This window comes from Oryctolagus cuniculus, chromosome X (assembly GCF_964237555.1).
Source record: "Oryctolagus cuniculus chromosome X, mOryCun1.1, whole genome shotgun sequence".
Taxonomy (NCBI): domain Eukaryota; kingdom Metazoa; phylum Chordata; class Mammalia; order Lagomorpha; family Leporidae; genus Oryctolagus; species Oryctolagus cuniculus.
This window is the reverse complement of record NC_091453.1, coordinates 115,683,057-115,754,995: the sequence shown is the minus strand read 5'-3', so window position 1 is coordinate 115,754,995 and position 71,939 is coordinate 115,683,057. Positions and strand designations below refer to the sequence as shown.

General features: G+C 43.3%; 2 protein-coding genes and 1 pseudogene across 3 annotated transcripts; 2 read left to right on the top strand and 1 right to left on the bottom strand.

Annotated features, from left to right (window-relative positions):
* The first annotated feature begins 18,452 nt into the window (after positions 1 to 18,452).
* LOC100359245 (thioredoxin) lies at positions 18,453 to 18,997 on the top strand. The gene has a single exon (XM_002720541.5). The coding sequence runs from the start codon at positions 18,529 to 18,531 to the stop codon at positions 18,844 to 18,846; it is 318 nt and encodes a 105-aa protein (XP_002720587.1). The 5' UTR covers positions 18,453 to 18,528; the 3' UTR covers positions 18,847 to 18,997.
* Positions 18,998 to 27,831: 8,834 nt separating this feature from the next.
* On the top strand, positions 27,832 to 28,127 carry LOC100356399 (10 kDa heat shock protein, mitochondrial pseudogene; annotated as a pseudogene).
* A 24,923-nt stretch (positions 28,128 to 53,050) lies between these two features.
* ZIC3 (Zic family member 3) lies at positions 53,051 to 64,434 on the bottom strand. 2 transcript variants are annotated; one of them, XM_051831605.2, is made up of 3 exons: positions 62,787 to 64,434; positions 61,502 to 61,665; positions 53,051 to 53,594 (listed from the first exon to the last, which is right to left on the bottom strand). In XM_051831605.2, the coding sequence occupies exons 1-3, from the start codon at positions 63,844 to 63,846 to the stop codon at positions 53,445 to 53,447; spliced, it is 1,374 nt and encodes a 457-aa protein (XP_051687565.1). In that variant the 5' UTR covers positions 63,847 to 64,434; the 3' UTR covers positions 53,051 to 53,444. The 2 variants fall into 2 exon arrangements, with proteins under 2 accessions (XP_051687565.1, XP_002720572.1); XM_002720526.5 differs by lacking the exon at positions 53,051 to 53,594 and adding an exon at positions 59,747 to 60,700.
* Positions 64,435 to 71,939: the final 7,505 nt, after the last annotated feature.

Below are 71,939 nucleotides of genomic sequence, written 5' to 3'. Positions count from 1 at the left end.
GCTCCAACTACTCAAGCAATTAAATAGACTCTGAGTCAGAAATGTATAATATATACATGCATTTAAAGTTACGAAATGATGTCATTTTTAACAAATACCTAAAGAATGTATAGCTATTCGATGTGAAGGTTTCTAAATGATTTTATGGAAAAATTCAATTTCATCAAAATGTGTTTCCAGACAACGATTAAAAAAAAAAAAAAAAAAAAAAAAAAAAGGAACAAGGGCAGGGTAGTTTCAGATTTAGGCCTTAGCTTTAGAAGTTCAGACAATTGTGGCCAGGTATAGAACATGGAAGTTGTCAAGGAAACAGTGGCTTTGTGTGTCTGGTAGGCTTCTCCTTCGCCTCTGCCTAAAACTTCTTCATTTACACTAACTGAAGCAGTAATATCTGTGCTTTATGAATGTTCCAGATCATGTGACAAACTTGCTCAGAAATGCACTAAAGGAATAGGTTCTTAACTACCAAGAAACACCCACTTTAAGTCAAATTTTTTAAATGTACACCTCATCCTGAAGTATTTCTCAAAAATTATAATTTCATTATACCAAGATTTTCTTGAATTTAATCCTTAGAAGGAAGACTATCAATATTTTAAATTATAAAATTTCTAAATATCACTTTTTAAAGATTTTTTTTATTTATTTAAAAGACAGAGTTACAGAGAGAGGCAGAAACAGAGAGAGAGGTCTTCCATCCTCTGGTTCACTCCCCAGATGGCCGCAACAGCTGGAGCTGCATTGATCCGAAGCCAGGAGCCAGGAGCCAGGAGCTTCTTCCGGGTCTCCCATGAGGTTGCAGGGGCCCAAGGACTTGAGCCATCTTCTACTGCTTTCCCCGGCCACAGCAGAGAGCTGGATCAGAAGAGGAGCAGCCAGGACTAGAACCACACCTATACGAGATATCGGTGCCACAGACACCCACTGCGCCACAGTGCCAGCCACAATACCACTTTTTTTTAATTATTTATTTATGTAGTGTAGTCTGAAAATGCTTGTTCTCCTTTTTTTTAAAATTTTAGTTAAGTTATACAAGTTTCATGTATTTCATATATATAGATTTAAGAACATAGTGATATTTCCCCCCACCCTCCCTCTCGCCCATGCTTCAACCCTTCCTCCTCCTCCCTCTCACATTCTCATGCTTAATTTTTACAAATATCTATGTTCAGTTTATTTAATGATAATATAGTTAACCCTACACTAAGTAAAAGATTTCAACAAATAGTATGAAGAAAAAAAGAAAAGAAAAAATAAAACAGTTTCTCAATGGAAGAGACAAGGGCTGTAAGCAATCATCCAATCTCAAAATATCTATTTCACTCCAATACTTTACATTTCAGGTACTCTATTAGTTACCTTGGATCAGGGAAAACATGATATTTGTCTTTTGGGTACTGGTTATTTCACTTAGTATAATGGTTTCCAGTTGTATCCATTTTGTTGCAAAAGACAGGATTTCATTTTTTTTCTTTACATATGAGTAGTACTCCATAGTGTATATATACCATAATTTCTTTATCCAGTCAACAGTTGATAGACATCTGGGTTGATTCTATATCTTTGCTATTATGAATTGTGCTGCAGTGAACATGGTGGTACAGATAGCCCTTCTATATGCTGATTTCTTTTCCCTTGGGTAAATTCCCAGGAATGGGATGGCTGGGTTATATGGTAGGTCTATATTCAGATTTCTGATGTATCTCCATACTGTCTTCCATAGTAGCTGCACCAGTTTACATTCTCACCAACAGTGAACCAGGGTACTTTTTTCCCCACATCCTTGCCAGCACTGACTATTACCCTTTAATTTCCTCAATATCTACTCTTACAGAAAAGATGAAATATCATAACCTCTTCTGTCTTACCATTATAAAGTTATCTACTTAATTAAAAACCCACTGATGGTCTTTCCACTCATGAACTGATGAACTGTGATATATCAGTAAAATGGAATACTACTTAGCAATAAAAAAGAAGAAAAATAATATGGATAGATCTTGAAGCATTATGCTATGTAAAAGAAGCTCATCTCTAATGGCTACAGACTTAGATTACATTTATTCGTCATTCTGGAAAAGGCAAAACTATAGTGTCCATCAGTGATGCCCAGAGGGTAGGAGAGAGGGAGCAATTTATCACTGGCTAATGCACAGCGCAGTTCAAAAATCGTTTTATATATATATATATATACACATATATATTTTTTAATTTGAGAAATAGAGTTACAGAGAGAGACAGAGAGAGAGACAGAGAGAAAGATCTTCCATCTCCTGGTTCACTCCCCAAATGGTCACAATGGCTGGAGCTGGGCCAATATGAAGCCAGGAGCCAGGAGCTTCTTAGCCGGAACTCCAGCCCCAAAAGTCTTTGTCTTGACTCATTTCTATTTCAAAGCCCTAGCACTTCCAAAGCACCTGATGTCTTTCAAAGTTGTTTTGCATTTATATTCCAAGGAGAGATGCTATCAGCAGCTGCCCTGACCTGGTCCAAACCCTACTCAAAGAGCCATACCTGCACAGATTGCCAAAAAAGTGTTCCTAAGCCATCTTACATATATTTTTTAAAGATTTATTTATTTATTTGAAAGACAGAGAGAGAGAGAGAGAGAGAATCTTCTAGCTGCTGGTTCACTCCCCAAATAGTTACAACAACCAGTTCTGGGTGAGACTGAAGGCAAGAGTCTGGAACTCAGTCCCAGTCTCCTACATGGGTAACGGGGACCCAAGCATTTCGGCCATCTTCTGGTGCTTTCCCAGGCATGTTAACAGGGAGCTGGATCAGAGGTGGAGCAGCTGGGCCTTGAACTGGAGCAGCCTAGGCTGGAAATGGCATTCGGATCTGGGAAGCCAGAGTGGCAATCTGTGGCTTAACCCTCTGTACTACAATGCTGGCCTATGTGTAATTTTCATGCTAAGATCTCTGCCCTACAAGAAGTTTAAGCCTCATTAGCACAACACTGGATATATTTCACATCACGCTTCCAAATGGTGTAGCTTATGCCCGCCTTTACATGCAATGACAGAATGTCCCCTTTTGAATATTCATTCCTCATGAGAAAGAGGCACCTGCTTTTCCTTGCTTAGGAAATCATGGCTTTGGAAATAATTGCACATGTTCTCCTTATTTGCTGCAAATAAAAATTACTTTGCCTGACAACTACTTCTGATGGAGATTTTGATTTCCACTCACCAAGACATGAACACACTTTCAGTAAAAAAAATTTTGTGAACTCAACTGGGATTCCTGTTCCCTGTTGATCCACTCCTCTGGCTACTTGGCTTCCGAGGATGGAGCCATGGGCAGCAGCAGCTGACCCAGGCTAAGACATTCACACTATTCAAGGTTGAGGATTGGACCTCATGATGAAAATTCCCTTCTTGGTGCCTGTGCTGCTGGTTCCATGTAGCTGTCCCACCTGGAAGTCCAGTGTCCAAAGTGAGTGCTTTGCTCAGATTATTTCTCAGTGACAGTACATGACACCAACTCTGTGGCATGGCTGTAAGAGCTACTTATCTGAGTTGTCTCACAACTTCTGCTTAAGCCTGAAAGATTTAAGGATTGCACAACACAGCCATTGGGAATTCCGAGACATTGGGTCTGGTGAAATGGAAGCTATCTGGACCGTTAACTAGTCATTCCTGAAGTCATCAGGTGTGGGTTCAAGTCTGCTCTGTCGTAGCTCAGTTTCTTTTTTGTTGTTGATGTTGAGATGCCTGACGCTGATCTTATTTTTCTATAGTCACTTTGTCATTCTGGTTCTCTAGATTTCCAGGTTCTTCTTTTCCTTGCCTTTTTACCAGCGAAACCTGGGTAAAGCCCAGTGTCTATGAACTTTACTTTCTCCTTCACTTTCTGCCAGTGGTTTTCTCCAGGCCTCATCTTTCCTGCCAGAGAATCTCTTTAGATGTCACTGGGGTAATTTAGTGTCTCCAGTCATCCACGTCCAGGACTCAATCAAGCAAAGGGAGGACCTCCTCCTGAGCCCTTGGCCCAGGCAATGAATGGACCTTACAATTGATCGTGTTCTTTTCCTAAAGCAAGGAATTCAGTCTGAACTCTTGCACCTTAGTCAAGCCTTCCAGAATCTCTGTGCAGTCACCTTTCTCCAGAACTGGAAGGCCTTCAAGTACTCCCCATTGACCTGAAACAAATGAGCTTTACCAGTAACACAACTTGGCCATAAACTCTATTAGAGCCTGGGGGAAATGGCCAGAAAATGGGACCCTGAATTTTAACTTTATGCTACAATTGAATAGAAACTAGGAAACAAGAAGATAATGAACACCAGCCAGGGTCAGTCATAGACAGGAACAGTTAATAGGTTGTGCCAGTGGCTGACCCTGAGTGGGATCCCAGTGACCTTTATGATCAAGAAAGATGAGCATGTTTTCAGAATTTGCCCCTGAGAGCTATGCAAATGGTGCACCAATCATCCGTTAACAGGCTTAAATTGAGAGGTCCAACAGGGCCCTGATGAAAATCCCTTCCCCTGTTTACAGAGACTGTGGGATTACCTCAGGTAATATACAAATTGGGACCCTGAAGCCCAGGGAAGTACAAAGGTTCTTGTTTTTGTTTGCTTCTTTGCTTTTAAGATTTACTTCTTTATTTATTTGACGGGCAAAGTTAGAGAGAGAGAGAGAGAGAGAGAGAGAGAAATCTTCCATTCACTGGTTCACTCCCCCAAATAGCTGTAATAGCCAAAACTGGTCCAGGTTGAAACAAGGAGCCAGAAAATTCATCCAGGTATTCCATGTGGGTGGAAAAGGCCTAAGCACTTGGGTTATCTTCTGCTGCTTTCCCAGATGCATTAGCAGGAAGCTGCATCAGAAATGGAGCAGGCAGGACTCAATGGGCTCTCATATGGGATGCTGGTGTCAAAGGCAGGTCCTTAACCTGCTGCACCACAATGCCAGCCCCAGTACAAAGGTGCTTAATATCTATTTCATATCTCAAAGTGTTCCAGATATCCATAGGAAATTCTGAAAATGGTCTATAGGTCCTGATACTCATTCTGCTCAGCTAATAACAGCTGCCTTAACAGCACTTAACAGAGGAGATATAATTAAAGAAGGAAAAGAAGACAAGATGATGAAAAGGCAAGCTGTCCTGTTAGCTGTGGTCCTCACGTTTGCTGGAGGTAATGTGAAGCAGAGTAAGAAGACAAGATTAGGAGTGACCCTGGCTCCCACTGAGGGACCAGAAGCCATGAACAAAATTGAGGACTAATCAATGTGCCCATTGCAAGCAAGAAAGGCATTGGCAGGGTTATCCAAATGATCCACAGAGAGGGAAGATATCAAACAAGACTGACTCAGACCAACTTCTCTTTTTTTTTTTTAATTTATTTGACAGGTAGAGTTATAGACAGGGAGAGAGAGAGACAGGGAGAAAGGTCTTTCTTCCGTTGGTTCACTCCCCAAATGGCCACCAAGGCAGGCGCTGTGCCGATCCAAAGCCAGGAGCCAGGTGCTTCTTCCTGGTCTCCCATGTGGGTGCAGGGTACCAAGCACTTGGGCCATCCTCCACCGCTTTCCCGGGACACAGCAGAGAGCTGGACTGGAAGAGGAGCAACCAGGGCTAGAACCCAGCGCCCATATGGGATGCTGGCACGGCAGGTGGAGGATTAACCTAGTGAGCCACAGTGCCGGCCGCAAAGACCAATTTCTCTTGACTGAAAATGAGACATGATGGTGCTGTGGTGCCTCCAATTGGCTTCAGGCAACCAAATCCTCATCTCCCTTGGAAAAAACATAAGGTAAAGGGAATATCAGGAAAAACTAAGATTAAAAGGTTTCTGGAGCCCCTGACCTATAAAATAGGATCCAAAATGCTAAAACATTCCTTTCTCTATTATAAGATTTATTTATCTATTTGAAAGGCAAAGTTATAGAGAAAGAAGGAGAGACAGAGAAAGATCTTGCATCTACTCGTTCACTCCCCCAAATGGCCGCAATTTCCAAGGCTGGGCCAGGCGTAAGCCAGAAGCCAGGAGTTATTTTGGGGCTCCCATGTGAGTAACAGGGGCCCAAGGACTTGGAAAATATTCTGCAGCTTTTCCAGGTGCATTAGCAGGGAGCTGGATTGGACGTGGAATAGCCAGGATTCGAACCAGCACCCACAGGGAATGCTGCTGCTACAGGCTGTGACTTAACCCACTGTACCACAACGCTGGCCAGAGCTTTCATTTCTGTATGTATCATAGTGCCCTGTTCCCCCTCTAGGGAGAGATTTACTAAGTTAGGGGCTTTAATAAACCAGGTATGAGATAAAATAGAGACCTAGTTCTCTAAAGTTAGTCAAGCTCATGGTCTTATGACAAGATACAGCACACCTGAGAAGGAAGACATCCCTCTAAATGTTCTCAGCTGAGTTAACTAAGAAGTGTGGACAGAAGGACAAGTGAGATGAGTAGTCAGTGCCACATCAGTAACAGTAGAATTATAACAGAGAGATTGGGGTGGGTGTTTGGCACAGTGGTTAACATACCACTTAGGGATTGGGTGTTGTGGTGCATCGGGTTAAGCCACTTCTTGGTATACCCACATCGCATATCAAAGTGCCTGGGTTTGAGTCCTGCCTCCAACTTCTGATTCCAGCTTCCTCTTATCGTACCCCCTGGAAAGGCAGCAAGTGATGGCTCAAGGACTTGGATCCCTGCCACTCACATGAGAGATTCAGCTTGAGTTTGGGGCTCCTGCATTTGGGAAGTAAACCAGGAGATAGAAGATGTCTGTCTATCTGTCACTCTGTGTATCAAATGAAGAAACAGATCACTAGTCCCAAGTAAAATAGTCTCCTGTGAAGCTAGAAGCCATAGGAGAAATCCTTCCTGTAATCTATAGGCTCTTAGAGCAAGAATTGATCTGGCTTTGCAATCCCAATGTAATTCTTCCATTTTGTGTGTTAAAAAGCCAGGAACAACGGAATACAGTTTTCTTCAAGACCTTAGGACTGTCAATGAAGTAGTTCCAAACATACATCCTATGGAACCTAAGACTGGAACTCTTTTGGCTAATATCCCTGGAGACAGCATATTTTTCACAGGGCTAGATTTAAAGATGCTTTTTTCTTCATGGTTTTGGGTCATGGATCTCAGTATGTACTTGTATTTAAATGGAAGGATTCATTCTCTCACCATTAGTTTAAAAATTACCCTACTATCTTTGGGGAAATTCTGGGTTGAGATTTAAGAAAATTTAGAATAAAACAGAGTGCTGGGACTTGATCAGCCCTTGTCCTGGCTGTTGATGAACAACTTAATACTTTATCCCTTTTAGTATTTTTTTGTTCTACTTAATACTATTGGTCAAATTCTTTAATTAACACACAATTAGTCTTACATGTTTAAATTTAACTGAAAAGTGATCCCCGTTAAATATAAGAGTGGGAATAAGAGAGGGAGGAGATGTACAATTCGGGATATGCTCAATCTGACTTGCCCCAAATGGTAGAGTTAGAAACATACCAGGGGATTCCAAATCAATCCTATCAAGCTGGCATATACCAATGCCATCTCACTAGTCAAAGTGATCAGTTTCAGTTCGTAATTGACCATAATGATAGGATTAAGAGTCAAAGGGATCACATAAACAAGACTAGTGTCTGCAAATACTAACTGATAGAATTAAAAAGGAGAGAACAATCCAAATGGGAAGCGGGATACACAGCAGACCCATAGAATGGCAGATGTCCTAAACAGCACTCTGGCCTCAGAATCAGCCCTTAAGGCATTCGGATCTGGCTGAAGAGCCCATGAGAGTGTTTTAGGCATGGAAAGCCAAGATACTCTGGGGAAAAAAAAAAAAAAACTACATGAAAGATCTCTGTGAGTGAGATCCCAGTGGAAAGAACAGGCCATCAAAGAAGGGAGGAGAGAACTTCCACTTTGACTATGACCTTGTCTAAATAATATTGGAGCTGGCGAACTCAAAAGGCTTCCGTAACCTTGGCAGCTCATCTAGGGTGATTACTGACGCCTTAAACAAGAGTGTCAATTTGTTAAGTCAACAACAGGAGTCACTATGCACTTACTCCCCATGTAGGATCTCTGTCCTTAATGTGTTGTACTATGTGAATTAACGATATAAGTAGTATTCAAACAGTACTTTATACTTTATGTGTCTGTGTGGGTGAAACTGATGAAATCTTTACTTAATATATACTAAATTGATCTTCTGTATATAAAGATAATTGAAAATGAATCTTGATGTGAATGGAATGGGAGAGGGAGCGGGAGATGGGAGGGTTGCAGGTGGGAGGGAAGTAATGGCGGGGGGAAGCCACTGTAATCCAAAAGCTGTACTTTGAAAATTTATATTTATTAAATAAAAGTTAAAAAAAAAAAAAAAACAGAGTACTGGGGGCTGGCATTGTGGTATAGTGGGTTAAACCATCGCCTGCAGTGGTGGTGTCCTATAGTGGAGCTCAGGTTCCATGGTTAGAGTCTGGCTGCTCTATTTCTGATCCAGTGTACTGCAAATGTGCCTGGGAAAGGAACAGATTATTGGTCAAGATCTTGATCCATATGGGAGACATGGATGGAGTTCTATGTTCCTGGCTTTGGCCTGGCCCAGCCCTTCCATTTGGGGAGTGAACCAATGGGTGAAAGATCTCTCTCTGCCTATCTCTTTTTCTCCCTGTCTCTGTCACTCTGTCTTTCAAATAAAGAAGTAAATCTTTTACAAACCCAACAAAAACAGAGTATTACAATATATGGATGACATCTTAATAGCCTGCCCTACTAAGGACATCTCTTATGGGAACATGGTAACTATGTTAAACTTCCAAGCCAGTACTTCAAAGGAGTAACAATAAGGAAATTAAACATTTGTCAGAGTATTTTTTAAAGATTTATTTATTTGACAGGCAGCGTGAAGAGAGAAACGAGGAGAGACAGAGAAATCTTCCATCCACTGGTTCACTTCCCAGTTAACTGCAATATACAGGGCTGGGCCAGTGGGAAGCCAGGAGCCAGGCTCTCCATTTGGGTGTCCCCATGAGTGGCAAGGATCCAAGTACTCAAGCCATCTTTCCATTGCTTTCCCAGGCACATTAGCACGAAGCTGGTTTGGAAGTAGAGCTGCCAGTACTTGAAGCAGTACTCCTATGTGAGATTCCTGCATCACAAGTGGTGGCCTAACCCATGGCGCCACAGTTGTGGCCCCAGGTCAAAGATTCTTAAATAGCTAAAGTGGTTACATGGCCCCCAAGGAAGTACCTGCAGTCCACCGTAGAGGTCATCAAAGTGGGGAATAAGGGGCTACAAAAGGAAATAACTTGGCAGCTGCAGTGCAAAAAGGGCTACTCTGTCAGGAGAATTTCTCTGGTTGGCATTAATTCCCTCTCTACCTTTCTGTAAGTTTATACCAGTGTACCACCACTACACCCAGTTATCAGTGAGCCCCAGGCTGGATGATAAACCAAGAGAAAATCTGGGTCCCCAAACCAATAGCAGGGGTAAGAGTACTCATAATTGTACTCATTATGAAAAAAGAAAATTTATATCTATGGCTGATAAAGGTCATAAGCACCCCAGCTCTGAAAGAAATTATTACATTTAATTTATTTGTTTTCTTTTTTTATTTGGAAGGCAGAGAGACAAAAGGAGACAGATCTTACATCTACTGGTTTACTCCTCAAATGCCCCCCAACAGTGACAGCTGGGCCATGCCAAAGACAGGGTCCTAGAATTCAATTTGAATAACTCCCAACAGGTGGCAAGATACTAACTATTTGAGCCATCATCTGCTGTCTCCCAGGGTCTACATTAGCAGGAAGCTGGATCATAAGCAAAGTAGCCAGGACTCAAAGTACATACTCCAATATGGAATGTGGTATCCTAAGCAGTGACTTAACTACTATACCACATTACCCAACTCAAAGGTATGTTTATTGCCAGAGGAGCAACATACAAATCAAATGTCCTATACCTCCTCTGGCCATGACAACTGAAATCCAGGAAACTATGAACCAAGGGAATATTGGCAAATTGATTTTATTGTCATGCACACAGCCCCTGGAGGATAAAGATATCTCTTACTGTACATGTATATTTACAGGATGTACTGACGCTTTTATTTTTATTTGAAAGGCAGAGTTACAGAGAGAGGATAGAGAGAGACAGAGAATAAGCTTCTATGTGCTGGTTCACTCCCCAGATGCCTGCAATGGCCAAGGCTGAACCAGACTGAAGCCAGGAGCCAAGAGCTTCATCCAAGTCTCCCATATGGGTGCAAGGGGCCCAAGCAAGTTACTTGGGCCATCTTCCACTGCTTTCCAAGGCACATTAGCAAGGAGCTGGATCGGATGCACAGCAGCTCGGACTGCAACTGGCACCCAAATGGGGTGCTGGCATTGCAGGCAGTAGCTTAACCTGCTACGCCACAGCATAGTTTTCCTTGTTCGTTAGAAAGAAAAAGTGACATAACCAAGTTGTTGTTGTTAAAAGAAATAACTCCGTATTTTGAGTTGTCTTGATCTACTCAGAGTGACAGAGCTCCTGTCTTTATATCAAAACTGACATCTGAGGTGGTCAAGCATTTCCAGATTAAGCAGAGGCCACATACTACTTGGAGACCTCAGTTTCCGGGAATGCTGAGCGTGCCGGTCAGACTCTGCAGAAAACTTGGAATGGACTGTGCCAAGAGACACAAGAAAATTGGCTGAAATTCCTGCCAACAGCCCTCGTGAGAATGAGGCCCACTCCAAAAGGCAACCTGAAGGTTAACCACTTCAAAATCACCTACAAGCAGCTATTCCCTAAAGATCCAGACTCCTGTCCATCCAGAGCTAGAGATCTCCATGTCCATGGAATACACAATTACTCTAAAGTAGATGGCAGACACACTGAATAGCTATGGAAACCTGTGTCCTCCCTCACCTACTGAAGACAAATTACACCCATATGTATCTGGAGATTGAGTTAACATTAAAATGAGTAAAGTGTGTCACCAGAGGATCAGTCAAATCCCACTGAGGGGTCTGACATTGTGGCACGTTGGTTAAGCCGACACTTGCCATGCTGGAATCCCACATCACAGTGTCAAAATCCTGGCTGCTCAGCTTCTGATCCAGATCCCCTCCTAGGGCACCTGGGAACACAGTGGAGGATGGTGTAAGTAATTGGGTCCCGGCCACTCCTGGCTGAGCCCTGCTATTGCAGCTATTTGGGAAGTGAACCAGCAGATGTAAGATGTCTCTCTCTCTCTCTCTCTCTCTCTCTTCCCCCTCCCGCTCTCCCTCCCTTTCTGCCCTTCTGCCTTTCAAATAAATAAATAAGTAAATTTTTTTAAAACTTCCATTTGGGTAGGTCCCCATCTGGTATTACCAATCACATATTCCTCTGTAAAACTGGAGGATGTTACATCCTAAATTCACCATAGAGAGGCAAAGACAGCCCTGACACTAGAGCAACAGAATCAAAGAAGGCACCAGATAAGTTCTGCTTCTGTGAACCAGTCTACTTCAGCAGCACTATGAGCAGAAATCAATTTGAATCCTCCCCAGTTGTGCTCCTCTACTGGGAATAACTTCTCTTACAGCTTTGTTAGTAGCTTTCATGCTTACACTCAGCTGTGCCTGCCTGGAACACCCATAACCAAGTGGTTTGGCCTCACTCCTACCCCCAGAAGAAATATTACAATTCAAAAGACTGGCTTACTTTGGAGTGCTTTCAGTAGCTATATAGTCATCGGTGCTTTATGGTTTCCTATGGCATCATGACAGACTAACTTCTTTTGCAACATCACACAGGACATACAGAAAGGGTGGAATCTTGCAAATTGCTGGATTTGCCACCGGCAACCCACCATTAACAAAGGAAAGCTACCTGTTTCACAGGGGTATCTTCCCCACTCAAAGTAGGCTTGAATGGCGCAACAGAACAAGAAGGCCTTGACATACTCTAGTCCCACACAATTTTAACAGAGCCTCAATCCCTTTTACTATCTGCCTAGGATATGAGGACCCCTCAAAACATCTATTTTTGTGCTCAGTTACTGTTACCGGGCACCAACATTGCCCCCTGGGACTAAAATTTAACAAAAAACTTCATTTGTGAGAAAGACTATAATTTAACTCTTACCCCCAGACTAGTGTAATGATTCAGGCCCTAGCAGAGGAAAGACCACTCTGATCTGCTATAATGGGGCTGAAGAACAGGGAACCTGCAATGGTACTAAAATTACGTCAAGAAAATAGTCCCTCTATAACAACAAGGAAATTAAAATGGAGATGGGATTAAATTGCTCTGCCTATGAGAAAACCTATAGGGGCCGGTGCTGTGGCACAGCGGGTTAATGCCCTGGCCTTGAAGCACCAGCATCCCATATGGGTGCCGGTTCTAGTCCTGACTGCTCCACTTCCGATCCAGCTCTCTGCTATGACCTGGGAATTCAGTAGAAGATGGCCCAACTCCTTGGGCCCCTGTACGCACGTGGGAGACCTGGAAGAAGATCCTGGCTCCTGGCTTCAGATCAGCGCAGCTCCGGCCGTTGCGGCCAATTGGGGGGAGTGAACCATCGGATGGAAGACCCTTCTCTCTCTCTGCCTCTCAGTAACTCTGCCTTTCAAATAAATAAATAAATAATTTTTTTTAAAAAAAGTGTTGGCTCAAAGAGCTAGTTTAAATGAGATACATTTGTGTTACACACACTACATTTCTGGCACTATACTATCTACTCTTTAAATGTTATTGCATGTAATTTTAAAAACAACATCGTGAGGGACATGCTACCATGTGTTTTACACATAAGAAAAGAAAGGCTGAAAGAAATTCAATGACTTGTTTCAAATCACCCAGATAGTTTAGAGTACTATAGTCTAATCCAGGTCTAGCTGTACTTGAAGGTGACTGAGCAATGAGTAGGTTTTGGAGGGTCAACCGGCTGATAAAACAGGCCTGAGACTAAGGTTTGCATCATAAAATTATTTGATTCAAAATACAGCCACAGCACTTTTCCTTCAATTAAGTCATTCTTTGGGTTTGACTGTTTTAACATCATTCATTTTTTTTTTCCTTTATCGCAAACTGATTCCCTGCATTCCACAGAGTTTTAGAAAAGATCTTTAATTTTGCAAGTCTGTAGACACAGTCAGACATTTGGCTATTATTTGGCAATGTGTTGATAAAGGTAAAAACCAGGACACAGATTTAAAGACACAGGAGGAGTGCTGAGTTATATCCTGTGTTGAACTACATGCAAAGATGTAACAGGTAAGTGGGGGAGAAGATCACATTTACACAAAGTTCCAAGCATGAATGTTCTTATTGACAGTGACAACATATGGGAGCCGGCGCTGTGGCACAGTGGGCTAATCGGTGTCCATATGGGCACCGATTGGAGACCATACACTCAACTTCCAATACAGCTCTTAACTATGGCCTAGGAAAGCAGCAAAAGATGGCCCAGGTCCTTGGGCCCCTGCAGCCATGTAGGAGACCCAGAAGAAGCTCTTGGCTGCGCTTCCTGCTCAGCCTGCCTGAGCACCACAGGGACGTGGTGGTGTGCGACAAGCTGATGGCGGCGGTCTGCGACAACAACATGGCTCCGTACTATGAAGCCTTGTGCAAATCCCTGGACTGGCAGATGGACGTGGACCTCCTGAGTAAAATGAAGAAGGCCAACGAAGAAGAGTTGAGACGTCCGGATGAGGAGCTCGAGGATGCCGAGAAGAACCTGGGGGAGAGCGAGATTCGCGATGCGATGATGGCCAAGGCCAAATACCTGTGTCGCATAGGGGACAAGGGAACTCTCCAGATTTATCGCTGCTGGGAGACTACACTGCAAAATAGATAAAGTGAATGAAATAGTAGAAACCAACAGACCTGATAGCAAGAACTGGCAATACCAAGAAATGATCAAGAAGGGAGATCTGCTACTAAACAGAGTTCAGAAACTTTCTCGAGTAATTAATATGTAAAACCTTGGAGGATTTTCTCTAGAGATAATTATTTGGAATTTTTATAGCTTCACTGTGTGTGCAATTCAGCTGTGTAAAATAAACTTTCTTTCAGTTTAAAAAAAAAAAAAAACTGTTAAAGTGACCACATATGGATCCAGCTTTGTGGTGCACTGGGTTAAGCAGCTGCTTGCAATAGCCATACCCCATTAAAGCTGCTCCCTGCTAATGTGCCTGGGAAAGCAGCAGAACATGACCCAAGTGCTTGAGCCCCTGCACCCATGTGAGAGACTAGGAGGGAGTTCCTGGCTCTGCCTTTGGCCTGGCCCAGATGTCACTGTTGATGCTGTTTGAGGAATGAATGGAAAATCTGTCTCTGTCTCTCCTTCTCTCTAGCACTCTGCCTTTCAAATAAATAAGATAAATCTTTTTTTTTTTTGACAGGCAGAGTTAGACAGTGAGACAGAGAGACAGAGAGAAAGGTCTTCCTTCCATTGGTTCACCCCCCAAAATGGTCGCTGTGGCCAGTGCGCTGTGCCAATCCAAAGCCAGGAACCAGGTGCTTCATCCTGGTCTCCCATGCAGGTGCAGGGCCCAAGCACTTGGGCCATCCTCCGCTGCCTTCCCGGGCCGCAGCAGAGAGCTGGACTGGAAGAGGAGCAACCGGGACAGAATCCGGCACCCCAGCTGGGACTAGAACCTGGGGTGTCGGCGCCGCAGGTGGAGGATTAGCCTAGTGAGCCGCTGCGCCGGCCAAATCTTATCTTTTAAAAAAAAAAAAAGTGACCACACAATTGTTTCCCCTCTTTCTCTTCAGATGAGTGAAAGAGAACATGACTGCCTTTTCCTATATTAAGAACTCTTTTCTTACACAGAGAATCCCAGCTCTGTTAACTTTTAAATTACCCAATAGTCTTAAGAAATAAAATTGGGGGCTGTCATTGTGGCATAGTAGGTAAAATCGCTGCCTGCAGTGCCAGTATCCCACATGTGTGCCAGTTTGGGTTCCAGCTGCTTCACTTCCAATCCAGCTCTCTGCTTTGGTCTGGAAAGAGCAACAGAAGATGGCCCAAGTACTTGTGCCCCTGCATCTGCATGGGAGACCTGTAAGACGCTCCCGGCTCCTGGCTTCGGATCAGCCCAGCTCCAGCCGTTGTGGTTATTTGGCGAGTGAACCAGTGGATGGAAGACCTCTCTCTCTCTCTCTGCCACTGCCTCTCTGTAATTCTGCCTTTCAAATAAATAAATAAATATATTTTTTAAAAAAGATAACATTGATCCTATATCCATAGAGAAGAATTTCTCCTGTGTGCCTTTCTGGTATCATATTTCAGGATATTACTAAAATCCTTAGCTTTTAACAATCCAGTCAGATTCCCAGACTTCACAATTACTGGAGTAACTATCTTCTGAAACCAAACAGTATATATTTTATCAGACAAATGCCTGTTTAAATGTGTCACAAGGATGGAGTGTAAAAGTCCATTAACATAGATGCTATCACAAACAGGCCTTTAATAGTTTTCATTTGGAATACAAATCCCAAAGTGTCTAAGCAAAATGTTTACGTTAAGACTTATCAGAACTAATTACTCTTTTCTAGATAAAGTGATAAGGAAAAGGGAAAAGAAAAATCCAGAGTGGATTTCTTGGAAATAGAACAGGAGCATGTGTGGTTGTGGATACTCTGATTTTTCACACATAAATCTGGAGGAACAGCATTTCAGCTTCCTAATTAAGTTCAGTGTGTAGACTCATTTCAAGCATCTGAATTTTGCAACCCCACTGACATACTCAGCCCACATGGCATGGCGATTTGCAAATGATTGCTTTAAGGAGCTAAAACTCTGAGATTAAAAAAAAAAAAAACAGTGAAGTTCACACTATGTTTTGAAACTTCCTGACTCTTTAAGTGTTTTGAATGCTTAACACTGTTTGGAACCCATTTTTATTAAGTTTTTCCTTACAGTTTTTTTCCCAATTTGAAAAGAAAATTTCAAAGGCCAGTTAGCTGTGAAGTCGCTCCTACAAGCAGTTTTAATTACCTGACAAATGTTTCCTACACTTATCATACCCTTCTGCTGCTGAGAAAGCAAGCACCCCTTGAGAAAGGGATGGCTACATATATTTGTTTGTGTGTTTGTGAGTATCTGCAGATTTGAGAGTGTGTGTTTTTAAGTCAAGAGACAGCCACTTCCTTAGCATAGGCAACCAGCCTAGTGTACACAACAAGAAATCTGTTTAGATTGGTTCAATACTAAATTACTGTTATTGGTGTTTTCAGCACTTTGTATTCTAAAGGACCTAACTCTAATGTTCATTTCCTTCAAGATAGTTTCATATGCTGAAATTTGCTCTGGTAACCAGATGTCATGCTCCATTCTTTTAAAATCTCATTAGGTGGCCTTGTTCTCATTTCTAACACACTGTCTTCCTTGGATATTTAGGGGAGGAACAGATGCTCAGAGAAGATTCAAAAGATGAGGTAATGAGACTGACTTCCTATAAAACATCGCTGGGCAGTTAAGCACAGATTAAAAATCTATGGGGTGGGTGTTGTGGCATAGCAGGTTAAACTGTCAGAGGGGATGCCCACATGTCATATCAAAGTGCTGGTTTGAGTCCCAGCTACTTAGTTTCTAATACAGCTTCCTGCTAAAGCACCAGGAACAAGCAATGGATGATGACTTAAGTACTTGACTCCTTGCTACCCACACAGGAGATTCAGATGGAGTTCCTGACTCCTGGCTTTGACCTAGTCCAAACCTGGCTGTTGCAGGCAATTGGGAAGTGAACCAGTGGATGGAAGATCTCCCTCTCTTTCTCTCTTTCTCTGTCTCTGTTTCTCCCTATCTCTGTCGTTCTGCCTTTCAAATAAATAAATAATAAATAAGCCTTTTTAAAAATCTATCCATTTGCTATACCAAATAAATTCAAAAGAAAAATAAACATACATAAAATAAACTAGAACATTAGATATCAAAATGCTAAAAGTAAGTGGTTGCCTTAAGATAGAGAATATGAAAAATATTTTTTAAAAATCTACTTTTCTAATTCTCTGTAATAAATGTGTATTTCTTTTAAATGAAAAATTAAATTCTAACACATGATTTCTTTATATCATACAAAAAACAGTTTACTTGTCAGGTCACTTGTTTGACAATTACTGCAAGTGCTTCTGTGGACATCCTTTGGTTTTGTTGATAAGTAGTAGTGATTTATGCTTTTAAGTCTCCTCAAGATTTCTAAGCCTATTCATTTCATAATGATAATTCTTGGCTTACAGAAAATTGGGCCCTAAAAATTTGGTTGTAGCAATAGAGATAGAAACAACGATTTCCATCATCAAGGACACATTCTCACAGGGAACCTTTAAGGAAGAGATTAGGAATCTCTGTCTCCTTTAGATTTCTACAGAATTTTTTGTTTGTGAAGATTATTTTGCACTTAGCATTCATAATTGTTTATGTTTTAGTGTTCCTCATACACACTTGTTTCATCTATCAAATAAGTAATAAAGCTCCACATTTTTTAGAAACCTTTTTATTTAATGAGTACAAATTTCATGAGTACAACTTTAGGAATATAGTGATATTTAGGAATATAGTCTCCTCATAACTGCCCTCCTACCCCCACTCCCACCCCACTTCCTCCTCCCTCTCCCATCCCCAGTCCCATTCTACATTAAGATTCATTTTCAATTAACTTATATACAGAAGACCAACTCTATAATAAGTAAGGATTTCAACGATTTTCACACACACACACACACAAAATGTTTGAGAACAAGATTTACAGTTAATTCTCATAGTACAACTCATTGAGGCCAGAGGTCCTGCATTGGGGAGTAAGTACACAGTGACTCCTTTTGTTGATTTAGCAATTGACACTCTTATTTATGATGTCAGTGATCACCCGAGGCTCTTGCCATGAGCTGCCAAGGCTATGGAAGCCTTTTGAGTACATAGTCTCCATCAGTATTTAGACAAGGCCATAAGCAAAGTGAAAGTTCTCTCCTCCCCTCAGGGAAAGTACATCCTTCTTTGATGGCTGCTTCTTTCCACTGGGGTCTCACTCACAGAGATCCTTCATGTAGGACATTGTTTTTTATTTCACCAGTGTCTTGGCTTTCCATGCCTGAAATGCTCCCACAGGCTTTCCAGCCAGACCAGAATGCCTTAAGGGCTGATTCTGAGGTCAGAGTGCTATTGAGAAAGCTCCACATTAGGTGCCTTTGAAAAGACTTTAAATCAGTATTTGCAAAGATGTGTGAGCATCATGTACCTACCCAGATCAATCCTTGGGTGCAGTTGGGAGTTATGGATGGAATGAGTACAATCAACTAGGAGAGATTGTAAGTCACACAGACTGAGTTGGACTGAGAAAGCTCTCACTTTTCCTGAACATATGGGAAAGAGAACAACAAAACAAAATGGGGCTCCTCCAATGAGGAAGAAGAGGCTGAGCTTGTTAGGAATGGGGCCACCTGCAGCAGCAGATGATGTTCTTAATATGAAGGTGTAAGTAAAGATTTCAACATCAACAGGCTTGGCCCGGTGCTTTGGATCTGCTTCCATCTGTTCTTACGGTCGCTCGTCAGCCCCCTCCCCACCAGCAGCCAAAATGGTGAAGCAGATCGAAAGCAAGTCTGCTTTTCAGGAAGTCTTGGACAGCGCAGGAGATAAGCTCGTCGTGGTGGACTTCTCAGCCACGTGGTGTGGGCCCTGCAAAATGATCAAACCTTTCTTTCATGCCCTCTCTGAAAAATTTAACAACGTGGTGTTCATTGAAGTAGACGTGGATGACTGCCAGGATATTGCTGCAGAGTGTGAAGTCAAATGCATGCCGACCTTCCAGTTTTTTAAAAAGGGGCAAAAGGTGGGTGAATTTTCTGGAGCTAATAAGGAAAAGCTTGAAGCCACCATTAATGAACTACTCTAATTGTGTTTTCTGAAAACATAACCAGCCTCCAGCTGTTTAAGATTTGTAATTTTTTTTTATTTACAAAAAGTAGAAATATGGAAACTATATACCCACCTGCCATCTGATTACAAATGACAATAAAATATCAATTCTACCCTTTTAAAAAAAAGATTTCAACATCAAGAGAGGTGATTGTTCAAACAGTGGGATAGGGAGCAGGAAGAGAAAACAGAAAATTAGAATGCAAAAAAAATCAATCAGCAAAATTTCTAGCACTATATGTATACATTGAATGTAGAAACACAGATGGGTATCCACAGTCAACACCCACAATATGGTCACTTAGGTGCCCTATGCAGCTTACTTGTGTGATGCACTATTCTAATGTGCCTAAGGCACAATCTTATTTGTGTCTCCCAATTACTTTATTTTTCATGTATAGAAGACATAAGAAGCAGATAGAATATGGAAAAGACTCCTGCACAATTATAATATGATAAACCCAAGAATATAAATTGATTCATAATATAGACTCAATTGATGTGTTGCAAAACAATACAGGTTTTTTTAAGTTTATTTATTTGTAAAGCAAAGTGACAGAGAGAGAGGGAGAAACAGAGAGATCTTTCATCTACTGCTTCACTCCCCAAGTGGCTACGATAAGCAGACTAATCCAGGTCTCCCATGTGGGTGGCATTGATGCAAGTACTTGGTCCACTTTCTACTGATTTCACAGATAAGTTAGTAGGCAGCTGGATTGGAAGCAGAACAGCCAGGATCCAGACACTCTAATATGGGATGTCAGTCTCGAAGGCAGTAAGTTAACCATCTGTATCACAACACTAACTTCATATTTTTAATGCAGATTGTCTGATGTTTGCATTATGCCTTGCATTTTGCTCAGGGAGCACACAGGGACTTGCACATAATAAACATAAATATCTGATGAATGAGTAAGTGGGTGAGTGAATAAATTAGCAAGTTATAGAAACCAGAGAATATAATTCTCATGCGTAGAGGAGGAAAAGCAGTATCTTTTCTTCACCCACCCAAGGTTTTTGTCTGAGGAACCCACAACAAAAGACAGATTAACAGGAGAAAGCATCTAAGTTTAAATTTTATATAAACTAGACATGACATCAGCAGGACAGATGCTCTGGAAAATAACCTTGGGGTTGGCATTGGGTCACAGGAGCATCCCATATCAGAGCACCACTTCGAGTCTCTGTTGCTCTACTTCTGATTCGGCTCCCTGTTAATGTGCTTGGGATAGCAGTGTAGACCCAAGTGCTTGGGCCCTGTGCCCACATGGAGAGATGGAAGCAGTTCCTGGCTCCTGGCTTCAGCCTCACCCAACCCTGGTTGTTGTAGCCATTTGGGGAGTAAAACAGCAGATGGAAGGTCTCTGTCCCTCTCTCCCTCTCTCCCTCTCTCCCTCTCTCCCTCTCTTCCTCTCTCCCTCTCTCCCTCTCTCCCTCTTTCCCTCTCTCCCTCTCCCTCTCCCTCTCTCTCTCTCTCTTCTTCTGTATGTTTGTGTGTGTGCATCTCCCCCTCTCTCTATGATACTCTGTGCTCTGTCTTTTAAATAAGTAAATTAATATTTTTAAGAAGAAAAAGAAAATAATATTCTCAAGTAACATGACTGAAAAACATCAGCTACCTAAGAGACAAAGACCCAGTACCTCTTGAAATGTACAGGATCATTGTATAGGACAGAGAAATTAAAAATATACATGCAGCTATGCGAATTCTCAGAAGAATAAGTGATGAAACATTTTTCTTGAGGGACAGCCATGGATCAGCTGTCTTTGAAACTGATACTAAACAGAAACAAGATGTCTGATAACAATGTGCAGATAAGAATGCTTTAAATTCCCAAAGTAACATCAAGTAAAATGCAACATTGTGTGTAATATGGAAAATTCGGCAGATAAGACATGACTGCAAGGTAAAAGTACTGCTTCCTTTAAGCCACATATATAGATGCATCTTGAGACTTCCTGGTCATAGCCCATCTAGTCAATTATTTTAAATTTATGTATTTAAAAGGAAGGGTTACAGAGATGGAGGGAGATACAGTGAGACAGATCTTAGATCCACTGGTTCACTCCCCAAGTGACTGCAACAGCCAGGCTTCATCTAAGTCTGGAGCTTCATCTAAGTTTCCCAAGTGGGCCATCTCCTGCTACTTTCTTGGGCACATTAGCAGGGAAGTGGCTTGGAAGTGGAGCAACTGGGTGTCCATATGGAATACCAGAGGCATCACAGGTGGAGGCTTAACCTGCTAAGCCACAATGCTGGGCCCCCTTGTCAGTTCTTAAAGGAATTCAAAATCTGGCATCTAGAAGGAAGCAGCAGATGGCCTGTAATCAAATAATCACAGAAGGAATCATTTAAAAACTTTTGCCAAACCTTCCCTATACATGAAATATGAATGAAGAAATATCCTAATGAAGAGAATGAGAATAAATGAAATAATGTAAAGGAAAAGTTTAAGCCTTTGAAAGTCATGAACCATTGGAATGGGAGGTGGGGAATATGGAAGTGAGAAAGCAAAGTTTGAAGGGCAGGCTGCCAAAGTCCAAATCAAGTCTCTACCATGTACTATCTGAGCAAGTTCCTTAAGCTCTGAGATTCAGTTTATTCATTTCTAAAATGAGAGATTAAGTAAACACCTACTCTCGGAATTGTTGTGAGATTAAACTAAATGCAAGTGTCTTTTCCACTACTACAATCGTGTATAATAAAAATTTGATTCCAAAACCACACTGCTATATGTATTATAATTAAACAGGGCTTCTTCACACAATTAAAGTTTACCTCCTTCATTTATGAACCGATGCAAATTATTCCCTATGTTTCAGCAGAATAAAGGAGATGGCTTTTTTTTTCTTAAAGATTTATTTATGTATTTGAAAGTTTTACAAAGAGAAAGAGAGAGAGAAAGACAAAGAGAAAGAGAGAGATTTTCCATCTGCTAGTTCACTCCCCAAATAGCCCAAACAGCCAGGGCTGGGCCAGGCTGAAGCCAGGAGACTGAAAACGCATTCTGATCTCCCATCAGGGTGTAGGAGCCCAAGCATCTGGGCCACATTCCACTGCTTTCCCATGCAGAGAGCTGGAATGGAAGCTGAGGAGCCAGCACATGAACTGGCTTGCTGCTATAGGATGTAGGCATCCCAAGTGGCAGCTTACACCACTGTTCCATAATACCTGCCTGTAAAGGATATGGCTTTGAGAAGTAGCCTTTCTATTACATTTGGTATTGATTCTATAACAAATTACTCTCTATGGTTTGGTGAGTTATTTCATATGAAATTTTCTTGGTAGAAAAATATCAACATTCAAATTTTAAATTACTGGGACCAGTGTTGTGGAGTAATAGGTTAAGCTGCCACATGCAACACTGGCATCCCCATATGGGCACTGGTTCAAGCACCAGCTGCTTCACTTCCAAACCAGCTCCCTGTTAATGTGCCTGGGAAAGCAGCAAAAGATGGCCCAAGTTCTCGGGCCCCTGCACCCACATGGGAGACCCAGAAGAAGCTCCTGGCTCCTGGTTTTGGCCTGGCCTACCTTTTGCTTTTATGGCCATTTGGTGAGTAAACCAGCGGATGGCAGATTCTCTCTCTCTCTGTCATCCCCCTCCCCCATCATTCCCTCTAACTCTCTGTAATTCTGCCTCTCAAATAAACAAAATAAATCTGAAAATTAATTAATTTTTAAAAACCTAAATTTTAAAATATTTTGTTGGCACATGTGTTCTTCAATCAAGAAACATTATAGATTATGTGCTATAGCAGCAGGAGTGGATAGTGACTATGAGGTGACTAGAATAGAATGCACATGGACAAAGAGAACAAGCTCAGCACCAGTGACACTCGCCCAGGTATTTTATGTGACCCTAACAATCAATTTTTTTTATTTCTAATTTTAACTGGCAGGCAACAATTGTACATATTTATAGAGTAACATTGTTTAAGAGAAAGGATAAAAAAGAGCAATGGAAATATCTGATGTGCAGACAAGAAAGGAGAAACAGAAAAAAATAAATGCCCTCCATAGTGAAATGTACCAAGTGTTGTTCTTCACCAACCTTGCAAAACATGTGTGCAAGAACACACACACACACACACACACATTTCTGATCACCACTCATCTCCAACTTAGATAAGAGAAGAAGAAACTTTTGTGATATGCAGCTACCCTCACCCAATAGCCTGCAAGATAAAAAAATAACAATAACTAAATACAGAGTCCTGGAAGTGAGGAGGGATAGGCAGAATAAAGAAAAGCATCATCTACTAGTTATCTCAGTCCTTTTCCAATTTAGTGATCTTTTTGGTAGATGGCTTGAGTCAGAAAATATTCAGAAAGATAAAAATAGAACAAATGAGATAATAAAGCACAGTGGTTAATGTGGAGATATTAAAGTATTATCGTTAGACAGACACAGACAACGTTGTGCTGGTAATTGGGAGGGCAATGAGACCTTATTCTGAATTTGCCAATTTCCATGGTACAAACACTGATTTTAAGTTCTTACCATGACATCAGTCATTCCAAACAATTATTAAATATTTAAAAATTGCTTATTGCAAACTAGTTCAAGACAGCTCCAGCACACCACTGACTATAGCTTTATAGCCTTATGGCAAGCCATGTTGTCTCACAGCAGTACACATTCCTCTTCTGTAAGTTACCATCACAATGTTATTATTATCCTATCACTATATTGTGTTACTATTCTCACAATCATTATGTTCATCATCTTCAATACTACTCTATCTGTTACTCTATTTGTTATTTTAATCCTACTTATAGCCATAGCTCCCAATCTGTTTTTTTTTCTTTATTTGAAGGGCAGACAAAAACAGAGAAGAGATCTTCCATCAGCTGGTGTACTCTCCAAATGCCAGCAGAAGCCAGGGCTGGACCAGGTCAAAGCCAAGACCTCAGAATTCTATCCAGGAACCCCAAGTAGATGGCAGGGGCTGAAATACTTGAATTTCACTGCTATCTACCAGGGTGTGCATTAGCAGGAAACTGGAATCAGAAGCAGAGCTAGGACTCAAGCCCAGGCATTCTAATAGGTGATACAGATACCCCAAATAGTGTCTTTTTAAAAGATTTATTCATTTATTTAAAAGGCAGAGTTCTATATAGAGAGGGAGAGGCAGACAGAAAGAGAGAGAGAGAGAGAGAGAGAGAGAGAGAGATCTTCCATCTGCTGGTTCATTCTCTCGATGGCTGTAATTGCCAGCAATGGGCCAGGTTGAAGCTAGAAGCCAAGAACCCCCTCCAGGTCTCCCACATGAGTGCAAGGACTCCAGCACTTGGGCCATCTTCCACTGTCATTCCCAGGCCATTAGCAGGAGGTTAGATTGGAAGCAAACCAGCTGGAACTCAAACTGGTGCCCAAATATGGATGCTGGCACTGCAGGCAGTGGCTTTACCCACTATGCCACAATCCCAGGCCCCCAAGTGGTGTCTTAAAAATTTTTCATTTATTTATTTTAAAGGCAGAGTGACAGAGAGAGGGGGAAAAACAGGGAGAGAGATATTCCATCCACTAGTTCATTCCCAAAATACCTGCAATAGCTAGGCTAGATCAAGCTAGATCAAGCAGAGGCCAGGAGCCAGGAACTTCATCAGGGTCTCCCAAGTGAGTGGCAGGAGCCCAAGTACTTGGGCCATCATCTGCTGCCTCCCAGGTGCGTTAGTAGGAAGCTGGATTAGAACAGAGACAGGACTCAATCACAGGAACTCTGATATAGGATGTGGGTATCCCAAATGGTATTCCACTGTGCCACAATGGCCTCTCCCCAAGTGGTATCTTAACCACTGCACCAACAGACTACCCCAAAGCTCCCAGTCTTTATGCCAAAAGTGTCAAGTCTCATACCAAAATCTCTAAGAAACACTATAGGGTTTTTTGTTTACATAGAGTTTGATTTATTTATTTGAAAGAGTGACAGAGAGAGAGGGAGAGACAGAAAGAAAGAGATCTTCCATTCACTGGCTCACTCTCCATGTACCCACAACAATCAGGGTTGGTCTAGGCTGAAGCCAGTAGTGAGGAATTCCATCTGGGTATCCCACATGAGTAGCAGAAACCCAAGTTTTTGGATCATCACCTGCCCCCTCTTGGGCACATTAACAAGAAGCTGGATCAGAAATGTAGAGTAGCTGGGACTTGAACCAGGCACTCTTACACAAGATGTGAGCATTTCAAGTGTGGGTCCAAACCACTGCACCACAACACCCACCCCCACTAGGGTTTCTTTAAGACAAAATTAATAGAGGCTGACATTGCGGCACATCAAGTCCCTGCTACACTTCCTCCAATGCAGCTTTCTGCTTATGTGCCTGGGAAGGCAACAGATGATGGCCCAAGTACTTGAATTTCTGCAACATAGGTGAGAGACCAGGATAAAGTTCTTGGCACTTGGCTTTGGCCTAGCCTAGCTCTGGCTGTTGTGGGCATTGAGGGAATGATCATAGCAGATAGAAAATCTTTCTTTTTCTCTGTCCTTCCCACTCTCTCTGTCACTCTGCCTTTCAAATAAATAAACAAATAAATAAATAAATATCTAAGACACAAGTAATTACATAAAATTAAGTTTCCAAATATCCAAAGAATTCTTCGGGTTATCTAGGTTCTTGTAGTTCAACATTTTCTTCCAGGGAAGTAATCTCATAATGTGCCTAACCTGTTTTGTGTTGTAAGTATCTAATTTCAATTTTATTTTATGGTTGCCTGCTTATGTGTTCTAAAGGCATGATCAAATCCAAATCTTAATGGAAGCAGAGCTTATATCTTCCTAAAACACCTCCAGGAAATCACTATACAACCAGACAATTGGATATACAGGCACCGCACAATTTGTATGCATAAAGGAAGTGGGAATACTTGATGACTGAAAATGAAAACACATTTTTTAGAGTTGGATGTTAAAAAACCTATGGCAGAAGAGAACAAGCCGAGTGTGTTAGCTAGAATTTTGCTGCATCAAATATTTCTGGAAATGAGTGGATCATTGGCTGGGTCTTAGATATTTTTAAAGAAATGTTGTTATGTGAGCAGTTTCATTGGAAAGGCATTTTTTTGTAATAAAATTTAATGCCAAGACCAGTTTGGTATGCGCTGAACCAAATATTAAAAGTTGATGTATGTCTCACTATATTTGTTAATTGAGTCTTTCAATAAGATAAGATAAGATAAGAACATCTTTGGTTCCATATGTCTGAACCATTTGGAATTCTGCAGCTTTAAAAACACTGAAAATATATAGCAACTGACCAAATTAATTATAGTGGTGTTTCTTAAACCCAGTGAGGAATTATATACAGCCTATGTTCTAGGGTTAAAATTTAGATTTATACAGTTACAGACTGAAACTTTTCACGTAAAATCTAAGCTTGGAGAGACTTTTGTGTGTGTGTATGTTAAATTTCTTTAAAATTACTACTTATAATTTTAGACTACAGAGCCCTGAAAGTTAAAATTCTTTTTTTAACTACTCCAATTTATGGAAGGGCAGAGAGAGAGCGAACTTACATTGATGTGAAATATTGCATATTGACTGTCTTTCTCTTACTCATTTTTCTATGAATGTTTATTGAGCTAATTTTTATTCACCACTAAAATGTAATTAAAATGTAGAAATGTAGGGCCTAGCAGAAATTTAAGTCATTAAGACTATCTGAAATATGAAGTCATATTTGAAAAAGTTTACATGTCAAAATTATAGACTTGTATGTCAAATATATTTTAGGGATGATAAGGAACAGTGTGTGTTGTGATTATAGTATATACCATCAGTCACAACATAACCTGAAGTATGTCCCAAAGAAACACAGTAAATATTCAGGTCATTGGTTCTGCCTGTGTGACTTAGAATTTTCTCCTAAAGACTGAGGTTTCTTTTCCTTTTTCAATAGCTGCTTGTAACAATGAAATTAAAGGTGGCCTTCTAATTCCTGACATGATGGAGAACTTAAATGGGCCGGGGTATCCCGCTCCTGAGCTCAGCCCTGGGGATGATGCAGAAGTGTGTGTGTGTGTGTGTGTTTGTGTGTGTGCGCGCGTGCTCGCGTTGAAGTAAGGGGGGCTGTGACACCAGAATACTAAATGAAAACTGTGAGGAATCACTAGAGTCAGAGAAAGTAGTTGGACCCCCATTGCTGAAGATGAAGATGGAGTTGAGTCTAGAGTCACCCATCCTAATGGGAGGAGTGCCAGTTATACTCTTCAGTCTCACCAACATTTTTCTGGGACAGCTCTTTCCTGAGGATGGCATTACTATGGGAGAGAAAGTAATAAGAATAGCACCACTTAGAAGTTGTAGGGTGGAATCGGCATTGTGGCACAGCAGGTATCCCATATGGACCCTGGTTCCAGTCCCTACTCCTTCACTTCAATCCAGCTCCCTGCTAATATGACTGATGAAACAGCAGAAGATGGCCCAAGTGCCTGAGCCCCTGCCCTCCCCGTGGGAAACCCGGAAGGAGTTCCAGGCTCCTGGCTTCAGCCAGTTGTTGCCATCTGAGGAGTGAATCAGAGAATAGAAGATGTCTCTGTCTCTTCCTCTCTGTAACACTGCCTTTCAAATAAATAAATATTTTTTAAATTACACAGTTTAAAAAAAAAAAAAAAAGAAGTAGGGAAATATCCGGACAGCACTCAAGTTCATCTGTTTTTAGGAGCAGATAAATGAAGCTATTGGCAAATAGGGTGACCACTCCACCTCCATCTCATGAGCTAATTGTTTAAAACTCAGGAAAAAGAATAAATCCCAGTGTAGACGTATAGGGTGTTCCCTGAGTGTCAGGATTACTTGAGATGGGGAGAAATAGCAGACGTGAAGATCAGATTATGTTCTGTCCCAGACTTGGAATTTCCCAAAAGGAAACCCCTCGAGACAAAACTGAACACAAATACTTTATCTATGGAAGAGGCAAATGGACTAATCCAGTGATTAAAACCTTGGCTCTGGGGCCATGGCAGGACAGGCATTTAGGAAGTTTCTTCCACTCTTGGTTGAGAGGAGCGCCACGGAAATGGTAACCACAGGAGGCGTTATGCTCCCTGAAAAATCTCAAGGAAAAGTGTTGAAAGCAATGGTAGTAGCTGTTGGATCAGGCTCTAAAGGAAAGGGTGCAGAGATTCAACCATTTAGTGTGAAAGTTGGAGACAAAGTTATTCTTCCAGAATACAGAGGCATTAAATAGTTCTAGAAGACAAGGATTATTTTCTATTTAGAGATGGTAAAATTCTTGGAAAATACATAGATTGAAATCTGTTTAAACGGTATCGCATGAACCTTCCCATTCCACTGAAGTTCTGAAATCTTTCCTCATGTAAATAATTTCCTTCTCTTTTATAATAAACTAATGCTACATAAAATAATGCCACCATTGTCTCTAAACTTTGGTTTCACTGTCCTGGTGTAAACATTTACAAATTATATATACACACACAAACACACACACACACATATATATATATATATAAAACTTTGTAGGACCAGCTGCATTACTCCCTCAATTCAGTGAGTGAATTTTAGTAAGTGGTTGGTTAACAATCATAAGAGCAGGATCAGGACACTTTAAGTTAAGGGAGGGAAGATGGAAGAGTGCAGCTAGCATCTGTATTCAAGGTACTGCTCAGTTTTAAGAGTACCTATATTTAAGTCTAGGCTATACTTTTTTTTTTTTTTTTTTGACAGGCAGAGTGGACAGTGAGAGAGAGACAGAGAGAAAGGTCTTCCTTTTGCTGTTGGTTCACCCTCCAATGGCCGCTGCGGCCAGCACACCACGCTGATCCGAAGGCAGGAGCCAGGTGCTTCTCCTGGTCTCCCATGGGGTGCAGGGCCCAAGCACTTGGGCCATCCTCCACTGCACTCTCGGGCCACAGCAGAGAGCTGGCCTGGAAGAGGGGCAAATGGGACAGAATCCGGCACCCCAGCTGGGACTAGAACCTGGTGTGCCGGCGCCGCAAGGTGGTGGATTAGCCTATTGAGCCACAGCGCCGGCCAAGGCTCTACTTTCTATTCTAGCTTCCTGTTACTATGCATCTTGGGAGGCAATAGGTGATGCCTCAAGTACTTGAATCCCTGCTATGTATGTAGGCAACCCAGATTGAAATTCCTGGCCCTGGATTTAGCCTGGCCCAGCCTTGGCTGTTCTGGGCATTTGGGGAGTGAATGAGCAAGTGAGAGTTTCTTTCTCTCTTTAAAGATTAATTTATTTCTTTGAAGGCAGAGTTAGAGAGAGGCAGAGACAAAGAGAGAGAGAAAGGTCTTCCTTCTGCTGGTTCACTCCCCAGTTGGCCGCAATAGCTGGAGCTTCGCCAATCCAAAGCCAGGAGCCAGGAGCTTCTTCCGGGTCTCCCACGTGGGTGCAGGGACCCAAGCACTTAGGTCATCCTCCGCTGCTTTCCCAGGCCATAGCAGAGAGCTGGATCAGAAACTGAGCAGCCAGGACTCAAGCTGGCGCCTATGTGAGATGCCGGCTCTGCAGGCGGCAGCTTTACCCACTATGCCACAGTGGAGACCCCAGAAGTTTCTTTCTCTCTCTCTCCCTCCCTCCCTTTCAAAAATAATGAAAACAAATAATGAAATAAACTTCAGTTTAAAAATGCACCTACATAATAGAAAGAATTGTGACTCCTTTGAGAAATGGCTGACTCTAGGGCTGGAGCAGAGAATATGAAAAAGAACCTGGCAAATGTTAAGTGCTAAAAAAAAATCAGAATGTGAAAGACACACAGAGACCAAATAAAAGATCTCCAAAAGCCCAAATATGGAACTATTTGAACAACAGAATCACAGGACTGTCCACTCTTCCGAAAGCAATTCAATGCGATACCAATCAAAAAACCAAAGACATTCTTTTTACATATAGAAAAAATGATGCTGATATTCATATGGAAACACAGGAGACCTTGAATGACTAAAGCAACAAAAACAAAGCTGGAGACATCACAATACCAGATTTCAAGACGTACTAGAAGGCAGTTATAATCAAAACAGCCTGGTACTAGTAAAAAAAACAAACAAACAAACAAACAAACAGATGGATAGACCAATGGAACAGAATAGAAATGCCAGAAATCAACTTATATTTGATCAAGGAGCTAAAACCATTCCCTGGAGCAAGGACAGTCTCTTCACCAAATGGTGCTGGGAAAACTGGATCTCCACATGCAGAAGGATGAAGCAGGACCTCAGCCTTACACCTTACACAAAAATCCACTCAATATGGATTAAAGATCTTAATCTATGGCCTAATACCATCAAATTACTAGACAACACTGGAGAAACCTTGCAAGCCATTGGCATTGGCAAAGACTTCTTAGAGGGGCCAGTACTATGGTATAGTGGGTAAAGCCAGCACCTGTGGTGCCAACATCTCATATGGGTTCCAGTTCAGCTCCTGGCTGCTCCACTTCTGATTCAGCTCTCTGCTTTGACCTGGAAAAGCAGTGGAAGATGGCCCAAGTTCTTTGGGTCCCTGCACCCATTGGGGAGATCCAAAAGATGTTCCTGGCTCCTGCCTTCAGACTAGCACAGCTCCGGCTATTGTGGCCAATTGGAGCGTGAACCAGCGAATGAAAGACCTCTCTCTCTCTCTGCCCCTCTTTCTGGCTCTGTGTAACTCTGACTTTCAAATAAATAAATAAATCTTTAAATAATAATTAAAAAAAAAACTTCTTAGAAAAGACCCCAGAAGCACAGGCAAAATGGGATTACACCAAATTGAGAAGCTTCATGGGGCCAGGGCTGTGGCTTAGTGGGTAAAGCCACCGCCTGCAGTGCCAGCATCCCATATGGGCGCCAGTTCAATTCCCGGCTGCTCCACTTCCTAACCAGCTCTCTACTACAACCTAGGAAAAGAGTAGAAGGTGGAGCTCCTGGCTCCTGGCTTTGGATTGGCGCAGCTCTAGCTATTGCAGCCAACTGGGAGTGAACCAGTGGATGGAGAACCCCACCCCACCCCTCTCTCTTACTCTCCTTCTCTCTCTGTGTAACTCTTTCAAATAAATAAATAAATCTTTTGAAAAAATTGAGAAGCTTCTGTGCTGCAAAAGTACACTCAGGAAAGTGAAGAGGCAACTGACGGAATGGGAGAAAATATTTGCAAACAATGAATGGAAGATTCTCTCTCTCTCTCTCCCTCTCTCTGCCTCTGCCTCTCAAATAAATAAGTAAATCTTAAAAAAAAAAAAAAAAGTTCTGTCCCTTAAAGATAGGCTCTGATTTTAAGTAATTCAAATTGGTTAGGAAAACAGTACCTGGGGTTCAAGATGTCATGTTTGGACCCCATTTTTGTTTGAATCCTACTTACTAATTGGGTGACCTTGGGCATACTGTTTAAGTAACTTGCACCTTACTTTCCTATTAATGGGACCTAACCTACCACCTAGGGATGTTATGAGTTTTAAATGAGGTAGTAGATATAAAGTACTTACACAGTGCATGGCACACTGAAATAGTAAATGCTTAATAACTTCAGCTGTTACTTTTGTAACTTGAGAAAATTTTCCACTCTGGGACAAATTTAAATTTTTGGAGATGTATTTGTTTATTTGAAAAGAAGAATGGAAGAAATGTGTGCTAAGACCAGTGTTGTGCAACAGCAGGTAAAGCCTCCACCTGTGAGGCCAGCATCCCAAGTGGATGCCCCTTAGAGTCCCAGCTGCTCCACTTCCAATCCAGTTCGCTGCTAATTTGCTTGGGAAAGCAGTAGAGGATGGCCCAAGTGCTTGGATCCCTGCTACCCATGTGGGAGACCCAGATGAAGCTCCTGGTTCCCGGCTTTGGCTTAGCCCAGCTCTGGCTGATGCAGCCATTTGGGAGTGAACTACCAGATGAAAGATCTCTCTCCCTCCCTCTCTCTCTCTCTCTCTCTCTGTGTGTGTGTGTCTGTAACTTTGCCTTTCAAATAAATAAAATAAGTATTTTGTTAAAAAAGAATGTGTGTGTGTGTGTGTGTGTGTGTGTGAGAGAGAGAGAGAGAGAGAGAGAGAGAGAGAATATCTTCCATCCACTGGTTCACTCCCCAAATGTCTACCACAACCAGGGCTGGACCAGGCTGAAGCCAGGAGCCAGGAACTCCATCTAGGTCTGTCACATGGCTTCAAGGGCCCAAGTACTTGATCCATCTTCTACTACTTCCAGACACATTAGCAGGGAGCTGCATCAAAACCAGTAGTAGCTGGGACTCAAATGAATGGCACTCTTTTCTTTGGGGATGCTGGCTTTGCAAACAGGGCAAACCATGGTGGCCCCAGTATTTTTACTTTAGCTAACAAGGGCTGCATTTGTGTCACAGGCAGAATCTACCCACAAAGTGAGCAAGCAGATGGAAGATTTCTCCCTCTGTCTCTGTAACTCTGACTTTCAAAACTAATAAATCTTTTTTAAAAAACCCTACCCACAGTTCTACTGGCATAGTACTTTTTTTCCACACAAAACTAAGTGGAAAACAGAAAAAATTCACATTAGGCATCACAAAAATTAATGTAAAGCATAAAAAGCAGACATCTTATTTCACAACTTGGAAAATAAATATTCTAATACATTTATATTTTTCGATGCCCTCCAAGACTATTTGTTGTATGAATTAATAGGCTGATGTTTTTATTAACTAAAAAGATGAAGTATGGGGCCAATGCTGTGGCGTAGCGGGTAAAGATGCTGCCTGCAGTGTCAACATCTCATATGGGTACCCGTTCGAGTCCCAGCTGCTCCATTTCTGATCCAGCTCTCTGCTATGGCCTTGGAAAGCAGTAGAAGATGGCCCAAGTCCTTGGGCCCCTGTACTCATGTGGGAGACCTAGAGGTAGCTCCTGACTCATGGCTTCAGATCGACGCAGCTCCAGCCATTGTGGCCATCTAGGGAGTGGACTGACAGATGGAAGACCTCTCTCTCTCTGTGTCTGCCTCTGTAACTCTACCTTTCAAATAAATAAATAAATCTTTAAATAAATAAATAATTTTTTAAAAAAATTAAAATATGAATTGTAAGAAGACAATGTTAAACTTGATTTGCGTCTAATTTTTATGAATATTGAGGGATGGAAAATATTATATTTTCATCACTCATTCACAAGCTCACTGCTAACACCCCTATAACAAAAGACAGGATAGCAACAGAAAAGCACAATAAATTTGGTTAATCAAAGTTTTATATCAAATAAGATCTTTCAGAATTGAATCTTGAAAAGCCAAGTAAAAATCATGCATTTCTATGCTCAGGTTTTAATAAAACATGGTCAATAGTATAGCCATACAATTGGACAAAAAGGGAACATGATCTAATGATAATAAACTGGGGGATGGAGGACTTGGCAAGGGTTTTTCTTTTTTTTTTTTTTTTTTTTTTTTTTTTTTTGTCTTTAGGTATGGGGCAGGACCCCTTTGGAATGGAGGTCTTCTGACCTACTCTCAGGCAAGGTTGGTGAGAATTCCTTTATTGCCATGCTTCAGGGGAGAAAGGCCATGGACTATCTGGGGCCTTCTGACTTGTGTGGTTTTCTCAGTTGCCAAGATGTCATATTTCAGGGTATGATGTTCTGAGCCTCCACAATATACTTCTCTTTCTGGTTCAGAAATAATAGTATGTGAGGCCCGAGCTGTGGCACAGTGAATAAAGCCACTACCTGCAGTGCCGGTTCTAGTCCTGGATGCTCCACTTCTGATCCAGCTCTCTGCTAAGGCCTGGGAAAGCAGTAGAAGATGGCCCAAGTGCTTGGGCCCCTGTACCTGTGTGGGAGACCCGGAAGAAGCTCCTGGCTCCTGGTTTCAGATCGGTGCAGCTCTGGCTGTTGCCGCCATTTGGAGAGAGAACGAGCGGATGGAAGATCTCTCTCACTCCCTACCTCTGCCTCTCTGTAACTCTAACTTCCAAATAAATAAATAAATCTAAAAAAAAAAAAGAAAAGAAAAGAAAAGAAATAATAGTGTGACAGTCTTTGCTGGATCACCCTTATCTAGTTTAATATCTCAGGACTTCCGTTTCTGAAATCCTTGATACCCAGCCCACCTGGGCTATTTTCGGACTATTTTTTGTTCCGTAGACACAGTCATGCTTCTCCTCTGATCATATGGTTTCCTTGGCTGGCAGAGTTCTCCATATCTCCAGCTTACATGTGGAATCCTACCTGTTTTTAAACAAAGTAACCATATTGTAATCCTCCTGGATTCTGTGAGTCATAAATACATGCATTGCACAGTGGAGTTGACTTGTTTCTGTTCTACAATGTCAGTGGCCTCTGTTGGGAAGATTTGAAAGGCTATGGTGATTCAGTGACTGGGGACTGGATGTGGCCAGAGATGTCTTCACTCACTCGCAATTGGCCTTCTAGGAACTTCACTCACGTCTGGCACCTAGACTGGATTGACTGGACAGTACGGCTCATCTAGGCTGTGGACAGATGTATCTCTACAGGGACTCCCCATGTGGCCCCACCTTCTCACAATATTGTAGCCTTAGAGTTCCAAGAGTAAGTGTCTCAGCAAGCAAGTCCCACCCGCTTTTGAAATCTCTTAAATAATCTCCAATATGAACCCTTTCGCTATGTCCCCTCAGCCAGTACAAAATTGCTTCAGCTTTTTAGCCATTTGAATATTTATTTTCATATTCATTTTATGTTCCCATCTGTCCCCTATAAGCTCCTTGAGGGCAAGAGCCAGGTTTTACTCTTCCGTGTTTTCCCTGAAGCAGTTAATAAGGCACTTTCTTTACTATATTGTATATATTGAACAAATATCTGTTGAACCAAAAAGAGAATCCTCCCTGAAGTGTGTTAATTTCTTAAATAGTCACTAGGAAAAAAGCACTTTCATTTGGGAGTACATGAATGATGTCAAGCCTTAATAATCGTACAAACAGGAATACTATTTGGCAGTTGGCAGAGAGGAATCGGGTAACCACTGTGAAGTGGTTATTTCCAATCAACCATGCATCCATGGATGGTTTGTGAACCATGGTTAATTTAATATCCCCACATGCTTATTAGAAGTATTCAGCCTCTTGCTGTAATCAACTTGTTTATATATTTACAAGTAATGACTTTCTGGTTATTTTAATTAAGAAACCCTTTATTCATTAGATCTGTTGACTAATACAATCCCTTCCAATGGGACAAACTAGTATTTATTTCAGTTGTAGGAAGAGCATGTTGACAAATTGCCAATGATATCCATGCAGAGGTCTTCATTCATGTATTAATGGAAAAATTACATCACATAAATGTTCTGGGGAGCAATTTTGCAATATGTATCAAATGATGTTAAATTGTGCATATCCTTCAACTGAATAATTTTTCTTCTAGGAATTCATTCTACAGTAGTTACACAAGTATATGAACATGATGTTAATTGAAGCAATGGTTATAAGAAGACCTACTTGGAAATACCACAAATGTGTATTAATGGAGCACTGGTAAAATGAATATAGCTTTATATGAAATGAAATAGCTTTATGATAGACTGCTCTATAGTTGTTTAAAAGAATGGAAAAGCTATATGAAATGGCACTGAAACACAGCCATGATACATTGCTGATCAAAGTATGTTGCAGGACAGCACATATATCATGCTGTTGTTTGTGTTAAAAACAAAAACACCAGCATGTGTTTATAACTTGTAGAAATTTAACCAGGACCAGAGCTGTGATGTTGTGGGGGAAAATGGAGGAAAAAAAACTAAGGTAGAAAAGAAGACTGGTTATATTTAGTAATTCTGGCAATCAAAATAGGTTGTGATTTTTTTACTCAAAATTGTAATTCTCGTTCCAGGGAGCTCCTCCCTTTCTCTGTCAATGTGTCTTCCGATTGGGAAGACTCAAACCCTTCATTCTTTCAGACTGCTTTTGGGATTTCCCAGCCTACAACCCTCCCTCTGTTCTAGACTGGTTGCTAGAAGAGTCATCCTTATTGCCAGCAGTCTGTCTACACATAGTCATCAGGGCTTTCCATTATCTAGTACAAATTCCAGCTCTTTTGGAGGGAAGTTGGGTAAACAGCCACCCTGTTTGCTCTGGGGAGGAAACATCCTCCAGTAGACGGTTCCCATTTACAGTGCCAGGTGCCAACTCTCGAGACTCCACAGGATGAGAGGCAGTCTTTCTGTGGTCAAGGGGACCCCTGGTCAGAATGCCCTTCCTGCCTTCCCCATTCTCTGAATGGTACTCATTCTGCAGTACCCACTCACACCAGGATGAGAACCCACTTAGTTTTATGGTTCTCAGAAATTCCTTCTTCATGAAACTCCTCCAGCTCCTCACTTGTCACTCTATCATTCTTCTTTTATGGCCATGTGTACAAGTCCCTCAGATGTATGTGAAAACTCCATAACAGTAGAAATCATGTCTCTTACACTGAAGGACTAATTTATTGGTTGATTGAATGATCAAATTTCCTTAGGCTTTGCTAGCTTGTGAGTATAACAGGGTCACAGAATCTATACTTTCCTGACTTTTGTCCCCATCTGCACCTGTGGGAACCTGTCCTCCTACAGTGCCCCACTGTCGCTCCCCCTCTTCGTGGAGGAGCGACACTAAACCCTGCCTAGGCTTCATATCCGAGTCACGGCACCATTATGTCGCTCCCCCTCTTCGTGGAGGAGCAACACAGGACCCTGCGCTGTTCTTTCGTCTGCTCGGCCCTCCCCGGGTTTGCTGCTGGTTCTTCCCGGGTTGGCTACTATCCCTTCCACCTCCGTGGAAGGGCAGTTCCCCCTGGCCGCATTCCCCACTTCCGCAGGGGAGCGGCACACCGCCGGCCGGCTCTCTCGGGGGCTGCACGGGTTCCCTTAGATGTTCCCCATAGATGTTCCCGGTGCATGCCGTCTCTCTCCTCCTTTATAGTCCTCTTCCGCCAATCCCAACTCTGCTACCCACACGCCGAGCACGCTGCTCTCCTCCAATCAGGAGCAGCTCCTGCTGTTTATTGGTTGAACTGGAGGCAGCTGTGCGAAAGCTGTTTACTTCTCTCCCAGCGCCATATTGTGGGAGAGCAGATGCATAGAATAAGTCTTAATTCCAGTAACAGTCTAGTCCGAGCTGCTCCCCACACCCCACAAATATTTCAGGGAGTCATCCTGTAGCATCTCACCAGTGCTCAAACTCTGGCCCATCAGCTGTCCAGATCTGCTATCCTGTGGCCTACATTTCTTTCTTCATTTCTTGCTCTGGCCCCCTGCCAGGCCTCAAAGCCCCCTACTGGGCACCACTGTTGCTTCCGCTGGATACCATCATGTTCACTAGGCTCCAGCCTCCTGCAGACACAACTACAATTATATTTCTTTGTGCTTGCCACACTGCTGTGAACCTAACAGTCTCGCACAGACATTAGCTGTTGAATGAAGGATGATATTCACTAGGACATGCTTTGATTTACTTTTCCAATGGTGGAGATAGGTTGCACTGATTTATCCTCATGCTCTCTCCAGTCACCCTTGGGACTGACAGCAGATATTTGTGAAGTGGTTTTTCAGGGCTCAAGGTATATAGTCAAGAGCTATTGAGTAAAGTAATCCTACCTGCCAGGATTGCCAGCCTAAATCAATGGGTTCTGCTCTGACGTGTTTTGATCCTTATATGGAAGCTTCCTTTCTCTGTGTTTTCAAAGTTCAAATCCAAGTAGGAGTTGATCTCAAATTTCAAGAAAGTTCAACTCACACCTCAAACAAGGTTGCTTTGTGCCCATCTGCTAGGCCAAAGAGAGAGTTTCCTAATGTAGTTCTCACAAGGGGAGAACTGGGGAAGTAAAGCAATCAAAGCAATGCCTTCCCTGTAAGGAGCGGTGCAGGAAAGTGCACCCAGGAATGAATGGACAAATGTGCTGTGATGGATGCAAGTGTGGAGGAAGGATGGTCAGAAGAAGCTTTATGGGTGTTTGTTTCTTAGCCCTGGTGCTTAACAATATTACCATTCAAATGGTTCCTAGAGACTTTGAAGTTAATAGCTCCTGGGAAAGGGAAAGGTTCACACTTGGGGTACCAACTCACTAGACCCAAGGTCAAGTAAACCTGGTGGTGTGAAATGCTCACAATAGAGGCTCCAATGGTGGCAATTCTATTTAGGGTTTCTTTCAAAATATCTGAAAGAATATGGAAACACTCTATGTTTAATAGAAGGCAAAAATTAACTGTATATTCTTTGATGGTCTTAGTAAAAAAAAATGCTTTCAAATCATAAAAATTAGGTTAACGACAACTTCCTGTGACATCTAGCCATTGAGAAGTTGTTACATACAGGCGAAAAAAAAGCTAATGATCTCAAATATGTGATAGTTTAGTAATGGACATGACCTTACAACTTTTTTTAAAGGTAGCAGCTATCAAATTTGCCCAAACTAATTTGATACAAATATTTTTGGAATTTCTAGGACATCTCTGTTATATGGCTATCATTCCAGGAAAACACCATAAATAATTTTATTCCTATACAAAGGGGAAGTTGAGAGTTATTTTTTGCCTAAAAAAAGGATCACTATCCCTTGTATTATAGTATATAACATGAGATCCAACTTACACAAATGTGTTTTCTAATCATGTTTCTTTCTTCTTTAAATTCCACTCTCATGGGTTCTTTTTCAATTACAAAAGTAGTGTTTATCTTTAAAGGGCACTTTAGATTTGTGTGACACTTTGTACTATTTAAGCCTGCCCCTTCCCATCCCCCACCTCTGTTGGTTATAGCTGCCCTGTGAAAGAGTGAGCCAGGGAAGAATTCTCCCCCTGTATTTTGTTTCATCTTCATTGTTTCCTTAAATATATCATGAACACATGCTTGTTGTGAAATATCAAAATGATTAAAAGCCTAAAGTGGAAGTCTTTTTACCCCACACATCACTTTCCAGTTTTGTTTTTTTTTTTCACCAAGTTAAAGGTATTGTACTGTTTCATAGAAAAGCCCACTGAGGAGTGGTAGTAATGTTTTTTTGTGATTTTTTAAAGATTTATTTATTTATTTGAGAGGCAGAGTTACAGAGAGAGAGAGAGAGAGAGAAACAGAGAGAGAGAGAGAGAGAGAGAGAAAGATCTGCAAGAGTCAGGGCTGGGCCAGGCCGAAGCCAAGAACCAGAAGCTTCTTCTAGGTCTCCCACGCTGGTGTAGGGGCCCAGGCACTTGGGTCATCTTCCACTGCTTTCCCAGGACATCAGCAGGGAGCTGGATCAGAAGTGGAGCAGCTGGGACTCAAACCGGCACCCATCAGGATGCCAGTGCCTCGGGCGGAAGCTTCACCTACTACACCACAGCACAGGCCCCAGTAATGTTTTCAACCTAGGGAAGTGGACACCAAACCTGACTGTGTGTCAAAATTTTCTGGGTGTTCTAAAAGCACAGATTCCAGCAGCTTACCACAGATCTACTGAATCAGAATCTAAGTGCTGTGGCTCTGAACAGGATACCATCCAAAATGACACCTTGACATGCTGAGTATTTGACAGCTGCTGACAATTGAGAAAATTGCAGCAGATGTCTCTGACCTTATCTTCTAAAGATCCTCATCTGACAGGTGTCCTGCCCTATACCTTGGAGGAAAGAAATGTTACCCAGAAAGGCCAAGCAGATCCTGGTCTCTGCTAAGTTTCTCTCAATTTAATATTTTAAAGCCATCAATTTTTTTTTTGTCTAATCACTCTTCTACATGACTGTCCATTCTTCATCAAACCTAAACATAAAAATACAGTGTTTGCTGAGTGTTTGGGTCTTGAGTTCTCAAGGCTACCATGTTTCAGGAAACTTTAGATAAATCCATTTGTTATTTTTTTTTTGTCAATCTGTCTTTTGTTACAAAAATGTGAGCCTGAACTTTGTGATGGCTGAGGGAAAAACATTACACATTCTCCCATACATAGGAAACTTTGAGTAAGCTGATTTCAGACGGTACACCATTTCCCTTTCTCTAATTCCTTCTGGCCAGGCTGAATGTTTTTAAAATTTTATTTGAGAGGCAGAGAGATCTCCCATTTACTGGTTCGCTTCCCTAAACGTCCACAACAGCTGGGGCTGGGCGAGGCCAAAGCCAGGAGCCAGGAACTCAATTCAGGTCTCCAATATGGGTGGCAGGAACCCAAGAATTTGAACCACCACCTGCTGCCTCCAAGGGTGTGCAATAGCAGGAAGCTGGGCAGCCAGGGATCCAAGCAGTCTGGTATAGGAAGAGGCTTCTTAATGAGTATGCCAAGCATCTGCCCGAGGACTTCAGTTTTTAATACAATTAAAAGACAACTGAGGCAGTAGCTTACAACTAATAATTGACAATTTACAATCCCCATTCCGTTTTCCATTTCCAGCCTTCCTCCTTACAGTATCCTCATAGTAGGAGCCAGGGCAAAATCCGTCCTAACAGGAATCTTCAGAAATTCCCACACCTGAGATTCCAGATCCAACTCCCCTAGTCTCCATAAAAAGGAAGAACTCCTCCCCTTCTGCTTTCCCACCACAGAGGGATTGATACTGAGAGTCTCCATTTCCTTCTATGGGAAACCCCACTGCTCAACTCCATTCCCTGACCCAGATTCTTAATCGCAAGAGTCCACAGTCCATTTCCCAAAGGCTGATACATTTCATTGCAAACGACAGCAAGCTAAGCCACATTTCATCTTGTCTAGCCAGCACTAAGCCAGTTCCATCTCGGTTCCTTGTCACAGCCTTTCCTCCAATTTCAGGCACAGCTCTCTAGCCACAGATTGATTTCTATCCCAAGTTTACTAGGGAGAAAACAAACAAACAAGAAAAAAAGCCTCTGGGCAAAAAGGCACACCTATCTCCCACCAAACAAATCCAAGCTTAAGCCATCTTTAGAAAAAGGGAAATTCTCTCCCTCTACAGGAGAGCAGTTTGTTTAAACCTAATTTACATCACCAAACAGATTGATTAGCATCTCACTCTGAAGCAAATTTCCTCTTGAACAAAGCCTCGGGGGTTTTATGACAAAAGGAGCTCTTCCAGGCAGAACCCCTCCCCAGACAAAGCCAGGACCTGCTGCTCCAGAGTATTTCCCTTCCAGCCCCTCACTGACACTCACACTTAGCCCCCTATCTAAAACTCAAAGCCCTCTTTTTCCTAGAAGCCTTCCCAGATAACCCTGGAACCCAACAGATCTCATCGATCTTGTTCACCTGGCAATCGCTCATACATGGCCTTGAGACTCTTTGTGTATCATTGCCCTGAACTTTGAGTTCTTTTGTCATTTAACTTTGGATATAAATATCCATCACCACCACCAGCACGACAGCTCCCCTTATTTGATGCTAAGCTACTACAGGTGTGCAAAAGGGAGACTCCATCCAGCTTCTGTATTCCTCTCCTCCAGGACTAGATCTATCTGTGCTTGTCACACTTCAACGTCTGTGCATTTTATAACATTAGTTTAATCCTCACAATCACCCAGCAGTGGTAAGTGTTGGCATTCTCAACTCTACATCAGTGAGAAAAGAGATTCAGAATGTTAAAGAATTCCCGAGGCCACACAACTGGGTCACAAGGATGCAATCCTGATGCGACTCCCAAAGAATGTTCTCTTCACTATTATTTTAAACTGCTTTCCAAGGAAGATATTTTGACTGGGCCTAAGGGAGGAGGGCCTTCTGTATGAAGTTACGGAATTTGTACTTCTTTTGGTAAGCAGTGGAGCACCACTGAAGGCTCCAGAGCACAGAAATGACATAACAGTGGTGGGTGTCAGGAAGATGAGGCAGCAGGCTGTAAAACAGGAGTGGGGAGAACAGGAACGAAGGGAAACCAAAGTTAGGAAGCAAAACAATAGTCCAGGTGAAACTTAGAACTTGAAGTAACCAGGTGGCAAAGCAAGAGAGAAGAATGTCAACACAATTTTCCTAAGTCAGTTTGTAGAGCCAAAGAAGTAAAGAAAAGGACAATTGGTCAGGATTACACAAAATGAAGAGACTTTGACTTGGCCTCCTTCCTTCCCCTGTGATTGTGCTTTAGTCGTCTTACATGGGACTCTTCTATCAAGTTTTTTGAAGGTACGTAAGTAATTTAAAAGTTATAGCTACCTTTATTCCATTACATGGGACTCTTCTATTAAGTTTTTTGAAGGTACGTAAGTAATTTAAAAGTTATAGCTACCTTTATTCCAACTTGGAGCAGAACCACAATATCATGTCTTCAAAGCTGAAATACAGCAAAACATGCCCAATATTTCTGCCTGGTTCAGACACAAAAGGTTGCATAATCCCCAAGCACTGATTATTGAAATTAAAGATGACACAAGTGTGAATTAGGAACTTCTTTTTAAAGCCATGTGTTATAGAAAATAAGAGCTACTTAATCTGAATTCAAGTCAGGAATTTGAACCAACTCTCCAAGTTTAACCAAATAATAAAGACATGCATTCATCCTTTTCATTCTTAAGGAAGACCTAATCACTAATTTAAAAATATCTGTGCCTGAGTATTTTTCCCCTTGCTCACTCTCTGATCTTCCCCATCAGCTGTTGTTATGGCTTTTCTAGAGCACCTTTGATTACTTTTATACCTCCAGAAATGTGCTTGATTCGGTGCTATTCAGATAATGTTATCCCATGAACCCCCCCAAACCAGACTCAGTGGTGTGCCGTGTTTTAAACATCAAACGTATTTCAATTGCTTCAACTATTTAGTCCCTGGAGATGAGTAATGTCCCAATAATGCACTAGGCACATTGTGGTAGTATTGAAACCACAAGAAAGGAAGATTACTTAATTTATTAACACAGGGTTGAAGATGGGCTCTTGCATCAAGGGAAGGAAATAGAGGCATTAAGAAGCACACATGTTCTGATTTCTTCCCTAATATCAAGAAATCCAGAGGAAGGCTCCTTGTTCAAAATCAGCACAGGGCCTGGCTCCACAGTGTGAGCTTCCAAATCGCCCTATGATCTTTTTCAGTAGTAAGATGGGTAGGACCAAAATGCTTGCACTGAAATGGGAAGTTCTACAGTTTTACTGCATTCTGGAAGCCCTACTGTACTGGGCCTCTACTTAGTGTGCATGTTATAATCAAATCCACGTGTGAACGCTTATATTTTAAAGATGTTGTACTCCAATATGTTGTCAGTTAGGGCTTTTGAAAACACTGTATAGATTCAGCACAAAGTTAACTGAAAAGCTAATCTTCTTATTGTTACACTTTAATTAGTGAGACCTGTCATTACAACTTTTTATGATGGAAAGTATCAGGCCTTTTATCTTACTTTTAAGCCCTATTCTGAAAACAGCAGAAAAGGAACTGAAAAGACAAAGGAAATTGCATTTTATGGAACAATAAGGAGAGTCTTTAAAAATCCAGGGAAGTTCACAAACTGCCAATGAAAACTATTTGAAGGCCACTCCAGTAAGAAAGGGGCCAGTTTACAACATTAGCCATCAGCTGCCTCCGTAATCCAGGGGACAAGATTTCATAACGCAGCCAATAAAAGTAACCTTTTGATTGCATCTTTAATATATATAAGAACTTAGAAATGAGTTCCAAAGCTATTAGCAAGGTCCTGGTTTGTCATACCTGTGTTCCCTTTAACACTGGCTGATAGTTACACAACAAACATTTATTGCAATTTACCGCTACTTTATTGCATTTAATTCAGTATTTGTTTCATTAAAAACTGTTCTGACATTTTTAGTATAAAATGTGACATTGAAAAATGCAAAAATTAAAAAAAACAAGCTGTAAGACATTGGAAGATTTACAGAATTAGTCTAAAATTAAGAACTACACAACTAAAAATGTTACAGGTTGAGATACTTTTATTAGATGAACTGAATTTAGCAATTTCAGTAAATAACGCACTCAAAAAGTTTTCAGGAAATGGTAACTTTTTTAAGAGCTAAAAGAGCCACAAGCCACAGACAAAAATAGGGCTTTCCTTCTGATTTGGTACTAGTTCTGCCTAGTTTCCGCAAACACTATTTATATAGACATTATCATACTTTGTCCTCAAGGTAGAAGAGGCTTGATATGAATTAATGTGCTCTTTGGAGGAAAAGTGTGTGCTTTCAGAGCACATGGGACAAAAATACAAAGACAAAGTTGGGAGTTCAGTTTTGTGTTGTTGGAGTGAAAAATGATTGGTTAGTGCTAAAACAAAAATACAAAAACTAAGTCCAGGACATAGTTTCTTTTCTGGAGTGAAAAATAATTGATTACTACTAAACTACTTCTCTTTCACTCTGTAATTATCTACTTTGGGTAGATTCAGTTGGTTTATACTGCATCTGACTTAGGAAAACTTTCTCCTGAGATAACAGAGAGCTTTCCAAAGCAAAACCAAAAGGGAACAGGGGGTGAGGATGTGATTCTGAAAAGAGGAGATCCTGCCTTACAAGGCCCCTGCTTAACCAGTACCAATACAGGAGCCCACTTGTTCCCTGTTTCCACTTGCAAATCAAAGTGGGCTTTTACATCAGAAACCCAGCCCAAAGCACACTATCATTTTAACGTTCTCCCCAACCCTGCCCATATGCCAAACAGATCAGGAAAGAGGCTGATCAAGAAGAAAAGTGGTCTTCTCTTCTGCTACCTCCACCATCACTATTCCCATTTTGGGCAGCCAGGAGAGACAGAGCCAAAGTGTACCTTTAGTATCTGTAGTTGGATCATCAAGCACTTTATTATGATATCATCATGTGCCTATATTGTGAGTTAAAAGTTTTAATAGAGAAGAACAAAATAAACTTTCTGTGAGGCAATCCATGAGCTCTAGCAATAATTCTTTGGAGAAATAAATGGTGTTTAAAATGAGCTAAAGTTTAAAAAGGAAATTTTCGAACATGCAAGTAACTCATTATTAGTTGGAACTGCATGTATTGAAAAGATTCAAAAGCAAGCATTCTGTAGCTTAGAAAATGGAGATGAACTAAGCATCTCTACTTGCTTTATTCAAACAGCATTTTCTTCAATATTATGGAAAAACAATCCTTTAGCACTCATAATGCCAAAAGTTAACTTTATAATCGGCTTTTCCTTCCAACTGACGCTGTTGTAATGTCTGTCTAATAAAAGTATAAGAAAAGTGAAAGAATTATTGTTCTTACTCATTATAGAAAAAGCAAAGGCATTATTTTCCGATTCAGGAAGTGCTAGAAATTCTTAAGACAGCACAGTATTTATAATGTTACCATTTTTAATGTGTCATGATCATTAACACAAAAAGCTACAGAAACCTGCAGGAGGACTTTTGGTGTAAAGAATAGGAAATGATCAGAATTACAAAAAGGCTTGTGTTTTGCATTGGCGCCATGGCTCACTAGGCTAATCCTCTGCCTTGCGGTGCCGGCACACCAGGTTCTAGTCCTGGTCGGGGCGCCAGATTCTGTCCTGGTTGCCCCTCTTCCAGGCCAGCTCTCTGCTGTGGCCAGGGAGTGCAGTGGAGGATGGCCCAAGTGCTTGGGCCCTGCACCCCATGGGAGACCAGGATAAGTACCTGGCTCCTGCCTTCGGATCAGCGCGGTGCGCCGGCCGTGGCGGCCATTAGAGGGTAAACCAATGGCAAAGGAAGACCTTTCTCTCTATCTCTCTCTCACTGTCCACTCTGCCTGTCAAAAATAAATAAATAAATAAATAAATGTTAAATCAAACAAACACATGCAGAGGAATCTACCACCTGGGTATAGATACAAATTTGTCCTGAGACGTACATCTATGTGTCTCTGAATGTTTGGTAGTCTACATCGGTAAAGCGAAGTCAAGAACTGAGACAACTGTCCACACTGAAAAAGGAATTGTCTTGGACAAACGTCATTTTGGAGTTTATTAATTGAGCAGACCATTTTGATATACTGAGTCTTATAACAACATTGGTCGTTATAGATAAATTGGTAGTGAAGACTTTCAAGAGTTGATTTTTGTTATTCTCTATCAAGAAAAGTAGCTCTAAAACTTTCATATATATTCAGATTCACCTGAAACAATTGTCTAAAAGGAAGATTCCCTGGGAGGGTGTCTTGGTACAGCAGGTTAAGCCACTACATCCCATATTCAGAATGCTGGTTCTAGTCCAGCTGACTCCATTTCCAATTCAGCTTCCTGCTGTTGTTCCTGGGAAGGAGATGGATGACTGGTCCAAGTACTTGGTCCCCTGCCTCCCACGTGGGAGACTTGAATGGAGTTCCTGGTTCCAGGCTTCAGGGAGTGAACCAGCAGATGGAAGATTCTCATTCTCATTCTTTCTCTCTCTTTCTCACTCTCTTGCTCTCTCTCATAAACAACCAAATAAATAAATAAATCTTAAAAAAAAAAAAAACTATATGGGGCCGGCGCCGTGGCTCACTTGGCTAATCCTCCGCCTGTGGCGCCGGAATCCCATATGGGCCCTGGGTTCTAGTCCCGGTTGCTCCTCCTCCAGTCCAGCTCTCCTCTGTGGCCCAGGAAGGCAGTGGAGGATGGCCCAAGTGCTTGGGCCCTGCACCCGTATGGGAGACCAGGAGGAAGCACCTGGCTCGTGGCAGCCATTTGGGGAGTGAACCAATGGAAGGAAGACCTTTCTCTCTGTCTCTCCCTCTCACTATCTGTAACTCTTCCTGTCAAATAAATAAAATAAAAAATCTTTAAAAAAAAAAAAGTGAAGCTCTCTCCTTTCAAAAAAAAAAAAAAAAAACTATCTCCAAGCCCTGCCACTGTGAAGTATGATGTTATTTATGTAGGATGGGCCAGAGAAATTTAGATAGAGGTGCCTCCACAGGACACCAGCCCACACATCATAATCCTCTGGACACATCTAAACAAAAATAAAGTGGCAATGAAGGTACCAAGTATATCCCAGGTAAACACACTGAGTCATTAATTCATTCAGTAGTTATTTATTGGTGGACATTGTGGTACTTAGCATGTACAAAATTCACACTTTAGGATACCCAGCTATATGTATAATTTCCTGACTCTACTTCCTTTTGTCCATAAAAATACAGCTGTCTACAGAATGGCAGAACATCTAGCTGATTTAATGAATTAACGAGTTTAAGTACGCACAATCTCTTCATGATTAATATTGAATGTTTCCTGAAATGACTGACATTTTGGCTTGGATTATATATAGTTACCCTCAGAGTTTTAGAATACCTAATGAAATCAAGGAAGAATGTAGTGAAAGCTTTCCCTGAGAATATTCTTCAAAGCTTAAACTAAAGAAGTTCCTGGCATGATCTTCAGATTGTACCATGAATTTAACCATTTAAAGGCTGAGGATGGGAAGTGAAGCCCATGACATTTAACTTTATTTATTTATTTTCACTTTATTTGAAAGGCAGAGACAGAGGCATCCAGACATTTAATGCCTGAAGCAGCCAGGGATGGCCCAGACTGAGCTTGTACCTCACTCTGGGTCCCCTGTGTTGGTGGCAGGGACCCAAGTCCTTGAGCCATCTTCTGCTGCCTTTCAGGGTACACATTAGCAAGAAACTGGAATTGAGATAAAAGCCAGGACGGGAACCCAAGTACTTTGATGTGAGATGCATACATTCCAAACAACATCTGCTTTTTAAATTTAGTATTTTAAATTTATTTGAACGGCAGAGTTACAGAGAGAGAAAGAAGAGGAAGAGGAGGAGGAGGAGGAGGAGGAGAGATATCTTCTATCTGCTGGTTCACTCTCCAAATGGCTGCAACGCCCTTGGCTGTGCCAGGCCAAAGCCAAAAGTCAGGTGCTTCTTCCAGGTCTCCCACCTCAAGTACTTGGGCCATCTTCCACTGTTTATTCCTAGGTACATTAGCAGGGAGCTGGATCAGAAGGGAAGCAGCTGGGACTCAAATCAGTACCCATATGGGAGCTGGTGTCGCAGGCTGAGGCTTTTCCTACTATGTCACAATGCTGGCTCCCTCAAGCAGCATCTTAGCCACCAAATGGCACCAAATGCCTGCCCCAGTCCATGAGATTTGAAAAGCAAAGTGAGCATATGCACCACACAACCTTGAAGCTAATTCTCAACTTAAAAATCTAGATAATGTATTTAAAAATTAGGCATAAATACTTGAGTCACAAGGGCCAGCACTGTGACTTAGAGGTAAAGCCGCCATCTGCAGTGCCAGCATCCCATATGGGTGCCTATTTGAGTCCCGGCTGTTCCACTTCCGATCCAGCTCTCTGCTTTGACCTGGGAAGTCAGTAAAAGATGGCCTAAGTCCTTGGGCCCCTGCACCCATGTGGGAGACCTCAAAGAAACTCCTGGCTTTGGATTGGCACATGGCTCCTGGCTTCGGATTGGCACAGCTCCAACCATTGTGGTCAATTGGGGAGGGAACCAGTGGATGGAAGACCTTTCTTTCTCTCTGCCTTTCCTTCTCTCTGTGTAACTCTGACTTTCAAATAAATAAATAAATCTTAAAAAAAAAATATTTAAAACATTTTTTTTTAAAAATCTAATGCATAGGTAAGTTTATGTACATGCACAGAGAGATACAGATGTTTTATTGAGCACCACATATGCACCAAGTAAATTTCAATTACTAGAGGTCATAGAATCCATCCTCCCCCAATCCTAACCAAAAAAGCCTGAGGCCATACATTTAAAGAAGTGAATACAAATTAAAAAGAAATGCACAATTACCTTTGCAAAATGATTTAATTTTAATTAACATATTTGTACTGTATATGGGTGCTTAATTGATAAAAATTTTAAACAGCAGATTTGATAAAATATTTGTTTTGTCTCAACATTTGGCATTTATCAGTTGCTATGTATTTTCCAATTTAATATTTGCCCAATGGAAAACCATACTAATTCAAAGGTATTCCGATGCTTTGATTTCTCTTAAAACAGGGAAATGGTTAATGTCCTCCATCCTGATTTCAAGTAGTAAATTCCAGCTATTCACTTATCCAAAGTGATTACACAGTTAATAACAGCATTTGGGCTTAAATTCAGTGTTAAAATAGCTGTATTATGCAATTACTCAATATGCAATTACAGGGAATCTAATGGAGCCAGATGCATGCAGTACAGACACATGCAAACTAGAGATTAAGACTTCCTCGGTTTTATGCATATAAGCAAATTATGCAGTTAAGCAAGGCTCCCTAAATAATGAATTGCATCCATGTTTACCAGTGGGCCATGTGATTTTTTTTTCATTTCACCAGTTCAGAGAGATGACTAAAGCTCTGAAGCTTTAAAACAATGTGCAAATAGTATTAAGTTTCAAAACCCATAGCAAATACAACACAAAAAATGTCTAATGTATGTCTATTCCCCTCTCCCACTCAATTTCTTGCACAATATTATCTTGTAAGAAAGTCTTGTGAGAATGCTCCCCTGCAGTCTCATACACGAGGTAAAATCCAGTGCCTTAGACATAAAGATTGTGTGTCACTAGTCAACAATACGATATTCAACGAGAGAAGCATCACTTCCCATCCCTGAGATACAAGAAAATCAGGCTCAAAAATCACGGAAGCCTCCCCGGTGATCAAGGAATAGCCATCTGATGGAACAGATGTGCAATTCTGTGCTAGAAGAAAAGAGAAATACTGAACTGTATAATGATTTTGAAAAATTTCTTTATCAAACATGTCACTTGTTTGAAGGACCTGAGTTGTTGGCATCAGATGTGGGAGATTAGCTTGTTAGCAGGGTGAAACATGACGGCAGCTAGATACTGGTGATTGATGAGTCAATTGAAAACACTGAGGTTGCTCAACTGGGCATCTTCATTTAATACGTCATTGGTCAGAAGTTAATGAAACACCTGTTTTAGGTAATCATCACAGCCAATAAGATGTCACAAATCAGTGTGACTAAATACTTTTTTCAAAGGACAGTCAGGTCTCCAAAGAGTTGATATCAATTGGGTCAAGCAATTACATACTCTGTTGGTGAATAGGTGCAAAGATATGAATGTAGCTTCTCTGTGTAATTTCTGGCTGGGTGATACTAATGAATCCTGTGTAAACATTTCTATGCACTGGAGTTACATCAAGATGTTGAAATGCATTTATTTATTTGTACCACAAATAGACTTCTTCTTCTTCTTCTTCTTTTTTTTTTTTTTTTTTTTTTTTTTGACAGGCTGAGTGGACAGTGAGAGAGACAGAGAGAAAGGTCTTCCTTTTTCCCGTTGGTTCACCCCACAATGGCTGCTGCGGCCGGTGCACGGCGCTGATCAGAAGCCAGGAGCCAGATGCTTCTCCTGGTCTCCCATGCGGGTGCAGGGCCCAAGCACTTGGGCCATCCTCCACTGCACTCCTGGGCCACAGCAGAGAGCTGGACTGAAGAGGAGCAACTGGGACAGAATCCGGAGCCCCGACCAGGACTAGAACCTGGGGTGCCGACGCCACAGGCAGAGGATTAGCCTATTGAACCAAGGCGCTGGCCACAAATAGACTTCTATTGTCGACTCTGCGACATTTATAGGAGAACTTGTTGACAATGACATTTTCATCATTTCACCAGTGAAATTTCTGATGACCTGGTGTTGTTTTTTTAAGAGATTTTTTTTCCCTCAAAGGGAAGTACATACAACAAAAGGCAACAGGAGCAGAAATGCTAGGTGTTGAAAACACTTCTTGTTTGAGACTTTATTTTACAGGGATGGGGAAACTTTATTCTGCCAAGTGCCATGAGGATAGTTACATCATTCAAAGTTAGCAATTTAAAAATTAGCCTGCTATAAATCTATTGAATTTCTAGGCCCAATTGTGGTTGCCTTATAGGGCCAGACAAAATGATTTCTGGAGGTTCCCCACCCCTGCATCTAAGAGGATGTTCTCCTGCCTAATGTTCTATGAGAAGAGGCTGTGCAGATTAACCTCGACACTTTGGATCCTAGTGTGATCTCACCTATAGGACCTGTAGGACCTGGTCATGAGAGATCCTACAGCACTGCACAAGACAGACATCTATTTTGCAAATGGACACTTAGTGTTACCTGATGTTACTAGATAACAGTCAACTAAGGCTCCAAATAAGTTTTACAGAGCTGACTCCTCCCCACCCCCCCCCATGAAATGTACAGGGTAAATAGTAAAGGGTCACAAAGAAAGATAAAACAGAGGTGAGAACCTAAGGAAGAAAGAAATAATGAAAACTGCCTCAGGTCTACAAAGAAAAACCATTATTACCATTCAGCCTTGCTGGGAAGTCTCAGGTCCCCAGATTCAGTGGAAAGAGAAGAAAGGTTTCCCACTCAACTCCTCTGGGAAGAGCTGTGTGTTGGTGGTGTTTTTGTTTTACTACATAAGAGATCATGCCTTTCTGTGGAGGCTCAATTTTATTCACACAACATAATTAAGGTATTTGTTAATACATAAATAAAACCAATAATATGGCTTTAAAGTAATAAGGCTGGTGGTTGTTGCTCATTTTGCTGTTCTAAGTCTTAAGTGAAGCCCTCACCTAGGGAATAAACTGATTCGAAGGTTGCTGATATTGGTCAAAACATTTTGGGACTGCTCTTTGGGAACTGCTTTCAAGGTTAGTCTCCAGAATCCACAAAAAAATCAGTCTCATTACTCTATAGTCACACCCGCATAATACTAACATAAATATAGGAGGGGAAAACTGAATAATTTAAGACATAAGATTTAATCTTTTCGTTACATGCGAATATCAATTTGAAACTGTCAAATTGTCATTGAATTCTAATATAAGCATCAAGCTGTTGACTAAAGTAAAAAAAAAATTTATCCAATTAAAACATTAAATTATCTTGTTTACAGATTTTAAGCACACACTTATTTTTATCTAAGAAGTGTATACATTGGAAGATAACGAACAACAGGCATTTAATAACATTTTAATTTTATGTGTTTAAATATTCATAGCTAAGTTCATAAACCCACATGCCTGACTAGTGATTATGCTTATGAAATGCAGTATTTCTTACATGCCCTAAATCTCCATCTATTCTCTGAAAACTGTGTTAATGTACACCCCAGTACAAACCACTGTATGTTTCCAGAGAAATATTTCATAATGTTAAAAGTGGGAAACTACCCAAAAGCAACAAAACAATACCTGCCTGCAAGGCAGAAAGAAGGGAATTAACATTTGTTTAGGGACTGCTCTGTGACAGATTCTTTATGGGCATTTTCTTGTTTAGTCCCTGGAACAACTCTAGGAGGTATTATTATCACTGTGAGGCTGGCTCACACACAACTTTGTAGCTTACCTTTCCAAAGGCTTTTTTCAACAATCCTATTATAATACTCCACTGCTCCTCTAAAAGAACACAGTTCTTGTTCTTCAAAATAAAAACAAAACACAAAAATTCTACCAACATTGCTATGGGGGATACAAAAATATCAGGTCTCAGGGAGCTGAGAATCAAAGAATCATAGTCTTCTGTGACAGGCCCATTCTCCTATTTTTGATGTAAATGAACAGCAGGAATCAGGGGGAGATGAGCTCTCCTCCCACTACCGAGGAATTATAATATCATCAGTCTACTTACCAGAAATTTTAATAACACTAGATCTAAAGAACCAATAGCGATGTACTCTATTCAAGCTGCAATTTCACAATACTTCACCATGGCATAATCATGCCAAATAAATAGAAGGATGGCCAGCCACTTACAGATTACACTAGATTACAGATGTTAAATTTAAAATGAGAAATCAAGTACTTTAGTTGCGAGAATTTCTGCAAAGTGTCTTCATTTTCTCTAACACTACAATTAATTAATGACAACTTGCGTTTTTAACAACATCTATATTTCATGATGCTAGAAATGTTTTAATCAATGGTTGCGAAGATGTCTGCCCCAAAGACTTCAGGCAGGCTTCTGAATAATACACATGGTATGTGTATCATGCAATGTTGCAGTGTCCCCTCTCTGGATGCCACAGAGTTCCTCTTTGCACCTTTTGGTTATCTTCAGCTTTGTCTTTCCCATTCTTTCTCAACCAAATAGTGCCCTTCAAATGCTCCTTTTTTCTCTGGAAACTCCTACCTCCATTCCTTCCTTCTAATCACCCCTGATCAACCCTTGGCTCCGAATTCTTCCCCAGACCTCCCCAGCACCTGGCCCTGAGCCCCTCCTGGAAAACATTGAGAGCCCAAAATAGTTGGTTGGCGTTTGTTCAGTGTGGGTAGTACCCCCCGCTCCGACCACCACCAATTTTATTGCTCAGTGAAAAAGCCCAGCTATACCATGAAAAATGTGAGTCAAATATAAATTGTCCCAATTCAACAGGTTAATCTAGGTTTATTTATGGGCTATAGTTGTCACTGTAATAAAACAATAATCACAAGAATAATTTAAATGGTTTTATTTAAGTCACACAACAATTGTAGGGATCCTGGGTACTGATATTTCAATATAAACATATGAAATTAACAAAACAAGCATCCATGTTTCTATTTTTAAATTCTTTAATTCTACATGTGCAATGCAGACATTCGAGAAAGATTTTCAATAAGGTCAACACAAGGCATATTGGGTTATGAATTAGGCCAGACTTCGCCTCCATCTTCCCATGTATAAATACTAAATTGGAGGGGGAACTTTTCGCTTTTTCATTTCACAAATGACTGCTCAACACAGAATGAAATACACCCAAAGAAGAAAATAGTCTTTTTATACCTAGGGAAGAAGCTACTACTCTTAAAATGATCACTTCAAGGTAACAGACATCCAAATTGATGTGGTTTTCTTTGAAACCTCATCAGTAAATCATTTCTTGCACAGTAGGTTCGGTATTAACCCTGCATTTAGGATAGGTAGTGTTATGGAGGGCTGGCTGCTGCATACCAACGTCAGTATCAAGTTCTTCATCAGGAATTAGAGACTGTCCCGGATACCAAGCAGGACAACACTGGCAAAAAAACAAAAAGTGAACTGCAGATAGGTCAAAATAGGCTACGTTTTTTTCTTAGAAAAATGTCACAAAATGTTACATGGGTAGGTTGCTTGAAAGGAAACATCACGGAGTCACTTATTTTTAACACCTTAGATTCAAGCGGTTCTTCATACAGGTTATATTTTAATAAAGCACATTAGATAACATATACACCCTGCTGGAGAGATCAAACATAAACTTGCCATCTGGTGAAAGCTACTTTGATAGTTACTGGAAAGCTTACATTTCACAGTTGTCCATCAGTAAACAGGTTGAAAATATATAAAACTGCTGGGTTAGTTGGATGCTTCTTAAACATTTTCTTTAGTTTTAATAGATTTAGACATTTTCTTTAGTTTTAATAGATTTTTTTGCAATGAGTTTTTCCAATATTCAAAGTTACACTCCTACTAATAGTTGCTAGTAGCCAAAGGTCTCTGACCACCCCCACTCAAATGCTTTCTGGAAACTTAGTGTTTCTCAAGCTGTATATTTCAATAGTTATGATGGAAATCACAGCTTGGTGAGAAAAGTAGTGCCCTTTGAAATCATCATTCCAATAAATAGAAGAGCTCTACTAATTTATCATTTGCCCAGTTTTGGAGAAATTCCATTCACCCAACTCTTATGAAAATCAACCCGCTTTACCACGTCAAATGGCCTAGAGCACCGCGGGTATCCAGGGGAAACACTTTGCCAACGCATTTTCATTTGATTTTGAAGTCAATGTAAGAGAAACATTCTGAGTTCTATCATTCTTAAAGGGCCAAGCCCCCCTGTCTAAGTACTGGCAAGGGCTTTTTTCAAGTTAATGAACACCTCCACCCCCACTCCAGCCCCGCGCGCTTTTGGTACCAGGAGATTTAGGCAGGAAAACGCTCAAACCTCAGGGTTCAAACTACAGCATGGAGAAAAAGAAAGTACACAACAGGCACCGTTTACTTCTTTTGATCTGTCCAAAGATGTCAATAGACTATTCCAGTGTGGGGGGGGGGGGGTTGTAGTGATTGGGCCTGGGAAGGAAACTTCACCCACAGGAAAAGAAAAAGAAAAATAGGTTTGGTGGCAATTTCAAAACAAGTTTCCAAACCGCTGCAGAGGCTCCAGCCCCTTTGACTTGCAGGAATCGCACATAAGAAAAGGACAGAAAATACTACGGGGCATGCTTATTTTAATTGCCCAGGGGTTTCCAATGCAAAGCGCAACAACTTAAATGCATAGTCCAAATTCTTGCTCCAAAGCCGTCTTCTTTGTGCACTGAAAAGGAGGAAAGACAACCCCATGAATTGTTCTCTGAAAATAAAGACACTGTTTTGCAGATTTCCCCCAGATCAGGGCCAATCTTGCTAATGACCTGCCCACCCACCTGGGGCCCATCACAAGGTGGCCCTCAGGAACTGCCCCACACCTTCAGGAGCCCAAACGCCTGTCAATGGGCAACCCCAAGAGCGCTGCCTTGACTGTTGGTCTCCACCAAGAGGCAACCTGGAAGAGTTTGCGCTGCTGCTTTTCCTAGAGGGGCTGAGGGGTCAATAACGACACCTTTTCCTCTTACATTTTTCTCAGCCTAAAGAGAATCCGAAGAATCTTTCTGCGGAGAAAACACGACCTCGAGATCTCAGAGCCCCCAGGGTTGCTTTCGTAAGCCGGTATCAAGGCAGTTAAGCAAAAACTGTACAAAAGTTTTCGGGATTGTGGCTTGCTTTCTTTGCCTTAACGCAAGCCCAGCAGCTGTTGTGGCGTGCGTGCGTGCGCGCACTCACACACACACACCCACACACTCACACAAGCTGAGTTTTTAAACGCTCACGTTTAAATGAGATGTGCAGAAAACGGGGCCTGGGCGATGTGTAGGGCTTGAACTCGCAATGTCTGTTGACAGACCAGGACAATTTATTTAGAAATGGTGGCTACGTATTCCCCTCCTCACGGAGTCACCACTGTCCTGGGAAGAGAACACAGTGTCCTCCGTTGCGAATTTTTAGGGAGTCCAAGGTGCTGTGGAATCCCGACTGTGGCACAATGCGCAAGAGCAGCCCCTATCCAAGAGCCAAGGAGAGATGCTTAAGTCGGGCAGGGAGAGTGAGGCGGCCTCGGGGGGGGGGGGGGTTCTGTCCAGGACTCCCGGGAACCCCAACCCCCATCGGGGAACGCCAACCTCCCAGCAGAGTGCACGGGAAGAACTTCGTCGCTTCTGTCTCGGAACAGTTTTGCGGCGCACTGTCAAGAACTACGCTCCCGCGCGAGGCGCCCAGAACCGAGGAGCCAGGGAGTTTAAACCACACAACTGCTGGGCAGCCCGCGGTCAGTGCTTCACTGCGCTCTGCGGGGGTTCGCATCCGGCCGCCATGTTCGCGACTCGAGAGCCGCCCCAAAACCAATCCCCCTTTCTGCAGCCCTCTCTTCTCCTCTCCCTCCCTCCCGGCTCAGCAGAGACCCGGGCGCCGCAAAGCCGCTTTCAACTCTACCCCCACCCCCTCGCCGCAAAATCCGACTCGACGGCTGCCGGCTGTGCGCCTGCGCACGGCGCGGCAGTGGGGGCGGGTGGGGGAGGTCTACGAGCCCCCAGCCGCGGCTTGAAAAGGCCGGAGCCGCGGGGAGTGTGGGGGGGTTGGGGCCCGGGCCCGAGCCTCCTCTTTCCTCCCAGCGGGTCCCAGTGCAGGCCCTGGCCCGACTCTCACACGTGCGCGCTAAAAACCCACTTCAAAGTGGGTTCCCGGCGCGGGGGCGGCCTCATTCGGGCCGGAGCTCGGACCCCTACGCAGGCCGCCAACCGGGACCACGGCCTTGTAGCCCTCTCCTTAGGTGCTGCGAAGAGACCGCGAGGGCACAGCCACTGAGTGAGCGCCAGGAGCCCCGAGCGGCCTTGGAGTGGACGAATAGCACCCTCCCCACGCCATCCTCCTCCCCCACCCTCGCCGCTTTAGAAAAATGAATTGAACACAAAGTTTGTGGCCAGTGCTGTGCAGTGGCCTTCGAAGCTCACCATTGTTTGGGCTCGTATTGACCCCAGGTCCGGATTAGGCAGCGGCTGATTCCTGCTTTACAGCCCCGCCGGCCTAATGAGGCCGGGAGGCGATGGGGCGCGAAGCGTCCTCGGAGCCCGGGCGACCGCCGGCTTACGGCCGCCAAGGGCCCTGTAGGTGGAGGTCAAAGGGTCAGCGGGCAGAAACCGCGAGAGAATTGACCCTAGGAAATGAGGTCCCCTCCCCCTGGCCCGGGCCTCGGCCAGGACTTGCAGCAACTTGGTGTGGACAGGGACCCTGGGCGCCCCGGCGAGGGGCCAGGACAGTCCCGTGGGAGCCGTGACTTCCGAGACGCCTGGCTAAAGCCCGACTGGAGAATTAGGCTTTGAGGAGCAGAGGCCCGTCAAGAGAAAACCACCCGAGGTGCCAGGAGGACGTCTTGCGTCTTGTGTTGAACAGGCCGCTAGACTTGCTCTCATTTGTCTGTGGGAGTGGGGTTTCTTATAGGAGGGACAAGGAGAAGGAGCCAGGATCGAAGCACCAGAGAAATCAGGCGGAGGGGGGGAGGAGGGGCGAGTGAGTCCAGCAGACATCAACTTTCTGGGGAGGCATTGTGAGCTCATTGGTCTCCACCCTCCCCGCCTTGCCCTGAGCAGCCCGGGTCCTGCTCTTGAACCTTCCAAACTGGAGGAAGGCCAGACTTGTCTTGCGTGGAAATGGCCATGTTCCTCTTCCCCACCAAACAGTGGTTATCTTCCCGCGCTAAATTTTCCATTTCGGAAAAGCCAATGGACTTTAAACAAAGCTTTTACCAAGTGCAACAAGGAAAATAACAAGTAGATGACCAAGAACCTAGCCTGAACTTCTGGCTTGAGCATTTATTATTTCTCTTTTGTGTGTGTGTGTAGGGGAGATTAAGGTTATTGACTGAAAATCCAAGAATATAGATGTGTACTTGCAGAGCCAGATTATATTAAGAAAATCTATAAAAAAGAAAAAGTTTTCTACCAAAACGAGTAGTTTTCTTTGCCACAGAAGACAATGGAGAGGATAAAATTTTCAGATATGCCGCACCCAAATTAGAGCTAACCAGTGGAGGGATAGAGCTTTTGTATCAATTGACATCTTCCACTCTTAGGTCATAAATAATACATTCCCCTAAAATTTTACAGTAGGATAATTTCAAAACCACTGAAAATAAAAACACCAACTCTTCTTTATCCCCTAAAGAGATATTAAATTTGGGCAAAGCATGTTTCTAAGTGAATCTTGCACCCAATCCATCACTGTACTTCAAAGTTAGGTTACCCCAAGGGACTGGAGGTACAAAGAAAATAGAAAAACTGGAAATTCCCTGCACATGTCAGGAGAAAACACTATTTAGACTTAAAAGTGGTACACATTTTGAGCCAGTCTTACGAGTATATGCTTTCTGAGAATTTTCTGAGCATTTAGAATTGTCTCTAGTTTTTAAAGTGCAGGAAAAATCCTCACACAGAAATCTAGTACAGCACCCTCAATGTCAAGGTCAAGACTGGAATGTCTGGGTTGAGTGGTAGACTGACCAGGTTACCTGCTCAAATCACACGTGTAGCCATCCCAATCTCTGTTCTTGGAATTCGGGTTTATATTGGTGGAGAAAAAAGTGGAAAAGACTCCATTCTCCACTAACAAAAAAGTCACCTCCAAAGCAACTTGCAATTAGAAACTGCCAATAATTATCTGTTGACAAAGATCAACACATAACTTAAAATAGATTGGTTCAACTGTATCCAGAGAATCAAAGTTTCTTTTAATCATCAAAAGTTCTCTAAGCATTTCAATATTAGGTTGATTTATTTGAACATGAAAATAAATTGGGCACGAAATACAAAAATGTTATAACATAAATAAAATGTGCCAAGACTTTATTTCTTCAAAAGGAACAATAAACAAAGTTCCAGAATTGAAAATGATTATATATAATACCAAATTGACTGCCACCAAAAAACCTAGAGCACTGCCCCTTAAAGAGAAAGAGGTACTTAAGCCTATTCATCACATTTCTAAATACTTTACAATTCCTTATCTCCACTTTTCTGTCATTCATGCAGAGATTGGGCTCTCAAATAATAAACAGCACCCTAATAATAAAAAAGGTCTCATTACTCTACCCACTCCAACCCCCACAAATAGTAATCAGTTTCTTTTCCATATAACCACTGTAAAAGAACTGTTTGTCCAAAGGAGTTGCTTCACTGAAGATTAAATGGATTGTTAACATTTTATCACAAAGCAAACAACCATTTTTCATTGTTATTGATTTTAATGGAAACAATGCTCTTAACATCTTTGCCTACAAATCATGAACTTTAAAAATACATATTTTGCAAATGTTTTTCTTTCCACAGTATTTCAGAACTGTTGCAGTTATTACACCGCTATATAAATGTTATGAATAATTGTGGCAATTAAGAATAGAACTATATACAGAAAACAAATCAGCCTTTGCCTTCCAAAATTTGAATGGACTATGGTTCTTTTAAGAAGCACTTTAAGCATAAGTACTGCTCAACTGGCCTTGCTCATTCACCACTGTTGCAGACATATGCTATCATTTGAAAATATATAGATAGCTAGACAGATTTGATAGGCAGATTAGATAAGTCATAGATACAAACATATATAGGTGTATGGGTGACCTCTAGATAGAATAGATAGACATGCATCCTGCCGCAATTTTCATTTTTATGTAAGGTAATAAAGAACTAAGGGACATAAAACTCGTTAGGTTACCTTATGTTTATATATGTAGGGCAGGGATGATTAAATCCAGCTTCTCACTCTTTGAAGTACAAGATTGAGATGTCATGGCCACTAACTGAATTGATCAGTAATATTTGATTTGCATGCCGAAAATCCAGGACAAACACATTTAAACTCGCAGTTAAACAACCATCTGAGCTAGAGATAAAGAAAGGAGGGTCTTCCCAGATGGACACTGACACTGTAAGGAATCTATACTGTAATAGAAAAATAATTTAATAATTAAAAAAGAGATCTGCGTGAGTTATAAATACCAACAAACAAGATTCAATTTGCTCACGTCGCCTCTTTGTACAAGGAGGCTGTTACAAAACAAGAGAAAGGAGTCAGTGGTTCAAAAATTGTAAATTGTGTTCCTTTTTCAAAACAATAAATTTTTAATGCTAAAGCAGTTATAATCAAAAGCTGTACAGAATTTGTTAGAAAACATTTATCCATAAATATTGTTCAGTTCCCGGCACTTGTAGCAATAATTAAATTACAAACGATAAATATGGCATCAATGGATATGTATTTACAAAAAAAAAAGTTATTACAAAAGGCAATCGTATACTAAATGTCACAATCTGTGTAGAGTAACATCACATCCTCAGCCTGAAAAAATACTGAACAACAGTTTCGACCCCATTAGACAAAAATACATTCACAAGTGTAATGCTTTGAGGAAAAGTTCAAGACATAACAGGACTTTGGCACGGTTTAAGACTGTGAGAGTTTAAACAATCACCACTAAGGCGAAGAAGAATTTCCATCAGTGTAACATCACCACCACCATCAAACCTTCTATAACTTCCTCTCAAGAAACAGGACAAGTGTTAAAATGAATTGAAGGAGTTTAGGAATGGGATGCGCAGAAAGCAAGAGGAAGGGGAAGAAAAAGCAGTGACAAGATTCTGTAAAAAAAAAAAAAAAATTCTTCAAATGCCAAAACATTTTCTGATCCTGAGAAAAGGGCACAGCTACTTTTGGATCTTGCCCAAAACCTTCCTGGACAATTACAATTAACAAGATGTAGCCCTATATATGGTCTCTTGCATTAAAACTCCATTTCCATCTCATTGGTCTCAGTTTCCTTTTAAAAATGCATTTAGTCCGTTCTAAGGTTAACAGGGTTTGTGTTTGTGTTTGTCCTCAGACGTACCATTCGTTAAAATTGGGAGGAAGTCCAGGGTTGTGGCTGGTGCTAGTTTGAACTGCAGAAGGGGTTTTAGTGGTATCTTTACTGTTTGCAGAAGCTATAGCGGGTGGAGTGGAAGATTCATAGCCTGAACTGGCAGCAGGGGAGGAATCTGACCCTTGAGATTCATGAACCTAAAATTAACATGTATATATTATAATGAATATAATTCCAACTGGCAATGTACAAGCAAAAACAAGAGCACAATTCGAGCACTCTAAGAGCAAGACCGCCCAGTGACCCACTTAAAAAGATGCGATGCGTTTTTTTTTTTTTACATTTCCATATTAGCAATGTCTAGAAAACCCGGACACATTCGACAAAACCCAGTTTCGGTCCCAAGACTGGCAATATGGCAAAGGAATAAAGTACTCCGTTTTAGTCATGCCACTTTAAAAATGCTTTCTCCGCGGACAGAGCGGGATAAGCAGCTATTCTGTGGGGCTCTGTGAAATAGTCACTCCGGGCCCAGGTTTTGCCAAGCCAGTTTCGGCTTCGGAAAGCAGGTAGAGAGAAGGGTGGCACAGGGGGGCTGGGCGCTACGGAAGTCTTAAGACAAACGTGCGGAATCAGAACGCGCTCCTCGGCCCTATTGTTTTATCGGAAGCCAGAGGGCGAACGAAGCACCCACCCTCGGGTTCAGTGCTGTCTGTTCCCACCGCGGGCTGAGCGTGGAAGCCTCAAGCCCAGGCGAACTCGGCCAGAGCTTCCCAGTAAACAAATGATTGTTCCCTGCGTCCCCACCTCCTCCTCCCAACTCTGTTCTCTCCCGCCCCACCCTCCGGGTCCCAAAAATGGGTTCAAGGTGTCACCGCTGGAGCAAATCGGATTTAACGTGGAGGATAGAGGGTTGCCCGCGCGGGCGCTTCCGTTCCGCCGCCCGGTGTCGGGCCGAGTGTTTACAAACCGCCGACCGCTAATAAAGAGGTAATTACCTTCATGTGTTTGCGCAGGGAGCTCGGGTGCGTGTAGGACTTGTCGCACACTTTGCAGATATAGGGCTTATCCGAAGTATGCACATGCATGTGCTTCTTGCGATCGCTGCTGTTGGCAAAGCGTCTGTCACAGCCTTCAAATTCACATTTGAACGGTTTTTCACCTGCAAAAGGCAAAAACGCAACGGGGAGGAAAATACAGTCAGGGCCAGGAGCTTCCCAGAGTGGAGCTGCGGGAGACTGGGCGCCCGGCGGTCTTCCCAGAGAGGGAGCGCCGACTGGGGGCGGCTGTCGCATCTCTTTTCCCTGGAGAAAAATGGAGAGCGCTTGTTGAGCTCGAAGGGCAGGGGAGTGGTGGTCCGGGACGGGGGTGGGGCAGGGCCGGCCCAAAACCTGATCATCCCTTTGTTTCCTCAGGACTGCAAAGCGCCAGGCGCCTCCGAAGTTTCCCTAAAGTTGTGGTTCCTCCCCAGCCGGCACGGGGATCCCACCCCTCGGGCTAGTTCCGCCACCACCTCGGCGATGTAACCGAGCCAGGCGGGACAATGGGCCCGGGATGGGACAATCCTGATCAGCCCCTTTGTACCTTTCAATTTGCCTCTTTCAAATGCAGCGGTTTTGCTAAGCCCACTATTAAAAAAGCCTGGGTAGTAGCATTTAATGTTCGAAAAGAGAAAACCATATAAATCCAGGCGATCCAGACAGTTTTACAAGATGTTCTGAACAAACTACGAAACTGTGGTGCCTTTTCTATACTTTAGCTTTCCTCCCGGAACACTGAATTGAACCTGGAACTCCAAATAAAAATAGTTTGACAAAAGTATCAGTCATTTAATTAGGAGATGTGCCAATCAAGTGTAAAAAAGAGCGGAAGTAAGCGGAAAGTTAGTTTTCATTAGCATTTCTATGGTTGCCTTCCTCGAATGTGTGCCGAGAGCTAAGTCGCTTGTAAGCAATACGCTCTCAACACATTCGGAGTCCCTTCACAGTAACCTAGAAAGGGAGACAAAAAGAGGCGGCGCCAGTTTGTTCTTGGGCTCGAGAAGGTCCCAATTAGTTCCCGAGACCGCAGAGCCGTCTGCCCAGGAAGTTAGGACTGGGGAACAGCACTTCGGGGAGGGGAGGGCGAAAGGTTGGAAGGGCACTGACAGCGCTTCTTTTCCGATCGACCTCGGCGGGGCGCCGCCCCTCTCCTTGGCCACCACCCCTTCTCCCTCGCACTTCAAGTCCATTCCATGGCCCGGCGCCCCTGATGAACTCCGCGCCCGACTGCCTTCCTCCTTACCTGTGTGGGTCCTCTTGTGGATCTTGAGGTTCTCAGAACGGGCAAAGATCTTCCCGCAGCCCGGGAAAGGGCATGGGAAGGGCTTCTCGCCCGTGTGGACTCGGATATGGTTGACCAGTTTGTACTTCGCCTTAAAGGACTTGCCCTCGCGGGGGCACTCCTCCCAGTAGCAGACATGGTTGTTCTGCTCTGGGCCCCCCACATGCTCCATGGTGACATGCGTCACCAGCTCGTGCATGGTGCTGAAGGTCCGGTCACAGCTCTTCTTGGGTCGGCTCAGCTGAGCCTCGTCGATCCACTTGCAGGACAGCTCCTGCTTGATGGGCTGCCGCATATAACGGAAGAAGGCGCCTGGCCCATGGTGGGCCGCCACGTTCACGCCCATGTTCATGTTCATGGGGCTGTAGTTCGGAAACTGCGCGCTGGCGGCGTAGGGGTCCGCACGCGGGCTGGCCACCGGACGGTACGGGTCAGCACGGCCAAAGAGATCCCCGCGCAGCCCCAAATGGACCTGGTTGTTGTCCACGTGCCCCGTGGGCGACGGGTGCCCGGCGCCTTGCTCGTGCAGCCCGGGAAACAGCAAGTAGCCAGGGGGCTCAGGAATGCCAGCTGGAGCGTGTAGGCTGCTCGCCGAGCCAGCGAAGAGCCCGTGCTGCCCACCACCCGAAGCCGCCTCGCTAAGCCCAGAGCTGCGCTGGCGGAACAGAAAGTCGCGCGTGGAGTTGAAGGCGGCAGAGGCAGCGCCTCCGTAGCTGGGCACCTGGCTGGCGTGGTGATGATGGTGATGGTGGTGGTGGTGGTGGCCGAGGGCGTTGGCATAGCCTGAACCCTGCGGCGTGAACGCCGAGCTCTGGCCCGAAGAGAGATCATGCGCCGCTGCCGGGCTCAGCTTGAAGGCAGCTGCGGCAGCAGCGGCGGCCGCTGCGTGGGTTGAGTCCCCGAAGGGATTCAGTCCCATGCCGGCCGACTCACGGTTGGGCATCTCGTGGTGGCGCGGCGCACCGAAGCTACCCACTCCTAGCCCGGGGAACTGCGGGCCTCCGTCCAGCAGCATCGTCATGGGTGGGGCGTTCTGGGCACTGGCGATCCGGCTGAAGTGACCGAGGGTGCCGGCGAAGCTCTCCGAAGTGCCGTAGTAGGAGAGGGGTGGCGGCCGTTGGACGCTGCCGACAGAACCCCAAGGCGCTACCAGGGGCTGCAACTTTCCGTAGCCGCAAGAGTCTCCTGCAGAGGGATAGGAGGGAGGAGGGGAAGAAGAAGGAGCGGGTGGGGTGGGGGGGAAGGAGGGGGGAAGGAGGAGAGAGCAGAAGGGAGGAGAAAAGACTCTGGGACTAGATCTGGTTTAACAAACTAGCAGGAGCGCACAAAGAAAAATAAGCTAAATAATAAGTGGAGGGCGGAGTTTGCCAATCCTGTCCCGGGCACCCCTCCTCTCCCCGAGAGCGCCGAACCGCGGAGCCAGGAGGCTCCCTGGGTACCGGCCTCTCGCCTGGGCTGCCCCAAGTGGCGAGGCCGGCTCGCGGCCAGCGGGTAATAGGCAAGCTCGATCCTCGCCGCTCGCCGCGCGAGTCCCAGTCTCTTCGCCTCCAGAGTAATGTCCTTGGACTGATAAAGTCAATCACTCACTCCTAGCACATAAACCGAGCGGGAGGCCGTGAGGCGCGCGCCAATGGGGAGCCAACTGGCCCGCGGTCACCTGACCCCCGGCCAGAGCGCCCATTGGCCGTCGCCACAATGATTGGCAGCGCAGAGCGGGGAACATGGCAGCCGCGGCCGAGCGACCGCCGCTGATTGGGCAGCGGCCGGGCGCCTGGCAGGTGAGGCGGCGGTAGCCGTGCGGCCGCGAGTGGACTCTGCAGGGTTTGCGCGACCGCGGGGAACTGGGGCCAGCCTCAAGTCGACAAGCGGCGGGGAGGAGTCGGGCGTCTCTCGGGCTACTGCCTGGGCTACGTCCCAGCCCCAAGGGAGCAAGCACCCCTCACGCGCTCTTTACCCGCTTTGGCTAAAGAAAACTCTACCCCGCTAGGATCGTTTCCACTGTCGCGCCTCCTCCGTAGGCGCGGCGCTCAACATCTAGTCCCGCTCGGACTCCCTGCTACTTCACCGCCTGGAGGACGTGTTCCCTTAGCTGCCGCGGGATGCAGATCCCCGACTGATGCCAAAATGCCGTGCCCCGATGGCCCCGAAACACCAGACCCAGGTCGCTGCTTGTGCCGGCAACCGCCCGAGGCCCAAACAAGAAGGACTACAATTGCAGCAGATGTCCCATACGTAGGTTTGAGCCAATAGCCAAACGTTGACCATTTAGTTTTTGAGCAGTGGTTGTACTCGCCTCTGCCCAACGAACCCCACCCCTGCCATGCACGCCAGACACAACACAGCAAACACACACAACACAATAAGCACAAACAGAGCAGGATACACCAACGTAACACAGTAAATACAACTGCACCGGATGAAACACAATACATTAAATATGCACACCATACAACAGAGTAAGCACACACAACACATTAGCACAACAAACTACACACAACACAATAAACAGGCACACAACTGAACACACAATAAAGCAAATATGCACACAACAGCAAATATAGGAACAGATACAAACAAGCACAGAGCACACTTAATCCTGTACACAAAACATTCACAACACACTAAACACATATTAAAGACATAAAACACACATAGTGTCCGTGCGGTTTGCAAATCACTGGGCAAATCAGCTTAGAATTCTCAACATTTTCCAACAAAAAAGTGTGAAGTGGTGAAATGGGAACCTGTGAAATGGAATTTTTTTCCCTCGCAACTGGCCTTTCTTCCACTCCTACTGGGAGAAGCATCCAGTGACTTGGGGGAAGGCTTACCCCTTAAGGATTTAATTCCCAGGAGTGTGTGGTAGTCACTACGCTCCCCCACCCACCCCCACCTTCTGCCTAGTGCAGTGTCTTTCTGGACATAATGACCAGGTTAAGACAAGGCTATACATGCACTCACTTTTTGTCTAGCAAGGCATTTGGGAAGACTGCAGGAGAGTGAGAGTGAAAAGGCCAAGAGAAAGGTAGCTGTGACTGTCACATCCTGAGCAGGGAGAGCCCTGAAGCCTGAGCCTTAAGGCAACCTCCCAGCCTAGCCGCCATCTCTCTGTAGGAAACAGAACATCTGATCAAGTTCAGAGGCTCCAGGAGAGACCGCCTCAAGCAGCGCTTTGTAACTGCAGCCTTTCACTTCCTGTCCCCCAATCTGCCTAGCCTGGCCAACACTGCACCTCCTTTCTTTGCCAGTTTGCTGGGGGAAAGCCCTGCCGGTAGCACATCTTAGGGTAGTCACCCCTTCCCATCAAACGCCCCAATTCTCCCTCCACATCCAGAGCTCTCTCCCCAGGTTGGAAGGTGAGTTCACTGCTGGCTTCCATTATTGCATCTACAGAAAATCGGCTCTCCAAGGATGGTTTCATTGTGGCTCCTCAGAGGGTTTCTTTGCTTGGCCGGGGGTGGGGGGTGTTCAGAGGAGAACAAATATGCTTAAATCATGCAAATGAATTCCCTGGAGTCAGGTTTACAAAAAGGGAGGATTCCTTTGCTCCCCTCCCCCCTGCTTCTTTTCACTTTACCCTTTATTTCCTTCCTTCCAGCTACCTTCCTTCACCTCCCACCAGTCCACGGCCTCTGGGCAAGTAGCAGATTTGAGAAAGTTTGGATTTTCTCACAGAGCGGGTCGCGGGGAGAGCGGTTCTCAGGCTCCCAGACCGAGAGGGGGCGGCTGTCTAGCCCTGGCCCGGCCAGCGCCAATGCCAGAGCTGCCAGCTGGTAGCCCGAAAATCTAGGAGTCAGGGCGGATGACTGGACTAGAGGCTGCAGAAGGGGGCAGTCCGCGGGAGCCTAGCATGCCCTGTTTGGGGGAGGGGTCTCAAGCGCAGGGCATGGGGATGCTGCCGCCGCTGACCTACCCGGTGCCCAGTGTGCATTTTGATACGGCCACATTCCGATAATTAATTGCCTCCAGCACGTGCTCTGTAGTCCCTGGAACAAAAAGGCATAATTCAATTAGATCATCAACCGAGAAGTAGGGAGGTGGGGGGATGCTTGTTAAGGGGCAGACCTGAGGCGCTTCAGCCCGGTCAAAACCCCGGGCGGTGGAGCCCTTCTCGGGGCAGCCCGGCCCGTCGAGAATGTAGGGCTCAGAGGGGGTGTTGTCGCTTGGCGGGGCGCAGGGGTCCCAGACGCCCCCGAACAGGCGAGGCTGGAGGCTTTATAAACTGTCAGGTAGAGGCAGACCATTGCAAATTCTGTTTTGATTGCTTTGGGTGGGGTTTTCTTTACTTGGGGAGGGGGGGAACCCTGATCCTTCCACACTGTGGAAATCGAAATCTCTACAGATACGGTAAGTTACCTTAGATGGAAAAAAGTCTTCCACCCCCACAAAGCCAATCACTGCTGGTAGGCAGAAAAGAAAAGAAGAGAAGAGAAAAGAAAAGAAAAGAAAAAAAAAGAGAAAGGAAAAGAAAAAAAGAGAAAAGAAAAGAAAAGAAAGGAAGTTTTACTGATGACCTGTCGCTTCCCCTCCTCCCGAAACTTGATTTGGGAAACAGAATCTGGGAACAACTTCCAGCACAGAGGACTTGGGTGGCTGATTCTGAGAGTGCAGTGGTGGCCCGCAAAGAGGAAAGTGAAAAGGAGAAAAGTTTTGCTTGTATACAGATTAGAGAGAGGCCACAGCCAGCTCTCCTTTTTCCCTTGTTTTTAAGGTGGAGAAAGGAACCACGGGGCTGGGCAGGGCAGGGCAACTGGAACCCAGGGGTTGTGGTTCTTATTTTACACTAGAACCCAAGCTCCCTCAGCAGCATTGGCTTACTGGGGTTTACATGTGTATTAGGCAGCATAAATTAACCAATAAATCTCTTTTATGCGTCCCCCAGTTGTATGTGGTCTGGTCTAAATATCCACACGTCTGTATGGATAAGAAATATAATGGAATCCTTTCCCTTACACTGAGTTCAGACAATAAATAGGAAAAAAGATTTATTTGAATGGTCAAATCTAAAAACAATACATAAAATCAGAAAAACTGATTATTGTCAAATCAGCGTTTGAGCCTGGTTTTGAGAATCCATCTTGGAGAAGCAGGAAGAAAACAGAACACCCTGAGGGGCTGGTAGGGTACTCTGGTTTCTCCGTACAACCGAGATCCCCGATCTGCAGCACTTACCCCTTCACTCCAGCCTCTTAAAAGCCAAAACAAGCACTGCACGTTGCATTATCAATCAGAATTTCTTTCTAAATACATTTTCTGTGGTGGACCTGAAATTCTCCTAAGTCGGAAACCTAGCAATTTTCTTTAAGTCCAAAGGAAACACTGTGGTCTTTTCTTCTGTTTTGTATTTAGGAAAGACTTGCAATCTAACACTCGCAACATTTTAAAGACCCTTTAAACCCAGCAAGCGGATTTCCGTTCTGCCAATGCTTCCTGATTTATTTCAAGAAATGAATCTTTGAATCCAGGAAGGGAATTATTCCAAGACGCTGAATTTGGTGCCCCTGCCTCTCCCTAGTGGAGCACAAAGTGTTTCTCGTTGAAACGTGTCCTTGAAACTCACCATTATTCGAATTTTTTCCTAGTAAACGACAGTTTCTTTACATAAATCCCCTCTCTCCCTTCAGAGTCCCAGATCTTTTAAAAAGGAAAACTACAAATGGCAATAAAAAAAATGAAGGGGGAAGAATGATGGGAAAAGAATGCGTTTTTAATTCCTCTTTATTTTTATGCTAAGATAAAGCTCTTAATTGGGTGCAGCGACCGGAGCCGAAGGATCTCCAGGACCGGCGGATACACTCACTGAGCTCCAGATTTTATTGACCACATCTGAGTTTTCACTATGGCCCCATCAACTAACAAATATTTTATAAGCCCTAAATACTTTTAAAATTCAATAGGGAATGAACAAACAGGTTCTGTTTATCAACCGTTTTTACAAATCTGTTTTGCCTTTGTCCTTTGCAGTCCAAGGCATGCTGTTGCTCCATGTAATGAAATGCAAACCAGACAGGAATGAGACATTTTCATTGTACTTGTCAATCAGGACTGTGTGTGTGTGTGTGTGTGTGTGTGTGTATATATATATATATATACACACTTGAACTTTGGAGACACAGGCTGAAGTAAATAGGACTGAACTTGGAGAAAGAATGCAGGGAGGTGAACGGGAGCTATCAGAATCCCATTTGGGATTATAATAGGAATCTTTGAAATACAAGAAATAGAGGGAAACCCTAGGCAGAGGCAGTGTTCATCAGCCTAGCTGTGGCAAAAGATTCATGATGAGCTGTGTTGCTGATGGCCGGTCCTGCTCCCAGAGAGAGTAGTTTATGGCTCTAAGGAGTGCCCAGCTGTTAAACTCTACCAGCAGTTGGGCTCCAGGTGCCAGAAAGGCAGCCACATTAGAAGAGGGCTTCCCCTTTCCTTTGGGATCACAACACCTTGTAGATGAGTAGTGCAAGGGAGAGGGAAGCTCAGGCAGAAGCAGAGATACACATAGCACCCTCTGATTTATGTTTACAAGTTCCTTCTCATAGACCCAAAGAGATGGGAGAAGAAGAATGGATTCTGAATACCGGCCTTGCCTGGACACATTTATCTGGACCTCAAATTCCTTCTAAGCTGCTAAATGGTCCATTACTTGTAAAATGTAAAGCATCTCAGCTTGAAAACTAGTGCTCAGAAGCTTGTGACGATCCTGAGGTATTTGCTGATTAACTTTTCTGCTTTGAGACAGAATCCCATACCCTAAGTGACTGGAGAGGTGTCCCTACACCACAGGATGGTTTCTAGCAGTGAGTTTCATCCTTGGTGTGTGAGTCTGGAGCCCCCACCATCCATTTCTGTAGTTCAGACCTATTCCAACAACCTATCTCCCTCCCCCTCCATGCTCTAAAGTCCAAAGGATTTTTAGCATTTTAGCATTATAATTTTTGCTCAAGCTGAGAACAAGAATTTCTGCCCCCTAGAGAAAAATACTGTCTGTGACTCCCAAGGAACTTCATATAGTTTGCGAAAGGCATTTTATAAAGTTAATTGACCTTAAATAAAAATATCAATTGACTGTTGTTTTTGCACTTGGTTTGGAGTTAATCATCTAGTCCCGGTGAGAGGTTGGGAGGAAAGGAATTTGATATGAAAACTAAACTTCATACCTTTCTCTCCTCCCCTTTGCTGTCTCCTCCTAAACAAGACAGAGTGCAGGTGAATTAGACCAACTTCTGGGTCAAACTGCAATGATAAACTATGGCCTGCAAACTATAGGTCAAATCAGGCCCACACTTGTATGTGTATGGACCACCTAGGAGTCAGGAATGGTTTTCAAAACATCTTTAAAGGGTTAGAAGCAAATAATGAAGGGGAGGGAGGTAGACATGGAAGTTGAACATGGCCTGAAAAGTCTAAAATATGTTGCATCTGGTGCTTTACAGATGCCCTCTATATGGACTACTGCCCACCTGCAGATGCTAGTATTGGTAAGGGGTATGTTTCATCCACCCTCACCTTTGTATTGCTCAAGCTGCATTTGGCATATGAAATGGATTTATTTAAAAACAAATTCAGAATCACACCCCAGTTATTTCTGGGGGTAACTTTGGCTTTGGAGAACAGCAGAAAAAAAAGTAATCAGGCCAGGGGGAGCCCTGGAGAGAAAAAGGGGGTGGACCAGAAGAGAGAAGTGAGAAAAAAAAGAGTTGTGAATATCTCAATCAGTGCTGAGGTGACCTCTGACCCAGAGGGTGGTTTCCTAGTCTTTCTTCTCTAGTCGGAGATACATAGTTTATTGGCCCTTTCTGCGTGACTGAGCCCTGAGAGGCAACAACAGCCGCCAAACCAACCCCAGCAAGGGGAGTGCAGGCGAGGCCACTGGGTAGCCATCTTCAGGTAGCCCAAGAAGTGATCTCAATTCCCTAAACCTCAGGGGCTTTGGGGGACACAGGGGTCTCCTCTGTCTCATCTCAACTGCCCCTCCTCACCGAGGGGCTGCTGGGCATTCCTCTGGTCCTCTTTCTTTCCCGGAAACACTGCCCTCCCCTCCTCTCCTCTCCCCTCCCCTCCACTCCCCTCCCCTCCACACACCCCATCCCCCATGCCAACCGCAGGTAGACTTGGGCGAGAATTGTAGATTCCTTACTTGTGCTCCTCCCTGTAAATGGCAAAGGGAAGTTGATGTGAAGATTCCAGACTGCTCCCTACAACCCAACATGCCAGCTACTGCCTTAGCTGCTCTGCTTAGGTCTACCAGGTAGCCCAGTCTTCCTTCCCCCTCTTCCCTGGCCCTCTGGACGGGATCAGGGATTTCTCTTTAAGGTTGCATCCTCCCTGGCCTTAACCCTTGCCCCTCAGACTCAAGTTTGGTAGATTACACTTCACCTTTGAACTGGGCAAGATCAGACTGGAGTTCCCCCTGCCTCAAGTAGCCACACCACTCCTCTCCAAAAGTGAGAGCAGAAAAACCTAGGACACTCAGTTAAATTACAGTTTCACATGAGGACTATTTTTCTTTTTCAATCTCAGTGTGTGTTGTACATTGCATGACACACACTCATCCAAGGAGATTCTTCATTGTTTACTGGAAATTCAATTTTGACTAGATAGCTTATATCTTATCTGGCTACACTGCTTTCAGGGCTATGGTCTAGATAGGCTACATTGTCCCACCAACAGAGCTCTCCCCTAAATGTGGCCTGACCAGGTGACACTGGAGAAGGGGGATGGAAAAAAAGACATTTCTTGCACTAGAGATTTTCCAAAGGTTCCATTTGCAAGGAAAGCAATTTGAGAATGGGTGGCCCCGAAGGGCACAAAAAGGCAAGGGCAAAATTCCGGTTCCTGCTCAGTGGGGGTGCCCTTTCTCTTCCAAACTGCAAGGAGGTGCCCTGGTGAAAATGTTACTGCTGGCCTGCAGGGGGCAGTTGTCCAGCAGCAATCAATCTCTCCTGTCCTGGCCAGAGCCCCTAGAGAGAAGTGCCGTGTGCTAGGACCAAGGCACACTGCAGAACCTTGAGACCACCAACACTGCACGCCTCTCAACTCATTGCCCTAATTCTCCTGCCACCTCTGCAGGACACCGGTGGTGTGCAACCCAGGTCCCCTGCATTTTGTCTGCCAAGG

Bases quoted from the DNA above. Each gene is read 5' to 3' on its own strand.
- LOC100359245 (XM_002720541.5), top strand. From the start codon at position 18,529: ATGGTGAAGCAGATCGAAAGCAAGTCTGCTTTTCAGGAAGTCTTGGAC.
- ZIC3 (XM_002720526.5), bottom strand. From the start codon at position 63,846: ATGACGATGCTGCTGGACGGAGGCCCGCAGTTCCCCGGGCTAGGAGTG. The intron at 61,666-62,786 runs GTAAGGAGGAAG...TGCCTTTTGCAG, and splicing joins CCACAAGAGGACCCACACAG to GTGAAAAACCGTTCAAATGT. The intron at 60,701-61,501 runs GTAATTACCTCT...TGTTAATTTTAG, and splicing joins CCCTGCGCAAACACATGAAG to GTTCATGAATCTCAAGGGTC.